Here is a 72,089-nt window from a genome sequence, read left to right as displayed (position 1 = left end):
CAAGAATTATAAATGGAGAAACAAAACAGTCATTACTCAAAGGTGTCATGATTATGGGCTAGAAAACTCAAATTAACCTATATCTAAATTATTATACTAAATTATGGCTACTGGAATATATATAATTTATAGCCCTGTACATCTGCAAAAAGTAATAGAGAATGAATAAAATTGAAATGTACTAACAATTTCCTCAGAAATGTGATGTATAGTATCAGCATGGGTCTAATCAGGACCTAGACACCACATAGCAGGTTACAGATGGTAAATTTAATACAAATAATTATTAAACTATGATGAAAGAGTAACTATAAGACATAAGGAAACTATATGATACCCTATGGCTGAGAGAGAGTATCCAAGAAAGGAAACACTTGGAGTTCAGTCCTCCTCATGGGATAAGGTGCAATTCAGTCCTGTGGATGGCAAAGAAATTGGCTGATTTAGTTAGGTTGTCTCTGGACAAGTAGAAGGTAACCCAACCTTCAGGAGGACAGGCAAGGAGAAGGTGTCTTGGATGCACGGTGGGTGAACAGAGAGGGTGGGAACCCTCCAGGCAGCAATCAGTAGGCAGGCAGAATGAGCAGAGGGCTTGCAGAGAGAGCAGCAGGTCAGTGTGGACCCTCCAGGCAAGAGACCAGCTTGTGCTGAGGCCTGCAGAGTGAATCAGAATGCTGGTATCAGGCAAGAGGCCTTCAGGAACACACTCATAGAAAAAAGCCTTTTGGGCATGTGTCCTGGGGAGAGGCAATTTCACAGAGGGGCCGGTAAAAAGCCTTAGGAGTTCAGGTTTCCATGTTGAGAGGGTACAGACAGATTATTGCCAGAGGGGGGCTGCAAGATCAGAGGGACCGAGTTCTAGGCCTGTGGCTGAGGCAGAGGCCCACCAGATGGCCTCAGACCTACACTAATTATTCAAGGTGCTACAGCTGGAAATTAAAGAAAAGCCTCTTCTTCCTTTAGTGTCTCTCTACTGCCATCTACTGAGAAAGCTTAACATTGTGCTTACTTGAGAAATGTTTAACAGAATTACATTTTTAAATCACAGAACATATATTGAAGGATACATTTCTTTCATGAGTATTTTATAGTTTTCTGAGTACAGATTCTTGTCATTTGCAACAACGTGGATGGAACTGGAGGGTATTATGCTGAGCAAAATAAGTCAGTCAGAGAAAGACATGTATCATATGATCTCACTGATATGAGGGATTCTTAATCTCAGGAAACAAACTGAGGGTTGTTGGAGTGGTCGGGGGTGGGAGGGATGGGGTGGCTGGATGATAGACGTTGGGAAGGGTATGTGCTATGGTGAGCGCTGTGAACTGTGTAAGACTGTTGAATCACAGACCTGTACCTCTGAAACAAATCATACATTATATGTTAAAAATAAAAAAGAAGATAGCAGGAGGGGAAGAATGAAGGGGGAAAATCGGAGGGGGAGATGAACCATGAGAGACGATGGACTCTGAGAAACACACTGAGGGTTCTAGAGGGGAGGGGGGTGGGGGGATGGGTTAGCCTGATGGGTATTAAAGAGGGCACGTTCTGCATGGAGCACTGGGTGTTTTGCGCAAACAATGCATCATGGAACACTACGTCAAAAACTAATGATGTAATGTATGGTGATTAACATAACATAATAATAAAAAATAATAAAGGATACATTTCAAGCTAAGAGGCAACAAATTGATAACTGACACAAATACCACTAATTATACCACTTACAATCTAAGAAAGTAAAGACTTACATGGAAAATTTATAAAACTTTATTCAGAGATACTGTTATAAGTTGAATTGTGCCCCTGCCCCCCAAATCATAGGTTGGGAAATCCTAACCCCCAGTACATCAGAATGTGAACTTATTTGGAAATAGGGTCATTGCAGTTGAAATTAGCTAAGATGAGGTCTTTAGGGTGGACCCTTATTTAATATGATTGGTATCCTTCTAAAAAGGGGCAATTTGAAAAAAAAAGAGACAGACATATATGGAGGAAAGATCATGTGAAGACACACAGGAAGAAGACAAGCCAAGGAGAGAGGGCTGGAATAAATTTTTCTCTTATGACCCTCAGAAGGACCAACCCAGCCAACATCTTCTTTCAGACTTCCGGTTTCCAGAACTGTGAGACAATAAATTTCTATAGTTGAAGCTACTAAGTTTGTGGTACTTATTTTTTTAAGATTTTATTTATTTATTTATTTGAGAGAGAGCATAAGCATGAGCAGTGGGGAGGGGCAAGGGGAGAGAGAGAAGCAGGGAACCAGACGGGGCGGGGGGTGACTATCCCAGGATCCTGGGATCATGACCTGAGCTGAAGGCAGACGCTTAACCAACTGAGCCACCCAGCCACCCAGGTATCCCCCCCCTCTTTTTTAAGATTTTAGTTTGTGGTATTTACTTACAGAAGCCCTAGCAAACTAATATGGATTTTGATACCAAGAAATAGGGAGCTACTGTAACAAATACCTAAAAATATGGAAGTGGCTTTGGAACTGGATAATATGAAAGTAGGGTGGGCCCCAATCCAATATAACTGGTGTCCTTATGAAAAAGGGGACATTTGTATATAGGCAGGTATGCACACACGGGGAATGCCATGTGAAGATTGGAGTTGTGTTTCCACAAGCCAAGGAAATACTAGAAGGTAGAAGAGAAGCAAGGAAAAGATTCTCCCTCACAGCCCTCAGAAGGAGCCAACTTTGCTGAAACCTTGGTCTTGGACTTCTAGCCTCCAGAACTGTGAGACAATACATTCCTGTTCTTTAAACAACACAGTTTGTTGTACTTTTTCCCTGCAGCCATAGGAAACCAATACAGAAACTAATGCTAACTTCAATGAGTAGAGAAATATACTATGCTCACTGAGAAACTTAATACTGTAAAAATGTCAGTTCTCTCTGAATTAAAGATGATGGTGACTAACATAACATAATGAAATTTAAAAAAGAAAAAAAAAGAAATGTAATCACAAATAAAATCCAACAGTCATTTTGCATGATATTTGACGAGATGATTCTAAATATTATACAGTAGTACAGTAAATCAAGAATGCCAAAAAGGAAGAAAAGGTACTTACTTTGCATGGTAGCTGAGGGCCATGCAAGCTGGAATCATACAAAGCAATCTTAATAATCAATAGGAAAAATCATCATTGTTCTGTGAGCACTCAACATTTTTGTCAAAAGTTAAGAACTCCCTTACTTTTGGTTATACATGTATAGGAAAATTTAGAAAATAGTAAAGCTGTCATTTAAAACATTAGAAATATTGAGAATTATTAAAGTGTCAAATATCTCTGAGTTCCTCTAATATGACAGGGTTTTTTGGTTTGTTTTGTTGTTTTGTTTTTGTTTTTGCTGTTCATAGCATCATTGTTCACAATACTCCCAAACTGGAAATAACACAAAGGCTCCTCATCACTAGAACTGGTGAATATATGCTGGAATGTTCATAGAATGGAATTTATACAGCAATGAAAAAATGAAGAAATTTATAGCTACTATATCAAGATAAACGAGTTTCATTAGAGTGAGCAAAATTAGCAAGTCAAAAGAAGTGAATATGCAGTATAATTGCATATTAAAAAGCTTAAGAACAGGCAAAACTACAGTGTTTAAGGGTGCAAGAAAAGATGGTAAAAGTATCAATAAGAGCAAGGTAAAGATTATTCTAAAAGTCAGGAAAGGAGTTACTTTAGGTTTGATAGAGTGGGGGATGTATTTGAGAAGGGGCATCCTAAAGATTTATAAATTACATGAAGTGTTCTATTCTTTAAGTTAGGTAGTGTTTACACAAGTGTATGTTTTATAATTACTATTTTTAGTGCACACATATGTTTTATATCATATATTGCAATTTACTGATATATATTTAATATTATCCTTAAATTAGAAATGAAGACAGACTTAGGGAGTGAGAAAGGAACACAGAAAGTATCTGGGAGGCTGTAATGTTCTATTTCTTGACATAAACACATGTACACATATATATAGTATAATATTTTTCACAATAAAAATCATCTTATATCCATATGTATTTTTCTTGTATACTTTCTTCTACAAACCATTATAGGCTGCTAAATGTTTGAAAAACAATGTAGGATTTAGCCCAATTAAAGGTATTGGAAAAATTCCCAAGACAATTTCTTCAGTTTGGGGCTTTATTTTTGTTGCTGTTCTGCTCAATAAACTGAAATATGGCTTTGAGTCTGGAACTTTCAGACAAGGCTAGGAGGCTCAGCAAAAAGAAAAACTAGAGAACAAAAGATGAGGATCAGATTTGAAAAGCAGAAACACAGGTGGGCATTGCCACACACCAGGAATATATCAGCTTTTGATCAAGGTCCTCTGTGCAGCCTGGGGTGGGGAGGCAAAGGCAGATTATGGAAAGGCATGGACTGCTTTGCACTCTGCATAGTGAGAAACTCAATGGGTGACTGCCAGGGATTCTAGAACTTACTTGTTCATCACATCTTCCTGAAACATGATGCACAACTCCCTGGTGACATTACTGCTGCCTTCCCATATGGTAAGTCTGATTTCCTAGACTCTCCCAATGAGGGCTCAGTAGAAGGAGTCTGTGTTTTCTTTTCTGTAGGACAAAGAAATCTTACCTAATTACCCTAAATTTTCAGTTAGTGTGGTGGGCTCCCTGGAGATTTTGCCATTTGAGGGAACAAACAATATGTTTAAAATAGCTGAGGCTGCTGCACCTGTTTTAAACAATATGTTTAAAACACCAAAGGTTGGGAGACACTGCCAAGGCTTTGGTCATGGCTACAGATCAGGAAAGACACAAAACTGAGAGACAGGCTGCTAGGCAATGACATTAATGCCATGGTCACTGTCTTCCATAATATAAGCACCTGTTAAAAAAATTTAGATGGCAAAATGTGTGTAGAATGAGGAATATCTCCCTCATTGTCTCTGACCCCCAATACTACTGCAATTGGTGACTACAATGAACAGTCCAGCCTATGCCCCCTGCAGAGCTAAATATTTAGATGTGTAAGTATAGACACATATAAACATGCTTTTTTTCATTTTCCTTATATAGAATTATATCCTACCCTACACCTAAAAGAAGGTCTGTATTAGGCCCCTACCATATTAGGAGCATTCCACAGTATCTCTACAAATCTGCCCCAAACAGATCCTACCTACCCAAAACAGTCTGTGTGGCCTCTGCTCAGCTGTGGCCAGGAATGGCCTTTGCTACATTGCAGATCTTAGCTCATCCCTGCAGAGTGATAAACCTGGAACTTGAAGATAACCTCCACTCTGTCAACCCCACAAAGCTCCTAATAGGACATAGACTCTCCCCCTTCTTCCACAGAGGCTATTCAAGTCAATCACTTCACCAGTTATTGAAAAAGATGTGAAAGACTTGCTCCATTCCATACAGATCTGATTTATACTGCTGTTTTATGGGAAAGCAGGAATCATTTTGACCTGGAAGACTAGATTCCTGGAAATGCTAACCTCTAACCTTGAAAAGACCAGGAGTTTGCCCTTCTCTCCCTCTGGATGGGTCGGAGAGTGGCCAAGGGAGGAAATTTATTGGCCTGTTAACCATGCACATGATACCTGGGAGCTAGTTCTCCTGTTCTCCTCCAAAGGTGTGTGAACAACCCGGGCCTTTGTGGGGCTGCCTGTTTCCATAAGAATCTGCTAGAAATGATCCTTTCTTGGAAGTAGCTTGGAAAATTCAAGCCCTGCAACCTGCTGCAGGCTCAGTGCACCATCTTGGGCACCTGGGATGAAGTGACATTCAGATCCCCAGCTAAGCTTCAATTCACAAAAATGGATCTTACCATTTCCAAGATTGTGAAAGTAAAGGGAGCAATTGCATAATCTTTTAAAAAATTTTTTTATTGTTATGTTAATCACCATACATTACATCATTAGTTTTTGATGTAGCGTTCCATGATTCATTGTTTGTGCATAACACCCAGTACTCCACGCAGAATGTGCCCTCTTTAATACCCATCACCAGGCTAACCCATCCCCCCACCCCCCTCCCCTCTAGAACCCTCAGTTTGTTTTTCAGGGTCCATCGTCTCTCATGGTTCGTCTCCCCCTCTGACTTTCTCCCCTTCATTCCTCCCCTCCTGCTATCTTCTTCTTCTTTTTTTTCTTAACATATATTGCATTATTTGTTTCAGAAGTACAGATCTGTGATTCAACAGTCTTGCACAATTCACAGCACTCAACATAGCACATACCCTACCCAATGTCTATCACCCAGCCACCCCATCCCTCCCACCCCCCATCACTCCAGCAAACCTCAGTTTGTTTCCTGAGATTAAGAATTCCTCATATCAGTGAGGTCATATGATATATGTCTTTCTCTGATTGACTTATTTCACTCAGCATAATACCCTCCAGTTCCATCCACGTCATTGCAAATGGCAAGATCTCATTCCTTTTGATGGCTGCATAATATTCCATTGTGTATATATACCAGTTCTTCTTTATCCATTCATCTGTCGATGGACATCTTGGCTCTTTCCACAGTTTGGCTATTGTGGACATTGCTGCTATAAACATTGGGGTGCACGTACCCCTTCGGATCCCTATATTTGTATCTTTGGGGTAAATACCCAGTAGTGCAATTGCTGAATCGTATGGTAGCTCTATTTTCAACTGTTTGAGGAACCTCCATACTGTTTTCCAGAGGGGTTGCACCAGCTTGCATTCGCACCAACAGTGTAGGAGGGTTCCCCTTCCTCCACATCCCCGCCAACATCTGTCGTTTCCTGACTTCTTAATTTTAGCCATTCTGACTGGTGTGAGGTGGTATCTCATTGAGGTTTTGATTTGGATTTCCCTGATGCCGAGCGATGTTGAGCACTTCTTCATGTGTCTGTTGGCCATTTGGATGTCTTCTTTGGAAAAATGTCTGTTCATGTCTTCTGCCCATTTCTTGATTGGATTATTTGTTCTTTGGGTGTTGAGTTTGATAAGTTCTTTATAAATCTTGGATATTAGCTCTTTATCTGATATGTCATTTGCAAATATCTTCTCCCATTATGTCAGTTGTCTTCTGGTTTTGTTGACTGTTTCCTCTGCTGTGCAAAAGCTTTTTATCTTGATGAAGTCCCAATAGTTCATTTTTGCTGTGCTTAAGGTCGAACAGGTTGCTGCCTGTGTTCTCCTCTAGGATTTTGATGGACTCCTGTCTTACATTTAGGTCTTTCATCCATTTTGGGTCTATTTTTGTGTGTGCTGTAAGGAAATGGTCCAGTTTCATTCTTCTGCATGTGGCTGTCCAAATTTCTCAACACCATTTGTTGAAGAGACTGGCTTTTTGCCATCGGACATTCTTTCTTGCTTTGTCGAAGATGAGTTGACCATAGAGTTGAGGGTCCATTTCTGGGCTCTCAATTCTGTTCCATTGATCTATGTGTCTGTTTTTGTGCCAGTACGATACGGTCTTGATGATGACAGCTTTGTAATAGAGCTGGAAGTCCGGAATTGTGATGCCGCCAGCTTTGCTTTTCTTTTTCAATATTCCTTTGGCTATTCGGGGTCTCTTCTGGTTCCATACAAATTTTAGGATTATTTGTTCCATTTCTTTGAAAAAAGTGGATGGTATTTTGATGGGGATTGCATTGAATGTGTAGATTGCTCTAGGTAGCATTGACATCTTCACAATGTTTGTTCTTCCAATCCATGAGCATGGAACGTTTTTCCATTTCTTTGTGTCTTCTTCAATTTCTTTCATGAGTATTTTATAGTTTTCTGAGTACAGATCCTTTGCCTCTTTGGTTAAATTTATTCCTACGTATCTTATGGTTTTGGGTGCAATTGTAAATGGGATCGACTACTTGATTTGTCTCTCTTGTGTCTTGTGGTTGGTGTATAGGAATGCCACTGATTTCTGTGCATTGATTTTATGTCCTGCTACTTTACTGAATTCCTGTATGAGTTCTAGCAGTTTTGGGGTGGAGTCTTTTGGGTTTTCCACATACAATATCATATCATCTGCAAAGAGTGAGAGTTTGACTTCCTCCTTGCCAATTTGGATGCCTTTGATTTCTTTTTGTTGGCTGATTGCTGTGGCTAGGACTTCTAATACTATGTTGAATAGCAGTGGTGATAGTGGACATCCCTGCCGCGTTCCTGACCTTAGAGGAAAAGCTCTCAGCTTTTCCCCATTGAGAATGATATTCGCTGTAGGTTTTTCATAGATGGCTTTTATGATATTGAGGTATGTACCCTCTATCCCTATACTCTGAAGAGTTTTGATCAAGAAAGGATGCTGTACTTTGTCTAATGCTTTTTCTGCACCTATTGAGAGGATCATATGATTCTTGTTCTTTCTTTTGTTAATGTATCGTATCACGTTGATTGATTTGCAGATGTTGAACCAACCTTGAAGCCCAGGGATAAATCCCACTTGGTCATGGTGAATAATCATTTTAATGTACTGTTGGATCCTATTGGCTAGTATTTTGGTGAGAATTTTTGCATCCATGTTCATCAAGGATATTGGTCTGTAATTCTCCTTTTTGATGGGGTCTTTGTCTGGTTTTGAGATCAAGGTAATGGTGGCCTCATAAAATGAGTATGGACGTTTTCCTTCCATTTCTATTTTTTGGAACAGTTTCAGGAGAATAGGTATTAATTCTTCTTTAAATGTTTGCTAGAATTCTCCTGGGAAGCCATCTGACCCTGGGCTTTTGTTTATTGGGAGATTTTTTGATGACTGTTTCAATTTCCTTAGTGGTTATAGGTCTGTTCAGGTTTTCTCTTTCTTCCTGGTTCAATTTTGGTAGTTGATACATCTCTAGGAATGCACCCATTTCTTCCAGGTTATCTAATTTGCTGGCCTAGAGTTGCTCATAATATGTTCTCATAATTGTTTGTATTTCTTGGTGTTGGTTGTGATCTCTCCTCTTTCATTCATGATTTTGTGGATTTGGGTCATTTCTCTTTTCTTTTTGATAAGTCTGGCTAGGGGTTAATCAATCTTGTTAATTCTTTCAAAGAACCAGCTCCTAGTTTCTTTGATCTGTTCTACTGTTCTTTTGGTTTCAATTTCATTGATTTCTGCTCTGATCTTTATTATTTCTCTTCTCCTGCTGGGTTTAGGCTTTATTTGCTGTTTTTTCTCTAGCTCCTTTAGGTGTAGGGTTAGGTTGTGTATTTGAGACCTTTTTTGTTTCTTGAGAAAGGCTTGTATTGCTATATACTTTCCTCTCAGGACTGCCTTTGCTGTATCCCAAAGATTTTGAACAGTTGTGTTTTCATTTTCATTAATTTCCATGATTTTTTTAATTCTTCTTTAATTTCCTGGTTGACCCATTCATTCTTTAGTAGGATGCTCTTTAGCCTCCATGTATTTGAGTTCTTTCTGACTTTCCTCTTGTGATTGAGTTCTAGTTTCAAAGCATTGTGGTCTGAAAATAGGCTGGGAATAATCCCAATCTTTTGGTACCGGTTGAGACCTGATTTGTAACCTAGGATGTGATCTATTCTGGAGAATGTTCCATGGGCACTAGAGAAGAATGTGTATTCCGTTGCTTTGGGATGGAATGTTCTGAATATGTCTGTGAAGTCCATTTGGTCCAGTGTTTCATTTAAAGTCTTTATTTCCTTGTTGATCTTTTGCTTAAATGATCTGTCCATTTCAGTCAGGGGGGTGTTAAAGTCCCCCACTATTATTGTATTGTTGTCGATGTGTTTCTTTGCTTTTCTTATTAATTGCCTTATATAATTGGCTGCTCCCATGTTAGGGGCATAGATATTTACAATTGTTAGATCTTCTTGTTGGATAGAACCTTTAAGTAGGACATAGGGTCTTTCATCTCTTATTACACTCTTTGTTTTAAAATCTAATTTGTCTGATATAAGGATTGCCACCCCAGCTTTCTTTTGGTGTCCATTAGCATGGTAAATGGTTTTCCACCCCCTCACTTTCAATCTGGGGGTGTCTTTGGGTCTAAAATGAGTCTCTTGCAGACAGCATATTGATGGGCCTTGTTTTTTAATCCAATCTGATAGCCTGTGTCTTTTGATTGGGGCATTTAGCCCATTTACATTCAGGGTAACTATTGAAAGATATGAATTTAGTGCCATTGTATGGCCTGTAAGGTGACTGTTACTGTATATTGTCTGTGTTCCTTTATGGTCTATGCTGCTTTTAGGCTCTCTCTTTGCTTAGAGGACCCCTTTCAATATTTTGTGTAGGGCTGGTTTCGTGTTTGCAAATTCCTTTAGTTTTTATTTGTCCTGGAAGCTTTTTATCTGTCCTTCTATTTTCAATGACAGACTAGCTGGATATAGTATTCTTGGCTGCATATTTTTCTTGTTTAGTGCTCTGAAGATATCTTGCTAGTCCTTTCTGGCCTGCCAGGTCTCTGTGGATAGGTCTGTTGCCAATCTAATATTTCTACCATTGTAGGTTACATATCTCTTCTCCCGAGCTGCTTTCAGGATTTTCTCTTTGTTTCTGAGACTTGTAAGTTTTACTATTAGATGTTGGGGTGTTGACCTGTTTTTATTGATTTTGAGAGGGGTTCTCTGTGCCTCCTGGATTTTGATGCCCATTTCCTTCCTCACATTAGGGAAGTTCTCTGCTATAATTTGCTCCAATATACCTTCTGCCCCTCTCTCTTCTTCTTCTTCTGGGATCCCAATTATTCTAATATGTTTTGTCTTATGTTATCACTTATCTCTCGAATTCTGCCCTCGTGATCCTGTAGTTGTTTATCTCTCTTTTTCTCAGCTTCTTTATTTTCCATCATTTGGTCTTCTATATTGCTGATTCTCTCTTCTGCCTCATTTATCCTAGCAGTTAGTGCCCCCATTTTTTATTGCACCTCATCAATAGCCTTTTTGATTTCAACTTGGTTAGATTTTAGTTCTTTTATTTCTCCAGAAAGGGTTTCTCTAATAACTTCCACGCTTTTTTCAAGCCCAGCTGGTATCTTTAAAGTCATGATTCTGAACTCTAGGTCTGACATCGTACTAATGTCCGTATCGAGTAGGTCCCTGGCAGATGGTACTACCTCTTTTTCTTTTTGCTGAGGTGATTTTTTTCATCTTGTCATTTTGTCCAGAGGAGAATAGATGAATGAGAGATCAAAATGCTAACAGGTTAACAACCTCCTCAGCAAATATACTCTATAGAAATCAGAAAAGACCTGAAACCAGGGGAAAAGAAAGGGAAAGAAAGAAAAAAGAGGAAAAAAAAGAAAAAGAAAAGATAAAAACAAACAAAAACAGAACAAAAACAAAACAGAATATGATCAAATATGATCAGGCTAGTGCATAGATCAGTGCCACACACTAGTTTTTGGGCGTATTTTAGTCTGTTAGAAGAAAGTGCCTCCTAAAATTTTAAAGGAAGAAAGACTTATACATGTACAAAATCAGGGTTGATACAATGAAGGGATGGAAGATGACTGTAAAGATGAAAATTATAAAAGGTTTTATAAAAGGAATTGATAAGAAGTTGTTTGAAAAAAGAAAGAAGAAGATTTAAAAAAAAAGAAAAAAAAGGGAGAGAGTGTGATCAGGCAGGAGACTAGAACAAAGCCATACACTAGTGATTTAGGGTATATTTTGATCTATTAGAAGAAACTGTATCTCAAAATTTTAAAGAGAGAAAAACTTATATATATATGCCAAAAATAAGGGTAACTACTATGAAGGGATAAAATGACTCTAAAAATGAAAAATAAAAAATGTTTTTTTTTAAAAAAGGGATTGATAAGATGTTGGTTGAAAAAGGGAAAAAGAAAAATTCAAAAAATAAACAGTTAAAAAAATTAACTCTGAAAAACTAATGAATCTTGGTAAAAAAAAAGCCATGAATTCTATGTGCAGTATTCCCCTAGCGCTGGAGTTCTCCCGTTCTCCTTGATCGGTATACTTGGTCTTGGCTTGCTGGCTGTTCGTGCTGATCTTCTGGGGGAGGGGCCTGTTGCTGTGGGTCCCAAATGTCTTTGCCGGAGGCGGAATTGCCCCGCCCTTGTCGGTCAGGCTAAGCAAGCTGCTCGGGTTTGCTCTCAGGAGATTTTGTTCCCTGCAAGCTCCCGGCACAGCTTTGGAGGACCAGAGCGAAAATGGTGGCCTCCCAATCTCTGCCCGGAGGAGCTGAGAACTCGGGGCCCCGCTCCTCAGTGCGCTCCCAGAGAAAAGCAGTCAGTCACTCCCGTCTCCCCGGTCTCCGGCTGCACTCCGTGCTCACCCAGCCTGTGACCGAGTGTTTCTATCTCTGGCACCCGACCCCATGCGAAGTCTCCAAACCCAGCAGATCCCTGCGGTGTGCTCCCGCGCCGCTCCTCCCGGGGGAGGAAGGGGAGTCTCCCCAGCTCTGCCGCTTTTTGGGTCCCTGCTGGAGGAGCAGTGGCCCGACTGGCCCGCGGATCACAGTTTATGGCCACCCCGAGCTGAGAGCCCACGCCTTGGCTCCGTCTCTGCAGCTGGCTTCCCCGCTCCAATACCTGGGAGCTCTGCTGCACTCAGGCACCCCCGGTCTTTCTGTGACCCCGAGGGTCCTGAGACCACACTCTCCCACGAGGGTTCCACCCCCCGCTTAGCCACTGCAGCGACATCCCTCAGTGGAGCCGACTTCTAAAAGTTCCGATTTTGTGCTCCGAGGCTCTATCACTTGCCAGAAGCGGCCGACGGAGGCCCCCTCCCCCGCCGTCTATCCTCCCGAATATCGCCTTGGATTCAATTCTCCACACGTCCTGCCTTCCAGTAAGTGGTCACTTCTCTGTTCAGAGAGTTGTTGCTACTCTCTTCTTCGATCTCCTGTTGAGTTCGTAGGTGTTCAGAATGGTTTGATCCCTATTCAGCTGAATTCCTGAGACCAGACGAAATCCAGCTCTCCTACTCTTCCGCCATCTTGTTCCGCCCCCAGCAATTGCATAATCTTAAGCAAGGGAGTGACAAAATTATTGAACACTACATCCGAAACTAATAATGTACTATATTTGGCTAATTGAATTTAAGTTTAAAAAATGAAAAAAAAGGAGTGACAAAATGGGATAACATATACTGTAGATGCAAGGCTACTGTGTGGTTGCAGAATTCCCAGCCCTACCACCAAACACTAAACCATAATGAAGAGCCAGGCCACTTATACTGGTATATTTTATTTCTTTATGGGATAAATAGATTTTTTCTCTGGTTATAATTAGTACATGTGAATTTTCAAACTCAAACAACAGGAATGCATGTGAATAAAAGTAAAGATCATTGGAAATTTCTCCACCTTGAGATGACGGTAATTAATATCTTGTTGACTGTAAGAGTCAGAATTTTGGCCCCTTGTTCTTCACTCGTTGGTGTTATTTACTCCCATGAATATGTTAATTACATGACACAAAGGACTTTGCAGATGTAATTAATGTTACTAATCAGTTGACCTTAAGAAGAACTGATTTTCTTGATTTTGCTGGTGGACCTAATATAATCACATGAGCCCTTAAAAGCAGAGAGAACAAAGGAAATCAGAAACTTTTGAAGCATTGAGGACTTGGCAGTCAGTGCTGTTTTGAAGATGGAGGTGCCATGTATGAAGAAATGCAGGCACTCTGAATTTCCTGGGAGAAAGGACCCTGGATGACAGCTAGTAAGAAATGGAAACCACCATCCTGCAACCACAAGAAATTAGATTCTGCCAACAACCTGAATGAGCTTGGAAGACGATTCTTCCTAAAAGCCTCCAGAAGGGAATGTAGTTCTGCCTGCACTTTGATAGCCTTGTGAGACCTGAAGCAGAGGACCCATTTAAGCCATGCTGTTCCTAGAATTCTGACCGTGTAAACTGAGACAATAAATGGATTTTGGGTTTTTTATTTTGATTTTTTAAAATTTCAATTCCAACATAGTTAACATACAGTGTTATGTTAGTTTCAGGTGTACAATATAGTGATTCAACAATTCCATATATCACCCAGTGCTCATCATGACAAGTGCCCTCCTTATCCCCATCCCCAATTTTACTTATCCCCACACCCACCTCCCCTCTGGTAACCAGCAGTTTGGTCTCTATAGTTAAGAGTCTGTTTCCTGGATAGTCTCTCTCTCTCTCTCTCTCTCTCTCTCTCTCTCTCTATTTTTCCTTTGCTTACTTGTTTTGTTTCTTAATTTCCACATGGGTGAAATCATAAGGTATTCTTTTTCTGACTGACTTATTTCACTAAGCATAATGTTCTCTGTCTCCATCCATGTCACTGCAAATGGCAGGATTTCATTCTTTTTCATGGCTGAGTAATTTTCCATTGTATATATATATGCACCCCTTCTTCTTTATCCATTCAACAGTTGATGGACACTTAGGCTGTTTCCATAATTTGGCTATTATAAATAATGCTGCTATAAACATAAGAGAGCATGTATCCCTTTGAATTAGTATTTTTGTATTTTGGGAGTAAATACCCAGTAGTGCAATTATTGGAACACAGGCTAATTCTATTTTTAACTTTTTGAGGATCCTCCAAACTGTTTTCCATAATGGCTGCACCAATTTGCCTTCCCACCCACAGTGCAAAAGGGTTCCTTTTTCTCTGCATTCTTGTCAACACCTGTTTCTTGTGTTTTTGATTTTATCCATTCTGACAGATGTAAAGGGATATCTCACTGTTGTTTTTGATTTGCATTTCCCTGACTATGAGTGATGCTGAACATCTTTTCACATCTATTCATGTGTCTGTTTGCCATCTGGATGTCTCCTTTGGTGAAATGTCTGTTCATATCTTCTGCCCATTTTTAATGGATTATTTATTTTCTTGGTGTTCAGTTGTGTAAGTTCTTTATATATTTTGGATGCTAACCCTTTATCAGATCTGCCATTTGCAAATATTTTCTCCCATTCAGTAGGTTGCTTTTAGATCTCTGGCTGTGGCCTTATCTTGATCTTTCATTTGGGATAAATTCCTCTGTCTTGACATTTTGTCTCAGTCTCTGCCTTCTGCTTATAAGAAAAATCCATTTATGTCTCCACTTCTGAAAGTAATGGCCATGGAATGCCAGGGCCTGGTGTTTCAGGGACTATCTCAGGTATGTGCTGTGTGTGCTCAGCTGTTGTGTTTTGGCTGTTCTATCCTTTAGACCAGTCATCTGCAAAGGCTCTCCTTGTCTGATTTGGGCAGTGTTTGGTCCCTGGTCTGAATGTGGTAAGTTTTAACTAAATGTGCTCTGGTCTGCTTATGAAATGAGGCCTGTCACCACCTCCACCAGAACTGAGTCCCTGCAGAGCTCTCTGGTCTGTAGACATGGTGCAGACAGGGGTTTGTGCTGGTCTTCTGGGGGAGGGGCCTGCTCTGCTGGGTCAAAACAAGCTTGACTGAGGTCAGTCCCACTAGATCACAGGAGGTGGGGCTTGGTGTAAGCAAGTTAGGCAGCCAGTATGTGTTGTGCTATTTCCCCACAGGTGGCTCTGTGTTTATGCTGAGGGGTGGGGGATGGAAATTGCACTGCCAGCTCCTTTGTTCCCAGAGAGGTGTCTCCATGAATCCCGCCTCTCAAGGACTCATCCAAGAACAGTAAATAATCTCCCGTATTGTGCCCCAGGTGCTCTTCAGATTGCTGTTTCCACACTGTCTATCCCCCGGGGTTGTTTACCTGCCTTCTCTTCAGGAGCAGCATAGTGCCCTCTGGAGTCTATCTCATCCAAGTCCGCTGACCTTTAAAACTCCAGGCTTTAAGTGTTGCTGGTTACAAGAACTCATAAAATTCAGACCCTCGCATTTTCTAAGCCAATGAATTTGGGGAAGTGTCTTCCTTGTGCATTCCTTTATGTACTGCTATCTTTCTTGCCCTTCTCTGAGACCATAACTCACTTTCCTCCACACCATTCATGAACCATTTCTCCCCTAAACCACGCCTCTGCACTTCCTACCTTCTTCAATGAGGCTTCTTCTCTCCCTTTAGTTGTTGAGTTTCTTCTTTCATTCTTCAGGTCAATTTCTGGGTTATTTAAGCTGATGTGATAGTTATGTAGTTGTGTTCATAGGATGAGATGAGCCTAGGGTCCTCCTGCTCTGCCGACATCTTCCTCTTCCCAGTACTCTTATATAAAAATGGTAAATAGTTGTTTCCAAAGTTTTTATTAATGTAATCCTTGTATCCACCTGAATAATTTCCCCTAGATAGGGTAACAATTATTTTACTGTGCATCATCCCCAGTCCATTAAAACAAGGATGGCAGAACAGCTATAATTGAAGTGGGGCCATAAGCCTATGCTCTTGCTTACTCAGTCCCTCTTCTTCCATCTCAGTATAATGCACCCTGACTCTCACCCAAAGAATCCTAGGGTTCCCTTATGAACTCTTTGGAAAGCTCTGTGCTGGAAGAGCCATCCTCAGATATAGGCTTCCCTATCACACTTCTGCACTAAGTGTACATCTTCTGCATTAAGACTCTAGTTTTGTATTGGCCTTTAAGCACTGCCAACAACACATGCCCTCCTGCCTCCCTGGTACACTTCACAATACTTTTTCTTGTTTCAACAACTTACCTATCCCCAACCCTCCCTTCCCATATACAGGTACATACTCTGCTCTAGGCCTGCTCACCTCTGCTACTATTGTCACTTGTGGGCTTTGTACCCCATACCACTCCCTTTAACTTTCCATTCCTCTTAGGATTTTTTAGTCCCTGGCTTCCTACTCTCCTCTATTCTATGTTTCTATCCTCCTTCCTGGACCAGCTTCAAACTCTCCTCTGGGAAAGAGACCTCAGATACTACTTTTACCTGAAAGCTTCTCAATACTTCAGAACACAGAGAGTTCTCTGTCTCACATGTGATTTCCTTTTTTTTCTAAAGTGTTCTTGATTTAGGGTCTTCCTCATGGGTGGATTTATTCCTTCAGCAATCAGACTACCCACTTGGATAGGGGCTTGCTGCCTCTTTTATATTTTTGCTTTCCTGACCTTCCAGGAGTTGTTTTTACTATTGTCTACTTTGGATTGAACCCAGAGGAAGACAAAGCAGAAGGACCTGGGAAATTTTTTTTCATAAATGAGGGTGAAACCTGGTGATAGGACCTTCTAAAGATAAAGCTCAATTATCCTTCAGCATGTACACTCAAGTGGAAATTATTAGTGCTTCTGCTTAAAGGGCCAGAGAAGAACGATGAGTGACCACTGTTCACACCACTGTTCACAGCACTCCCTCTGTTCCCACAGTGATTACGCTGTAAGTTATGGTGCTTTCTTAAATACTGGGTAGATGCTGGCTCCTCCCAGTCACTTCCCAATTACTTATGCAGTGTCCCAGGCATTGTGCAAGGACCTCAGGTACAAAGAAAACTCATGTCCCTTCCTTGGCAGCTGACACACACACACACACACACCAATCTGTCCCAGTGGGATAAGGGCCAGTGGGTATTAACAGATGAAGTAGGTTACAAGGTGGCAACAGTAGATAGAAAGCCATGCATCACAGAGACAGGACCTACATTTTTCCATAGTTTTCATAAATGAGTTCACAGGCTGTGATGTTATGTAGAGGCCAGGTTCAGTGTTCAGAAGCACCCATTAGCCCCTTATGTTCTAAATCGGCCTGGAGTTTCTGAAGTCTGTGATGAGAATTAAGGCAGTGGTATCTGCACCACAGGGATGCTGGGTTTAGAATGGTATTTCATGGGGGAGGTTGTGTGTGATACCTTCTACTTGGCTCTGAGTCAGTACTCAATAGAATGTGGGCACCCATACCTCTGGACAGGGAAGGCTTGGAACATTTGAGTGGCTGAGGTGAGGACCTTATTCTCAGAAAGGTTTTCTGATGGTGTGAGAGTCTGAAGGAAGGTCCATTTTGGAGCAAGGGGCTGCTTTCCTGTTGACATAACTCGAGTTCTTGTGCACAACCCCATAAGGCCCTTTCTCTTGATAAAGGCTTTTTCTTTCACAAGCTAGTTACCAGACTATAGCCTTTGAGACCAGGTGTCCACACCCTATATTCTGATAATTCCATGACCCCAGATGAGAAGACTAAATTTCAAGTGTTTGAGGGTAATCATTTCTCACTGAGGCAATTTGCAAGTCCTACCTCCTACGACTACACAATCTGTTTTTGTGGTTTCTGATATGACAGACTCCTCCACTTCTCCATCTCCCTCCTAGATTGGAATTGCTGAGTCATGAATTATACACATACTCAACTTTAGTAGGTCATGCCCAACAAGTTTTCAAAGTGGTTTTTACAAATTAACCCTTCCACCAGCAATGTATCTTCAGATTGCCTCACATTCTTCCTAACACATATTGTGTGTGTTCCACCATTCTGGTGGTATGAGTGGTGGTTTTAATTTGCATTCCCCTGAAGATTAATGAAGAGTACCTCTTTGTACTAATAACACATTGTTTCAATTATGATAGCCCTGTAAAAGTTCATGACATCTGGTAGTGTGAGTTCTCCAGGTTTATTCATCTTCTTCAATATTGCTTTGCTTACTCTTTATGTTTTGAATTTCCATATCGATTTTAGAAACAGATGTCAAATTCCACAAAAGTCTCAGATTTTGAACAGGATTGGGTTCAATCTGTAGATTAATATAGGGAGAATTTATATTTTTGCAATAATGACTTGTAATCCATGAGTACAGTATCTAAATTTGTTTGGAATACTTGGTAACTGTTGGTAATTAAACTCGCCTTAATTGGCACAAATATTCCCACAATGAAAAACTATAGCAGTACGACTGACATTTATATAAGTCAGAGTCTTTATGCATTTTTTCATTGTCTTGGGATTTGATATTTATTCCTTAAAGCACTAGTTCTAACACTTAGTATGCATCAGAATGCGGGCACTATGTATAGGGCTTATTAAAACACAGATGTCTAGGCCTGTACCCTGGAGTTTCTGATGCAATAGGTCAGGACAGGGCCAGAGAATCTGCATTTCTAACAGGTTGTGAGGCAATGCCAGTGCTACTGGTTAGGGGACCACACTTTAAGAACCTCTGCCTTAAAGAAAAGCAGAGGAAATACATTGGTCCAGACCCTATTGGAGATGCTGAGGGTGCAGGAAGATGTAATCATGATCTCTTTAATCCAGTCTCTCAGGAAGACAGGCCCACAAGCAGAAGATTATAATGCATCATAGGAAGTGCACTTTGAGTGTTTTTTACCTGTTAACCTGGGAGTTCAGCGGGGGCTTGGCGGGCAGTGGGGTGAGGAAGAGCTTGTTCCTTTCTTTGGCAAATTAAAAAAAAAAGTAATGTTTAACTGGATTAGTGGATACCTATTGAGTAAATTTCAGGAAATTTTAAATGTGTGGCTGTGTTTATGGTAGGGAGAAATGAATGTTTAAGCATGAATACAAGGTGAAAAACTGTTGTGAAATAAGCTTTTGTCTTCCTTTTTCATCTGCTCTTTCATGGGAATCTAAACAATTCAAAAGCATAGGAGCATGTCAGTGATTTTTCATGACTGCCATATTTCTATGGCATTATAAAGAAACATCATGGCTGTTTCAATACAAAGTGCAATTAGAAACTGTGTCTTTGGGTGCCTGGGTGGCTCAGTTGTTAAGCATCTGCCTTCGGCTCAGGTCATGATCCCAGGATCCAGGGATAGAGCCCGGCACCAGGCTCCTGCTAAGCGGGAAGCCTCCTTCTCCCTCTCCCACTCCCCTTGCTTGTGTTCCCTCTCTCGCTGTCTCTGTCAAATAAATAAATAAAATCCTTAAAAAAAAAGAAACTGGGTCTTCTTTTAGATGGAGGATAGATAGCTAAATATCAGAGATATTATTTTTTAATTCACTTTTATTATATTAGTCACCATACATCATTAGTTTTTGATGTAGTGATCCACGCTTCTTTGTTTACATATAACACCAAGTGCTCCATGCAGTATGTGCCTTCCTTAATACCCATCACCGGGCTAACCCATTCCTCCAACCCCTCCCCTCTAACACCCTCAGTTTATTTCTCAGAGTCCATAGTCTCTCATGGTTCATCTCCCCTTCCGATCCCCCCCTTCATTTTTCCCTTCCTTCTCCTAATGTCCTCCATGCTATTCCTTATGTTCCACAAATAAGTGAAACCATGTGATAATTGACTTTCTCTGCTGGAGTTATTTCACTTGGCATAATCTCCTCCAGTCCCATCCATGTTGATGTAAAAGTTGGGTATTCATCCTTTCTGATGGCTGAGTAATATTCCATTGTATATATGCACCATATCTTCTTTATCCATTCATCTGTTGAAGGGCAATTTGGCTTTTTCCACAGTTTGGCTATTGTAGACATTGCCGCTAAGAACATTGGGGTGCATGTGGCCCTTCCTTTCCCTACATCTTTGTCTTTGGGGTAAATACCCTATAGTGCAATTGCTGGGTAATAGGGGTAGCTCTATTTTTAATTTTTTAAATTTTAAATTTTTGAGGCACCTCCACACTGTTTTCCAAAGTGGCTGTACCAACTTGCATTCCCACCAACTGTGTAGGAGGGTTCCCCTTTCTCTGGATCCCAGCCAACATCTGTCGTTTCCTGACTTATAATTTTAGCCATTCTTACTGTTGTGAGGTGGTATCTCACTGAGGTTTTGGTTTGGATTTCCCTGATGTCAAGCGATGTTGAGCACTTTTTCATGTGTCTGTTGGCCATTTGCATGTCTTCTATGGAAAAATGTCTGTTCATGTCTTCTGCCCATTTCTTGATTGGATCATTTGGCCTTTGGGTGTTGAGTTTGATAAGTTCTTTATAGATTTTGGATACTAGCCCTTTATCTGGTAAGTCATTTGCAAATATTTTCTCCCATTCTATCGGTTGTCTTTTGGTTTTGTTGACTGTTTCTTTTGTTGTGCAAAAGCTTTTTATCTTGATGAAGTCCCAATAGTTCATTTTTACCCTTGCTTCCCTTGCCTTTGGCGATGTTTCTAGAAAGAAGTTGCTGCAACTGAGGCCAAAGAAGTTGCTGCCTGTGTTCTCCTTTAGGAGTTTGATGGACTCCTGTCTCACATTTAGGTCTTTCAACCATTTTGAGTCTATTTTGTGTGTGGTGTAAGGAAGTGGTCCAGTTTCACTCTTCTGCATGGGGCTGTCCAACTTTTCTAATATCATCTATTGAAGAGACTGTCTTTTCTCCATTGGACATTCTTTCCTGCTTTGTCAAAGATTAGTTGACCATAGAGTTGAGGGTCCATTTCTGGGCTCTCTATTCTCTTCCATTGATCTGTATCAGTTTTTGTGCCAGTACCGTACTGTCTTGATGATTACAGCTTTGTAATAGAGCTTGAAGTCCGGAATTGTGATGCCACCAGCTTTGCTTTTCTTTTTCAATATTCCTCTGGCTATTCGGGGTCTTTTCTGGTTCCATACAAATTTTAGGATTATTTGTTCCATTTCTTTGAAAAAAGTGGATGGCATTTTGATAGGGATTCCATTAAATGTGTAGATTGCTCTAGGTTGTATAGACATCTTCACAATATTTGTTCTTCCAATCCATGAGCAGGGAATGTTTTTCCATTTCTTTGTGTCTTCCTCAATTTCTCTCATGAGTATTTTATAGTTTTCTGAGTACAGATTATTTGCCTCTTTGGTTAGATTTATTCCTAGGTATCTTACGGTTTTAGGTGCAATTCTAAATGGGATTGATTCCTTAATTTCCCTTTCTTCTGTCTTGTTGTTGGTATATAGGAATGCCACTGATTTCTGTGCACTGATTTTGTATCCTGCCACTTTACTGAATTCCTGTATGAGTTCTAGCAGTTTTGGGGTGGAGTCTTTTGGGTTTTCCACATAATGTATCATATCATCTGCAAAGAGAGTTTGACTTCTTTGCCGATTCGGATGCCTTTTATTTCTTTTTGTTGGCTGATTGCTGTGGCTAGGACTTCTATTATGTTGAATGCGGTGGTGATAGTGGACATTCCTGCCGTGTTCCTGATCTTAGGGGGAAAGCTCTCAGTTTTTCCCCATTGAGAATGATATTCGCTGTGGGTTTTTCATAAATGGCTTTTATGATATTAAGGTATGTACCCTCTATCCCTATGCTCTGAAAAGTTTTGATCAAGAAAGGATGCTGTACTTTGTCAAATGCTTTTTCTGCATCTATTGAGAGGATCGTATGGTTCTTCTTCTTTCTTTTATTAATGTATTGTATCACATGGATTGATTTGTGGATGTTGAACCAACCTTGCAGCCCAGGGATAAATCCCACTTGGTCGTGTGGTGAATAATCCTTTTTTTTAATTTTTTATTGTTATGTTAATCACCATACATCATTAGTTTTTGGGTGAATAATCCTTTTAATGTACTGTTGGATCCTACTGGCTAGTATTTTGGTGAGAAATTTTGCATCCATGTTCATCAAGGATATTGTCCTGTAATTCTCCTTTTTGCTGGGGTCTTTGTCTGGTTTTGGAATCAAGGTAATGGTAGCCTCATAAAACTTGTTTGGAGGTTTTCCTTCCATTACTAATTTTTGGACCAGTTTCAAAAAAATAGGTATTAATTCTTCTTTAAAGTTTGGTAGAGGGGTGCCTGGGTGGCACAGTCGTTAAATGTCTGCCTTCAGCTCAGGTCATGATCCCAGGGTCCTCAGATAAGAGTCCCACATCGGGCTCCCTGCTCCACAGGAAGCCTGCCTCTCCCTTTCCCACCCCCACCCCCACCACTTGTGTTCCCTCTCTCGCTGTCTTTCTCTCTATCAAAATAAATAATTAAATCTTTAAAAAAATAAATGTTTGGAAGAATTCCCCTGGGAAGCCATCTGGCCCTGGGCTTTTGTTTGTTGGGAGATTTTTCATTACTGCTTCAATTTCCTTAGTGGTTATAGGTCTGTTCACGTTTTCTATTTCTTCCTGGTTCTGTTTTTGTAGTTTATACATCTCTAGGAATGCATCCATTTCTCCAGATTATCTAATTTGCTGGCATATAGTTGCTCATAATATGTTCTTATAATTGTTTGTATTTCTTTGGTGTTGGTTGTGATCTCTCCTCTTTCATTCATGATTTTATTTATTTGGGTCCTTCCTCTTTTATTTTTGATAAGTCTGGCCAGTGGTTTATAAATCTTGTTAATTCTTTCAAAGAACCAGCTCCTAGTTTCGTTAGGTTATACTGTTCTTTTGCTTCTATTTCATTGATTTCTGCTCTGATCTTTATTATTTCTCTTCTCCTCCTGGGTTTAGGCTTTATTTGCTGTTCTTTCTCCAGCTCCTGTAGGTGAGGTTGTGTATTTGAGACCTTTCTTGTTTCTTGAGAAAGGCTTGTATTGCTTTAGACTTTCCTCTTAGTATCACCTTTGCTGCATCCCAAAGATTTTGAACAGTTGTGTTTTCATTTTCATTGGTTTCCATGAATTTTTTTAATTCTTCTTTAATTCCCTGGTTGACCTATTCATTCTTTAGGAGGATGCTCTTTAGCCTCCATGTATTTGAGTTCTTTCCAACTTTCCTCTTGTGATTGTGTTCTAGTTTCAAAGCACTGTGGTCCAAAAATATGCTGGGAATGATCCCAATCTTTTGGTACCGGTTGAGACTTGATTTGTGACCTAGGATGTGATCTATTCTGGAGAATGTTCCATGGGCACTAGGGAAGAATGTATATTCTGTTGCTTTGGGATGGAATGTTCTGAATAGATCTGTGAAGCCCATTTGGTCCAGTATGTCATTTAAAGTCTTTATTTCCTTGTTGATCTTTTGCTTAGATGATCTCTCCATTTCAGTGAGGGGGGTGTTAAGGTCCTCCACTATCACTATATTGTTGTCAATGTGTTTCTTTGCTTTTGTTATTAATTGCCTTATATAATTGGCTGCTCCCATTTTAGGGGCATAGATATTTACAATTGTTAGATCTTCTTGTTGAATAGACCCTTTAAGTAGGAGATAGTGTCCTTCCTCATCTCTTATTATAGTCTTTGGATTAAAATCTAATTTGTCTGGGTGCCTGGGTGGCTCAGTCAGTTCAGCGACTGCCTTCAGCTCAGGTCATGATCCTGGAGTCCCGGGATCGAGTCCTGCATTGGGCTCCCTGCTCAGCGGGGAGTCTGCTTCTCCCTCTGACCCTCTTCCCTCTCGTGCTCTCTATCTCTCATTCTCTATCTCTCAAATAAATAAAATCTTTAAAAAAATAAAAAAAATAAAATCTAATTTGTCTGATATAAGGATTGCCACCCCAGCTTTCTTTTGGTGTCCATTAGCATGGTAAATGGTTTTGCACCCCCTCACTTTCAATCTGGGGGTGTCTTTGGGTCTAAAATGAGTCTCCTGCAGACAGAATATGGATGGGTCTTGTGTTTTTATCCAATCTGATACCCTGTGTCTTTTGATTGGGGGTATTTAGCCCATTTACATTCAGGGTAACTATTGAAAGATACGAATTTAGTGCCATTGTATTGACTGTAAGGTTATTGTTACTGTATATTGTCTGTGTTCCTTTCTGGTCTATGTTACTTTAGGGTCTCTCTTTGCTTAGAGGACCCCTTTTAATATTTCTTGTAGGTCTGGTTTCTTGTTTGCAAATCCTTTAGTCTTTGTTTGTCCTGGAAGATTTTTATCTCTCCTTCAATTTTCAATGACAGCCTAGCTGGATATAGTATTCTTGGCTACATATTTTTCTCGTTTAGTGCTCTGAAGATATCTTGCCAGTCCTTTCTGGCCTGCCAGGTCTCGGTGGATAGGTGTGTTGCCAGTCTAATGTTTCAACCATTGTAGGTTACAGATCTCTTCTCTCGAGCTGCTTTGAGGATTTTCTCTTTCTTTCTGAGACTCGTACGTTTCACTATTAGATGGCGGGGTGTTGACCTATTTTTATTGATTTTGAGGGGGGTTCTCTGTGCCTACTGGATCTTGATGCCTGTTTCCTTCCCCAAATTAGGGAAGTTATCTGCCATAATTTGCTCCAATATACCTTCTGCCCCTCTCTCTCTTCTTCTTCTGGGATCCCAATTATTCTAATATGTTTTGTCTTATGTTATCACTTATCTCTCGAATTCTGCCCTCGTGATCCAGTAGTTGTTTATCTCTTTTTCTCAGCTTCTTTATTTTCCATCATTTAGTCTTCTATATCACTACTTTTCTCTTCTGCCTCATTTATCCTAGCAGTTAGGGCCTCCATTTTTAATTGCACCTCATTAATAGCCTTTTTGATTTCAACTTGGTTAGATTTTAGTTCTTTTATTTCTCCAGAAAGGGTTTCTTTAATATCTTCCATGCTTTTTTCAAGCCCAGCTAGTATCTTTAACATGGTCATTCTGAACCATAGTTCTGACATCTTACTAATGTCTGTATTGATTAGGACCCTGGAAGTCGGTACTGCCTCTTTTTCTTTTTTTTTTTTTGAGGTGATTTTTTCCCTCTTGTCATTTTGTCCAGAGGAGAGTAGGTGAATGAGAGAACAAAATGTTAACAGGGTAACAACGACCCCAGAAAAATATACACTAAACAAATCAGAAGAGACCTGAAACTGGGGGAAAAGAAAAGGAAAGAAAGAAAAAAGAAAAAAAAAGAAAAAGATTAAAAAAATATGATCAAATATGATCAGGTTTGTGCATAGATCAGTGCCACACCCTAGATTTGGGCATATTTTGGTCTGTTAGAAGAAAGTGCCTCCCAAAATTTTAAAGAAAGAAAAACTTATATATGTACAAAAATAAGGGTAAATACGATGAAGGGATGGAATAGGAATGTAAACATGAAAATTACAAAAGATTTTATAAAAGGAATTGATAAGAAGTTGGTTGAAAAAAAGAGGAATTAAAAAAAAAGGGGGAGAGAATGTGATCAGGCAGGAGACTAGAACAAAGCCATACACTAGAGATTTAGGGTATATTTTGGTCTGTTAGAAGAAACTGTATCTCAAAATTTTAAAGAGAGAACAAGTCATATATATGTATATATAGCAAAAATAAGGTTAACTACTATGAAGGGATAGAATATGACTCTAAAAATGAAAAAGAAAAAGATTTTTTAAAAAGATTGATAAGATGGGGGCGGAGCAAGATGGTGGAGGAGTAGGAGACCTAGATTTCGTCTGGTCTCAGGAATTCAGCTGAATAGGGATCAAACCATTCTGAACACCTACGAACTCAACAGGAGATTGAAGAGGAGAGTAGCAACAACTCTCTGAACAGAGAAGCGAACACGTACTGGAAGGTAGGACGTGCGGAGAAGTGAATCCAAGGCGATATTCGGGAGGATAGACGGCGGGGGAGGGGGCCTCCGTCGGCCGCTTCTGGCAAGTGATAGAGCCGCGGAGCACAAAATTGGAACTTTTAGAAGTCGGCTCCACTGAGGGACGTCACTGCAGTGGCTAAGCGGGGGGTGGAATCCTCCCGGGACAGTGCGGTCTCAGGACCCTTGGTGTCACAGAAAGACCAGGGGTGCCTGAGTGCAGCAGAGCTCCCAGGTATCGGAGCGGGGAAGCCGGCTGCAGAGACAGAGCTGAGGCGCGGGCTCTCAGCTCGGGGTGGCCATAAACTGTGATCCGCGGGCCAGTCGGGCCACTGCTCCTCCAGCAGGGACCCAAAAAGCGGCAGAGCTGGGGAGACTCCCCTTTCTCCCCCAGGAGGAGCGGCGCGGGAACACACCGCAGGGATCCGCTGGGTTTGCAGACTCCACACGGGGTCGGGTGCCAGAGATAGAAACGCTCGGTCACAGGCTGGGTGAGCACGGAGTGCGGCCGGAGACCAGGGAGAAGGGAGTGACTGCTTTTCTCTGGGGGCGCACTGAGGAGTGGGGCCCCGAGTTCTCAGCTCCTCCTGGCAGAGAGTGGGAGGCCACCATTTTCACCCTGGTCCTCCAAAGCTGTACCAAGAGCTTGCAGGGAAGAAAAGCTCCTAAGAGCAAACCCGAGCAGCTTGCTTAGCCTGACCGACAAGGGCGGGGCAATTCCGCCTCCGGCAAAGACATTTGGAAACCACGGCAACAGGCCCCTCCCCCAGAAGATCAGCACGAACAGCCAGCAAGCCAAGACCAAGTATACCGATCAAGGAGAATGGGAGAACTCCAGTGCTAGGGGAATACTACACATAGAATTCATGGTTTTTTTTTTACCATGATTCATTAGTTCATCAAAGTTAATTGTTTTTGACTTTTTAAAAGTTTTCTTTTTCCCTTTTTCAATCAACATCTTATCAAACCCTGTTTTAAAAAAACATTTTTTATTTTTCATTTTTAGAGTCATATTTTATCCCTTCATAGTAGTTACCCTTATTTTTGGCATATATATATAAGTTGTTCTCTCTTTAAAATTTTGAGATACAGTTTCTTCTAACAGATCAAAATATACCCTAAATCACTAGTGTATGGCTTTGTTCTAGTCTCCTGCCTGATCACATTCTCTCCCTTTTTCCTTTTTCTTTTTTTAAATCTTCTTTCTTTTTTCAAACAACATATCTTATCAATTACTTTTATAAAATCTTTTATACTTTTCATCTTTACAGTCATCTTCCATCCCTTCATTGCATCAACCCTTATTTTGTACATATATGTCTTTCTTCCTTTAAAATTTTAGGAGGCACTTTTTTCTAACAGACCAAAATACACCCAAAATCTAGTGTGTGGCACTGATCTATGCACTAGCCTGATCATATTTGATCATGTTCTGCTTTTTTTGTATTGTTCTGTTTTTGTTTTTATCTTTTTTTTCCCTCTTTCTTTTTTCTTTCTTTCCTTTTCTTTTCCCCTGGTTTCAGGTCTTTTCTGATTTGTATACAGTATATTTGCTGGGGAGGTTGTTAACCTGTTAGCACTTTGTTCTCTCATTCATCTATTCTCCTCTGGACAAAATGACAAGATGAAAAAAATCACCTCAGCAAAAAGAACAAGAGGTAGTACTGTCAGCCAGGGACCTACTCAATAGAGACATTAGTACGATGTCGGACCTAGAGTTCAGAATCATGACTTTAAAGATACTAGCTGGGCTTGAAGAAAGCCTGGAAGTTATTAGAGAAACCCTTTCTGGAGAAATAAAAGTACTAAAATCTAACCAAGTCAAAATCAAAAAGGCTATTGATGAGGTGCAATCAAAAATGGGGGCACTAACTGCTAGGATAAATGAGGCAGAAGAGAGAATCAGTGATATAGAAGACCAAATGATGGAAAATAAAGAGGCTGAGAAAAAGAGAGATAAACAACTACTGGATCACAAGGGCAGAATTCGAGAGATAAGTGATATGAAAAGACAAAACAACATTAGAATAATTGGGATCCCAGAAGAAGAAGAAAGAGAGAGAGGGGCAGAAGGTATATTGGAGCAAATTATAGCAGAGAACTTCCCTAATGTGAGGAGGGAAATGGGCATCAAAATCCAGGAGGCACAGAGAACCCCTCTCAAAATCAGTAATAATAGGTCAACACCCCGACATCTAATAGTAAAACTTACGAGTCTCAGAGACAAAGAGAAAATCCTGAAAGCAGCTCAGGAGAAGAGATATGTAACCTACAATGGTCAAAATTTTAGATTGGCAACAGACCTATCCACAGAGACCTGGCAGGCCAGAAAGGACTGGCAAGATATCTTCAGAGCACTAAACGAGAAAAATATGCAGCCAAGAATACTATATCCAGCTAGACTGTCATTGAAAATAGAAGGACAGATAAAAAGCTTCCAGGACAACAAAACCTAAAGGAATTTGCAAACACGAAACCAGCCCTACAAGAAATATTGAAAGGGGTCCTCTAAGCAAAGAGAGAGCCTAAAAGCAGCATAGATCAGAAAAGAACACAGACAATATACAGTAATAGTCACCTTACAGGCAACACAATGGCACTAAATTCATACATTTCAATAGTTACCCTGAATGTAAATGGGCTAAATGCCCCAATCAAAAGACACAGGCTATCAGATTGGATGAAAAAACAAGACCCATCCATATGCTGTCTGCAAGAGACTCATTTTAGACCCAAGGACACCCCCACATTGAAAGTGAGGGGGTGGAAAACAATTTACCCTGCTAATGGACACCAAAAGAAAGCTAGGGTGGCAATCCTTATATCAGACAAATTAGATTTTAAACCAAAGACTGTAATAAGGGATGAGGAAGGACACTATATGCTACTTAAAGGGTCTATCCAACAAGAAGATCTAACAATTGTAAATATCTATGCCCCTAACATGGGAGCAGCCAATTATATAAGGCAATTAATAACAAAAGCAAAGAAACACATTGACAACAATACAATAATAGTGCGGGACGTTAACAGCCCCCTGACTGAAATGGACAGATCATCTAAGCAAAAGATCAACAAGGAAATAAGGACTTTAAATGAAACACTGGACCAAATGGACTTCACACACATATTCAGAACATTCTATCCCAAAGCAACGGAATACACTTTCTTCTCTAGTGCCCATGGAACATTCTCCAGAATTGATCATATCGTAGGCCACAAATCAGGTCTCAACCGGTACCAGAAGATTGGGATTATTCCCTGTATATTTTCAGACCACAATGCTTTGAAACTAGAACTCAATCACAAGAGGAAAGTCGGAAAGAACTCAAATACATGGAAGCTAAAGAGCATCCTACTAAGGAATGAATGGGTCAAACAGGAAATTAAAGAAGAATTAAAAAAATTCATGGAAACCAATGAAAATGAAAACACAACTGTTCAAAATCTTTGAGATACAGCAAAGGCAGTCCTGAGAGGAAAGTATATAGCAATACAAGCCTTTTTCAAGAAACAAGAAAGGTCTCAAATACGCAACCTAACCCTACACCTAAAGGAGCTGGAGAAAGAACAGCAAATAAAACCTAAACCCAGCAGGAGAAGAGAAATAATAAAGATCAGAGCAGAAATCAATAAACTAGAAACCAAAAGAACAGTAGAACAGATCAATGAAACTAGGAGCTGGTTCTTTGAAAGAATTAACAAGATTGATAAACCCCTGGCCAGACTTATCAAAAAGAAAAGAGAAATGACCCAAATCCACAAAATCATGAATGAAAGAGGAGAGATCACAACCAACACCAAGAAATACAAACAATTATGAGAACATATTATGAGCAACTCTAGGCCAGCAAATTAGATAACCTGGAAGAAATGGGTGCATTCCTAGAGATGTATCAACTACCAAAATTGAACCAGGAAGAAAGAGAAAACCTGAACAGACCTATAACCCCTAAGGAAATTGAAGCAGTCATCAAAAATCTCCCAACAAACAAAAGCCCAGGGCCAGATGGCTTCCCAAGGGAATTCTATCAGACATTTAAAGAAGAATTAATACCTATTCTCCTGAAACTGTTCCAAAAAATAGAAATGGAAGGAATACTTCCAAACTCATTTTATGAGGCCAGCAGTACCTTGATCCCAAAACCAGACAAAGACCCCATCAAAAAGGAGAATTACAGACCAATATCCTTGATGAACATGGATGCAAAATTCTCACCAAAATACTAGCCAATAAGATCCAACAGTACATTAAAAGGATTATTCACCACGACCAAATGGGATTTATCCCTGGGCTGCAAGGATGGTTCAACATCTGCAAATCAATCAACGTGATATGATACATTAACAAAAGAAAGAACAAGAATCATATGATCCTCTCAATAGATGCAGAAAAAGCATTTGTCAAAGTACAGCATCCTTTCTTGATCAAAACTATTCAGAGTATAGGGATAGAGGGTACATACCTCAATATCATAAAAGCCATCTATGAAAAACCTACAGCGAATAACAATCTCAATGGGGAAAAGCTGAGAGCTTTTCCCCTAAGGTCAGGAATGCGGCAGGAATGTCCACTATCACCACTGCATTCAACATAGTATTAGAAGTCCTAGCCACAGCAATCAGCCAACAAAACGAAATCAAAGGCATCCAAATTGGCAAGGAGGAAGTCAAACTCTCACTCTTTGCAGATGATATGACACTGTATGTGGAAAACCCAAAAGACTCCACACCAAAACTTCTAGAACTCATACAGGAATTCAGTAAAGTAGCAGGACATAAAATCAATGCACAGAAATCAGTGGCATTCCTATACACCAACCACAAGACAGAAGAGAGACAAATCAAGGAGTCAATCCTATTTACAATTGCACCCAAAACCATAAGATACGTAGGAATAAATTTAACCAAAGAGGCAAAGGATCTGTACTCAGAAAACTATAAAATACTCATGAAAGAAATTGAAGAGGACACAAAGAAATGGAAAAACGTTCCATGCTCATGGATTGGGAGAACCAACATTGTGAAGATGTCAATGCTACCTAGAGCAATCTACACATTCAATGCAATCCCCATCAAAATACCACCCACTTTTCTCAAAGATATGGAACAAATAATCCTAAAATTTGTATGGAACCAGAAGAGACCCCGAATAGCCAGAGGAATCTTGAAAAAGAAAAGCAAAGCTGGTGGCATCACAAATCCAGACTTCCAGCTCTATTACAAAGCTGTCATCATCAAGACATTATGGTACTGGCACAAAAACAGACACATAGATCAATGGAACAGAATCGAGAGCCCAGAAATGGACCCTCAACTCTATGGTCAACTAATCTTTGACAAAGCAGGAAAGAATGTCCAATGGAAAAAAGACAGTCTCTTCAACAAATGGTGCTGGGAAAATTGGACAGCCACATGCAGAAGAATGAAACTGGACCATTTCCTTACACCACACACAAAAATAGACTCCAAATGGTTGAAAGACCTAAACGTGAGACAGGAGTCCGTCAAAATCCTAAAGGAAAACACAGGTAGCAATCTCTTCGACCTCAGCCGCAGCAACTTCTTCCTAGAAACTTCGCCAAAGGCAAGGGAAGCAAGAGCAAAAATGAACTATTGGGATTTCATCAAGATAAAAAGCTTTTGCACAGCAAAAGAAACAGTCCACAAAACCAAAAGACAACCGACATAATGGGAGAAGATATTTGCAAATGACATATCAGATAAAGAGCTAGTATCCAAAATCTATAAAGAACTTATCAAACTCAACACCCAAAGAACAAATAATCCAATCAAGAAATGGGCAGAAGACATGAACAGACATTTTTCCAAAGAAGACATCCAAATGGCCAACAGACACATGAAGAAGTGCTCAACATCGCTCGGCATCAGGGAAATCCAAATCAAAACCTCAAGGAGATACTACCTCACACCAGTCAGAATGGCTAAAATTAAGAAGTCAGGAAACGACAGATGTTGGCGGGGATGTGGAGAAAGGGGAACCCTCCTACACTGTTGGTGCGAATGCAAGCTGGTGCAACCCCTCTGGAAAACAGTATGGAGGTTCCTCAAACAGTTGAAAATAGAGCTACCATACGATTCAGCAATTGCACTACTGGGTATTTACCCCAAAGATACAAATGTAGGGATCTGAAGGGGTACGTGCACCCCAATGTTTATAGCAGCAATGTCCACAATAGCCAAACTGTGGAAAGAGCCAAGATGTCCATCGACAGATGAATGGATAAAGAAGAATTGGTATATATACACAATGGAATATTATGCAGCCATCAAAAGGAATGAGATCTTGCCATTTGCAACGACATGGATGGAACTGGAGGGTGTTATGCTGAGTGAAATAAGTCAATCAGAGAAATACATGTATCATATGACCTCGCTGATATGAGGAATTCTTAATCTCAGGAAACAAACTGAGTGTTGCTGGAGTGGTGGGGGGTGGGAGGGATGGGGTGGCTGGGTGATAGACATTGGGGAGGGTATGTGCTATGGTGAGTGCTGTGAATTGTGCAAGACTGTTGAATCACAGATCTGTACTTCTGAAACAAACAATGCAACATATGTTAAGAAAAAACAAAAAGATAGCAGGAGGGGAAGAATGAAGGGGAGTAAGTCAGAGGGGGAGATGAACCATGAGAGACGATGGACTCCGAAAAACAAACTGAGGGTTCTAGAGGGGAGGAAGGTAGGGTGATGGGTTAGCCTGGTGATGGGTATTAAAGAGGGCACATTCTGCATGGAGCACTGGGTGTTATGCACAAACAATGAATCATGGAACACTACATCAAAAACTAATGATGTAATATATGGTGATTAACATAACAAAAAAATTTAAAAAAAGATTGATAAGATTTTGGTTGAAAAATGGAAAAAGAAAAATTAAAAAAAAGAAAAAAATAATTAAAAAAATGTATCTTTGAAAGACTAAAGAATCAGGGGGGGAAATGCCATGAATTCTATATGCTGTATTCCCGTAGCACTGGAGTTCTGCCTTTCTCATTGATGGGTAAACTTGGTCTTGGCTCGCTCTTCTTGCTGATCTTCTGGGGGATGGGCCTGTTGCCATGGTACCCAAATGTCTTTGCCGGAGGCGGAATTGCCCCGCCCTTCCCGGGGCCAGGCTAAGTAATCTGCTTGGGTTTGCTCTTGGGAGCTTTTGTTCCCTGCATGCTTTCCGTAGAGCTTTGGAGGATGAGAGTGAAAATGGCGGCCTCCAAATCTCCACCCTGGAGGAGCCGAGAACTCGGGACCCCACTCCTCAGTGAGCCCCCAGAGAAAAGCTGTCAATCACTCCTGTCTCCCCAGTCTCCTGCCGCACTCCGTGCTCACCCGACCTGTGACCGAGCATTTCTATCTCTGGCACACGACCCCGTGTGGAGTCTCTAAACCCAGCAGATCCCTGCAGTGTGCTCCCGCACCGCTCCTCCCGGGGGAGGAAGGGGAGTCTCCCCGGATCTGCCGCTTGTTGGGTTCCTGCTGGAAGAGTGGTGGCCCGATTGTGCTGCAGATCACAGTTTATGGCAACCCCGAGCTGAGATCCCACTCCTCGGCTCTGTCTCTGCAGCTGGCTTACTCGCTCTGATACCTGGGAGCTCTGCCGCACTCAGGCACCCCCATACTTTCTGTGATACCGAGGGTCCTGAGACCACACTGTCCCAACGAGGTTTCCACCCCTGCTTAGCCACTGGAGCGATGTCCCTCAGTGGAGCAGACTTCTAAAAGTTCCGATTTTGTGCTCTGCTGCTCTATCACTTGCAGTTCGTTGCTGACGGAGGCTCCCTCCCCCGCTGTCTATCTTCCCAAATATTGCTTCGGATTCCTTTCTCCACACGTCTTACCTTCCAGAAAGTGGTCGCTTTTATGCTCATAGAATTGCTGCTATTCTTTTCTTCGATCTCCTGTTGAGTTCGTGGGTGTTCAGAATGGTTTGATCCCTATCTAGCTGAATTCCTGGGACCAGACGAAATTTAGGTCTCCTACTCCTCCACCATCTTGCTCCTCCTGTCATTGAATATTATTTTCATAGGGAAATTTTATGCATTTCCTGGTGAGTTGTGGGTACAAGCATCACACAATATAAAATTAGGTAGTTGAAAAAATGATGTTTCCTACATTTAGGTATTTGGCTATAAGTTGCAGTAGTACTATTTGAGAAATAACAGAATGGCTGTGGGTAATTTTGTGTTCCTGTTTTTGCTTAATTGGAATAGATATTAAGAATTAATTTGCATGGAGTCAGAGCAAGACGAGAGTGGGCTATTTTGAGTTTCACAACATTTATTTTTGGTCATTGTTCTGTTAAGGGGATGGAATTTTCAGTTTGAATATTAAGTCACTATTGGTGATCTCTTTTGTAATAATAATCATAATGATAATTTTTATTTTTATTTAGGGAACCACAGACCAGCATAGGAGAAGGCCTGGATTAAACGACATGAGGATAAGAACCAAGATTAAAGTTCAAAGGAAAGTGCTAAGAATCTCTATGTCAAGAAATTAGGCAAATATAGTAAGAGGATGCTTGCAAACACAGAAATAAACAAGGCAGACAGAGTCTCTGCTCTCATTGAGATTTTAGTCTATCTGGGAAAGCAGACATCAAACCAGTCATAGTGACTGGTTAAAATTGAGATTAACATACATGGTAAAAGTATAGGGAGCTATGAGAGAATTTCACAAGGTCTTGACCTAGTATAGGAGGATCAGGGAGAGCTTGTTTGAATCAGTGGCAATTAAACTGAAAATGGAAGAGTGAAGATGGGTTAGCCAGGCAAAGGGGAATGGGAACAGAAGTTGCAGGTGGCCCTCAGGCTGAGAGCATAGATCTTTAAAAGTCTTTGGGTCAAGAAAGAGCTGGGTCTATTGGAGCTGGAACAAAAAGCAATAATACTTCCAGTATGTTTAGAGCATAGAGAACAGTAGAGAGAATGGTGATATACGACATGAGAGAGATAGGTTAGGCACGATCATTCAAAACCATATTGGACATATTAATGGTTTGAGACTTCATCCTGAGATGAATGGGTAGGCACAGGAATGTCATTGTTAGTTTTATATTGTTGGAAGATCACTCTGGCTTCTGTATGAAGAATGGATTGGTGGAAAGCAACACTGGATTCAGGAAGACCAGTTAGAGGGTTATTGTAATCATTCAGGAGACAAATGATGGTGACTTGGGCAAAGGTAGTGGTAGAGGGGGTGTAGAGACATGGCCAGGGCAAGAAATCTTTAGGAGGCATGTCTGGTGAGACTTGATGTGGTAGACATAGACATGTGTGTCCCAGATCCCCTTTCAAGGAAGGACTTGATGTCCAGCTGTGGGAAATGTTGTCAGTAGACAGCTTCCATATAACTGCTCCTTCAGAGTCTGGCTCAGCTGCAGAAAGCCACCATTCTCAAGGGTCACACCCTTCCCCTGGTAGCCCACATCTGACTGAGTAAGGCAGAGGTATAAATGTCTGATTATCTGGACCCAACAGGGGGCACTGTGAAGGACAGTATTTGCTCCAGAGCTCTCTGATAGGTTGGCCAAAGCTACGTTGGAACTACACCACAGTTAAACATCCCTCTGTCCAGTCCCACTTCCTTCCTCCTCTCTTCACAGGGAATGATGCATGATAAATATCTTGTATCTCCAACTTAATCTTACCTCTGCTTCCAATGAGTCCAATCTGTGACTGTTGGAACTAAAAGTGGAGTACTGTGATAAAGAAAATGATAAGATAGGCATTTGGAACTGGATCAGTGACCACTCAGCTTACAATGAGAATTTCATCACTGATGTAGGTGGAGCATAGACAGCTTCTGGAACAAAGTTGTGGCATAGTTATTAAAATTTTCATTGGTGGTGAATTAGGAATGCATACCAACGGAAGGGAATGCAGTGGCAGGCATATCAGTTGTTTGGGATTTATGGATAAAATAGTAATTTTTAAAAATTTTTATTTATTTATTTGAGAGAGAGAGAGTGAGCACAAATGGGAGGAGGGGCAGAGGGAGAGAGACAGAGAGAATCCCAAGCAGACTCCCCATGAGTGTGGAACCCGATGTGAGGCTCAATCCCATGACCCAACAGATCATGACCAGAGCCAAAATCAAGAGTTAGGCCCTTAACTGACTGAGCCAACCAAGCGCCCCTAAAATAGTAATTTTAACAATAAGGGGATTAGATAGCTATTATAGCACCATCAATAATCACTAGAAAGATAATGAACAGTTGAGAGTGAGTAACAGGCAACTTAAAGCCAAATGTAAAAACCAGAAGGCATCTTTGGTATAATACAAAGAAACTTTCATTTGTTATAGTGACAGGGCAGAGAAAGCCAAGCAGAACAAGCCCAGGATTTAGAGTGGCTGAACCTCAAAGACAGTAAAGCTCCAATTAAGGCATAACTGAGACTCTGAGCCATGGGATAGGCCACCTTCTCTCTTGATCACTAGACTTACAACCAGACTTAAGTCATAGCACAACTCATTTGGGGAATAATCTAGTTTATTTGAAAGGAAATGGGATATATATCCCAAAGAAATTGCAAAATCTAGTCTGTATATACTGAAAGGAGTTGGGGGAGTACCAATAGAACTATATTTTATAATACAGGGTGCCTGATCAGGGAGCAATAACTTAAAATTATATAAGCAAGAGTTGACCTGGAAGTGCTCCTCTAAGATATAAAACTTAATATGCTGGTAATGATAACACTAGATGGTACAAACCCATTAGTAGGATGAGTCCCAGAAACATTGAAAACATAATGACTTATGCTAAGTAAAACTGAAATATCATAATTGTTGTGGGATATGATGAAGGAAAGGATTAATGGGTTCAGGGATATGGACAGGCTGGACCAGATATACTATATACGGACAGATCTCCATTTCTTTGGAATCAGTTACTGAAATTTTAGCAGTTTCTTTTGGTGGTGTCATAGTTACCTGAATTTTTGTGATACACGTAGCCTTGCATTGGTGCCTGAAATATTTGCAGACTGGTTTCAGCAGGTATAGACATTTTCCAGTCTTTTCCCTAAGCTATGGGTTACCTCTGAAATCACAGTTGTGCTGGGTTGGGGCCAGTTTTGAGGCTGTTGCTGGGTCTGCAGTGGCATCCATAGTTGGTGAACTTGTGACCATGGGCTTGGGTGGGTGTAGATCTGGTCTGATCCCTTGGTGGATGAGACTGCCTCCAGTACCTTATTCAGTAAGTTAGTTCTGGAACAAATTTTCACTCCAGAGTCTACAGTTGAGTCCTTGTACAGTGGGCCTCTTATCAGGTGCACGACAGGTGTTGCTCCCTCCAGGTCCCTGGGAAGGCTCCTTCCTGGTTACTGAATAGTTCCGTGGGTAGGAAGGACTGGCTCTGGACAATGGCTGAGAGTGGCTTGAACCAAACCCCAAGGCTGTTTCATGTTCCACATCCAAGTTTAAAGTATATGGACCTGGCTCTTGGAGGCACAAATTGGCTTGCCTCCCACCAAGTCCCTGTGTGGGCTAGACTGGTCCCTATATTCAGAGGGGCTGAAGCTGAGGTTAGGGCCCTTCCAGGATCTCCTGAGGTGCAGATATATGTGTTGCCTGCATGGTCCCTATGCCAGCAGGACTGCTCATGGACTGTGGCTGAAAAGTGTTGGAACCAAATATAGAACCCTTTCAAGATCTCTGTGGGCACAGACAGGAGTGATTTCTGCTGGGACCCTGGGATCTCAGGACTATTGGCAGACAACAGACTGTTGCTATGGATAAGTTGGAGTAAATTATAGGGCCCTTTCAGGATCTCAGGGAGGGCAGATGGGAGTGTTTCCTGCAGAGTCCCTGTGCCAGCAATACTGTTCACAAACTGTAGCTGAGATGAGCTAGAGCTCAGTTACAGGGCACTTTCAGAATCTATAGTCTGACTGAGTTTGGCAAGCTTACCTCCAGGGGCTCCCAGACTGTGGCTGAAAGGAAATGGAGCCAGGTCATGGGACACTTCAGGGTCCATAGGCAGGACTAAATTCTATGTTTATTACCCAGAGCATGGGTGGGCATGATTCCTCCTGGATCCTTTGGTATATGATGCTAATGATAGACTCAAAGCCATACAGAACTGTAGCTGAGTTCTCAGTGGTATGGAGCTGCTTTCATTTCTGTAACTAGGACCATGATCATCAAGTCAGCCAACTGGTTGTGAGCCTGCCTTTTCAAAACAGATCTTCTTGGGCTTGGATAGCACTGGGGTCTCACAATCTCCTACTTCAATCCCAAAGCTCCCACAAAGGCACTTTTGTCTGTGGGATGGATGTCAAATTATTGTTGTTGAGGATGGGATACGCACAAGGGATGTCTTATTTGGCCATTTTGCTGACATCACTCCTGCAAGTTTCTTTTCCTCTGGTGTCATTGGTTTTTCTATGATAATGCTGGTCTCTTAAAATGAGCCGAGAGCTGTTCCTCTTATATTTTCTAAAAGTTTGTGGATCATTAGTAATATTTCCTCTTTAAATGTTTGTTATAATTTATCACTGAAAGATTTGGGCTTGAGCTTTTCCATTTATGAAGATTTTTAATTACTCGTTTAACTTATTCACTTACTATATGTAAATGTGGATTTTTAAATTTATTCTTGACTCAGTTTCAGTAATTTGTGTTTTTATAGAAATTTGTCAACTTCATCTAAGTAATCTAATTTGTTGGCATAAGTTGTTCGTGGTCTTACCTTATAATCCTTTCTTATTTCTGTGAGGTTGGTAATAATGGCCCCTCTTTCATCCTTGATTTTAGCAATTTGAGTCTTCTTTTTTATTCCTCAGTCTGCCTAGCTTAATATTTTCAAAAAAAAATCAACTTCTGGATTAGATTATTTCATCATTGTCTTTTTATTCTCTATTTTATTTATTTCCAATCTAAATGTTATTATTGTATTCCTTTTTTATAAGCCCTTTTTAATGAACTTTTTTTGTCTTTTTAAGTTTTTATTTAAATTCCAGTTAGTTAACATAGAGTGTAAAATTAGTTTCAGGTGTACAATACAGTGATTCAATACTTCCATACAACACCCAGTGCTCATCACAAGTCAAATTATCTTTTCTATTTTTTATTTACTTTTTATTATGTCATGTTAGTCACCATACAGTACATCATTAGTTTTTGATGAACTGTTCCATGATTCATTGTTTGAATATAACAGCCAGTGCTCCATGCAATACGTGCCCTCCTTAATACCTATCACCAGGCTAACCCATTCCCCCAACTCCCTCCCCTCTAAAACCCTCAGTTTGTTTCCCGGAGTCCATGGTCTCTCATGCTTCATTGCCCCCTCTGATTTCCCCCCCTTCATTTTTCCCTTCCTTCTCCTAAAGTCCTCCCTGCTATTTCTTATGTTCCACAAATAAATGAAACCATATGATAATTGACTTTCTCTGCTTGACTTATTTCACTTAGCATAATTTCCTCCAGCCCCATCCATGTTGATGCAAAAGTTGGGTATTCATCCTTTCTGATGGCTGAGTAATATTTCATTGTATATATGGACCATACCTTCTTTAGCCATTCATCTATTGAAGGGCATCTTGGCTCTTTCCACAGTTTGGCTATTGTGGACATTGCTGCTGTGAACACTGGGGTGCATGTGACCCTCTTTTCACTACATCTGTATCTTTGGGGTAAATACCCAGTAGTGCAATTCCTGGGTCATTGGGCAGCTCTATTTGTAACTTTTTGAGGCATCTCCACACTGTTTTCCAAAGTGACTGTACCAACTTGCATTCCCACCAACAGTGTAAGAGGGTTCCCCTTTCTCCACAACCTCTCCACTATTTCTCGTTTCTTGCCTTGTCAACTTTTGCCATTCTAACTGGTGTAAGATGGTATCTCAATGTAGTTTTGATTTGAATTTCCCTGATGGCTAATGATGATGAACATTTTTTCATGTGTCTGTTAGCCATTTGTATGTCTTCTTCATAGAAGTCTCTTTTCATATCTTCTGCCCACTTTTTGACTTGATTATTTGTTTTTTGGGTGTTGAGTTTGAGAAGTTCTTTTTTTTTTAAAGATTTTATTAATTCATTTGTGAGAGAGAGAACAAGCAGGGGGAGAGGCAGAGGGAGAGGGAGAAGCAGACTCCCTGCTGAGCAAGAAGTCCGATGCGGGACTCGATCCCAGGACCCTGGGATCATGACCCGAGCTGAAGGCAGATGCTTAACCATCTGAGCCACCCAGGCGCTGAAGTTTGAGAAGTTCTTTATAGATTTTGGATATCAACCCTTTATCTGTGGTGTCATTTGCAAATATCTTCTCTCATTCTGTAGGTTATCTCTTTGTTTTGTTGACTGTTTCCAAAATACAGCATCCTTTCCTGATTAAAACTCTTCAGAGTGTAGGGATAGAGGGAACATTCCTCAAGTTCATAAAAACCATCTATGAAAAGCCCACAGCAAATATCATTCTCAATGGGGGAAAGCTGAGAGACTTTCCCTTAAGATCAGGAACACAACAAGGATGCCCACTCTCATCACTATTGTTTAACATAGTACTAGAAGTCCTAGCAACAGTAATCAAACAACAAAAATAAATAAAACATATTCAAACTGGCAAAGAAGGAGTCAAACTCCCTCTTTTCGCAGATGACATGATAATTTATGTGGAAAACCCAAAAGACTCCACCCCTAAATTACTAGAACTCATACAGCAATTCAGTAATGTGGCAGGATACAAAATCAATGCACAGAAATCAGTTGCTTTCCTATACACTAACAATGTAACTATACAAAGAGAAATCAGGGAATCGATTCCATTTACAATAGCACCAAAAACCATAAGATACCTTGGAATAAACCTAACCAAAGAGGTGAAGGATCTATACTCTGGGAACTACAGAACACTTATGAAAGAAATTGAAGAAGACACAAAAAGATGGAAAAACATTCCATGCTCATGGATTGGAAGAATAAACATTATTAAAATGTCTATGCTGCCCAGAGCAATCTATACTTTCAACGCCATCCTGTACAAAATACCAATGGCATTTTTCAAAGTGCTGGAACAAACAATCCTAAAATTTGTATGGAACCAGAGAAGACCCCGAATTGCCAAGGAAATGTTGAAAAAGAAAGACAGGACTGGGGGCATCACGTTGCCAGATTTCAAGCTCTATTACAAAGCTGTGATCACCAAGACAGTATGGTCCTGGCACAAAAACAGACACATAGACCAATGGAACAGAATAGAGAGCCCAGATATGGACCCTCAACTCTATGGTCAAATAATCTTCCACAAAGCAGGAAAAAATATCCAATGGAAATAAGACAGTCTCTTCAATAAACAGTGCTGGGGAAATTGGACAGCTATATACAGAAGAAAGAAACTCGACCATTCTCTTACACCATACACAAAGATAAACTCAAAATGGATGAAAGACCTCAATGTGAGATAGGAATCCATCAAAGTCCTAGAGGAGAACATAGGCAGTAACCTCTTTGACATTGGCCACAGCAACTTCTTTCAAGACACGTCTCCAAAGGCAAGGGAAACAAAAGCGAAAATGAACTTTTGGGACTTCATCAAATTAAAAAGCTTCTGCACAGCAAAGGAAACAGTCAACAAAACAAAGAGGCAACCCACTGAAAGGGAGAAGATACTGTATTCCTTCTGTTTTCTTTGAGTATAGTTTGTTCTTTTTTCAGTTTCTTAAGGTGGACTGTCAGGTTATAGATTTGAGATACTCTTTTTTCATATAGATACTTACAGCTAACAATGCTTCTCTAAACACTGCTTCCCATAAATTTTGATATGTTGTGTTTTCATTTTCACTCATTCCAAACTGAATTTTTATTGTGATTTCTCTGTGACATATGGATTATTTAGAAATGTGTTTTTAAATTTCCAATTATTTGTGAGTTTCCAAAATTTCCATCTTTTGCTGATTTCTAACTTAACTGCTTTGTGGTCAGAGAACACAGTCTGTATGATTTCAATCCCTTTATATTTATTAAGATTTGTTTTATAGTCTCTTTTGGATAACGGTTAATGAACATTTAAGAATTTATAGTCGCTGTTGTTGGGGTCAATCTCCTATAGATGTGAGGTCAAGTTGGATAATAGTGTTGTTCAAGTCTTATATAACTCTGCTGATTTTCTGTCTAGTTTCCTGTTCATTATTAAGAGTGAGATATTGAAGACTCTGAATGTTATTGGCAAATAGTCTGTTTCTCCCTTTAATTCTACCTATATTTTCTTTCCTGTATTTTACCCTTCGCTGTTAGATATGTATATTTTAAAACTTGTTTTATCTTTTTGATGAATTGACCCTTTTATCATTATAAAATACACCTCTTTGTCTCTGGTTATATTTTTGTCTGTAAGTATATTTTCAATATTTATATAGTCATTCCAGTTCTCTTTTGCTTACTCTTTTCCTGGTCTATCTTTGTCTTTTCTCTTTTGACCTTTTAATGTCTTTGAATCTAAAATGATTTTTTTTTGTTGGCTGCATATAGTTGGATCATGTTTTATTTTAATCTACCCAAAAGTTGGGTATTCATCCTTTTATTTTATTTTAATCTATTCTAATAATCACTTATTTTATTAGAGTGATTAATCCATTGGAATTTAAAATAATTACTTATATGGGTAGGTTGATTTTTTTCATTCAGCTATTTGTTTCTTTCTGTCTTGTTTATTTTTTTGTTGTTATTCTTTGTTCCTCCACAACATTAATTTGTATTAGAAATGTAATTTTTGGAGTACCATTTTAATTTTTGTGTTGAGTTTTAAAAAAAATTTAGCAGGGGAGGAGTTAATGTGACAGAGAAGTAGGGGGACCCTGGGCTTTCCTTGTCCCTGGAACACAGCTGTATTGAGGTCAGATCACTTGGAACACCCAGAAAATCAATCTCAAGATAGGAAGGATTTCCACGGTTAGAGGGAGACAGCATGGCAGGTGTGAAGCGCATGGAAGTGAATTGGGGGAGAGAAAAGCTGCCATGCTGCAGAGGGGAGGGAACCCTTTCCCCAGGGAGAGAAAAGGGAGAGAAGGGTTGAGAGAGTGCAGTGTATTGCACAAGAAAACCTCTCAGACCACAGACTGGGCAGCTGGGGGAATGGAGTGGCGCAAATTTTTTGCAAACAGTGGGTGTAGCTCAAACTCTGAGCTTTTGGAAGTGCAAGACTTTCACTAGAGTGGAGCTGTAGTGTGAGCTCCTGGAGAGAAGGATGGCTCTGGCCCGAGAGCACACACAAAGTGATGTAGGGATCCCCAGGGTTGCACTGGGAGAGATTGTTCTCCTTCCTGGAGTGCATTTGGAAGAGAGTATATTGCTTCTCCAAGGACAAAAGACCCTGCAGGCACTAGCAAACAGCACACAGGGGCCAGTGCATCAGGTGTATAACCTGCTGCTGCTTTTTGCTGTCTACACCATAGATTCTGTGCACTGCACAGGTGTGGGACTGTTTTTGTGGGACAAAGGGCACTGGTCAGAGCACAGAAAGGCTCTAATCTGGAGGAGGGAGCAGATCCAAGGGATGTTGGCTCCTTTAAGATTTGGAGTTTTGAATCCCAGCCATGTGACAAAGATAAAACCCAGGAGAGCTGTTGTGCTGGGTGTGCTGATGGCCCTTGCCTTTCTGTGAGGACTTCCTGAACATCAGGGATGTGAGATCCCCTGTCTGGGCATGAAAGTGTGGGGTAGCTCTGTTTTGCCATCTCTACCAACTGATTGGACTTCAGAGAGCAACACAGTGGCCCCCAGTGGAGGTGGGAGCCACTTAAATCAAACCCCACCCCATTGTGCTTGGCAAGTGCTTTTTTAACTGGGGCAGGATTGACTCTGAGCCAGCGCAGTGGGCCTCTCCCCCAGGGAGGCAACAGAGGCAACATGCAACACGTACCAAGTCTACTGATCATTCCCTCACATCACAGCGTCCCCTTCAGTTCTGGTGGAAATAGGACAAGGCTGCCTTTTTTTCTTTTCTTTGGAATCAGGCTTATAGTTTTTTGTTTGTTTCTTTTTCATTTCCTTTTCTCTGTCACTTTTCCTTTTTTTTCTGATCAAGTGTTTTTGTTTTCTTTCTTTCTTCCTTCCTTCCTTCCTTTTTTCTTCAGACTTTCTTCAACACCTAGATAAAGGTCCAAACATTCCCCACTGGAATGCTGCAGAGGATGGACCAGGGGGAAAGAGCAGCCAAAACACAACAGCAGAGTGCACACAACATATACCAGAAACATTTCCTGAAGTGCCAGGTCCTGGACAGTGTATGACCTCTTTCTATTATAGCATTATTCTGAGCAGGAAACAGCAAATTTTCATAACACTCAAAAGATAGAAACTTAGCCAAAATGACAAAATGGAGGAATTCTCCTCAAAAGAAAGGTCAGGAAGTTATCACAACCAGGGTCATGCTCAAAGCAGATATAAGCAATATATCTGAAGAGCAATCTAGATCAACAGTCAAAAGACTACTAGCTGGACTTGAAAAAAGCACACAAGACATCAGAGAAACCTGGCTGCACGGATAAAAAAAAACCTAAACACTAGTCGGGATTAAATTAAAAAAATGCTATAACTGGGGTGCCTGGGTGGCTCAGTTGTTAAGTGTCTGCCTTCAGCTCAGGTCATGGTCTCAGGGTCCTGGGATCGAGCCCCGCATCGGGTTCCTTGCTCGGCAGGAAGCCTACTTCTCCCTCTCCCATGCCCCCTGCTTGTGTTCCCTCTCTCACTGTGTCCTCTCTGTCAAATAAATAAATAAAATCTTTTTTAAAAATGTTATAACTGAGATGAAAAATAGATTGGATATAATCACTACAAGGTTTAAAGAAGCAGAGGAGAGGATAGATGATATAGATGATAAAATTGGGAAAATTTGAAGATGAAAAGAAGAGAAAAAGAAAACTATTAGATCACGAAGGTAGACTGAAGGGAATGCAGTGATTCTGTAAAGTGAAATAATATCCATATTATAGGAGTCCCAGAAGAGTGGGGAAAAAGAGGCAGAAGGTTTATTTGAACAAATTATAGCTGAGAACTTCCCTAATTTGGGGAAGGAAACAAGCATTCAAGTCCAAGAGGCACAGAGAACGCCCCTCAAAACAAAACAAAACAAAACAAAACAAAAAAAACAGGTCAACACCATGATATATCACAGTGAAACTTGCAAAATGCAAAGATAGAGAGAGAATTCTGAATGCAGCTCAGTAGAAAAGGTCCTTAACCTACAAGGGTAGACACATAAGGCTGGTGGCAGACCTGTCCACAGAGGCCTGGCAGGCCAGAAAGGACTGGCATGAAATATTCAAAGTGCTATGTGGGAAAATTATGCAGCCAAGATTACTTTACCCAGCAAGGCTGTCATTCAGAATAGAAGGAGAGATAAAGAGTTTCCAAGACAAACAAAAACTATAGGAGATCATGAATACTAAACCAGCCAGCAAGAAATATTAAAGGGAGCCCTTTGAGCAAAAAGAGAGATGAAAAGTAACAAAGACTAGAAAGGAATAGAGACAGTCTAGAGGAACAGTGACTTTACAGGTAATAGAATGGCACCAAATTCATATATTTCCATAGTTACTCTGAATGTAAATGAACTAAATACTCCAATCAAAAGACATAGTGTATCAGAATGGATAAAAAAAAACAAGACCTATTGATATACTGCTTACAATACACTCATTTTAGACCCAAAGACACCTCCAGATTGAAAGTGAGGGGGTGGAGAACCATCTATCATGCTAATGGACATCAAAAGAAAGCTGGAGTAGCCAACCTTATATCAGACAAACCAGATGTTAAACCAAAGACTCTAATTAGAGTTGAAGAAAGGCACCATATCAAAATAAAGGAGTCTATCCAACAAGATCTAACAATTATAGATATTTATGCTCCTAAATTGGGAGGAGCCAAATACATAAATCAATTAATAAGAAACTTGAAGAAAGTCATTGATAGTAGAGGACTTTAACACCACACTCACAGCAATGGACAGATCATCTAAACAGAAGATCGACAAGGAAAAAAAGGACTGTGAATAACACACTGGAATAGATGGACTTAAACCGGTATATTTAGAGCATTTCATCCTAAAGTAGCAGAATACACATTCTTTTCCAGTGCACATGGAATATTCTCCAGAATAGATCACATTCTGGGTCACAAATCAACCCTCAACAAGTACAAAAAGGGGTGCCTGGGTGGCTCAGTCGGTAAAGTGTCTGACTCTTGATTTCAGCTCAGGTCATGATCTCAGGGTCATGAGATCGAGCCCTGCATCAGGCTCCACACTGAGGGTGGAGCCTGCTTAAGATTCTCTCTCTCCCTATGTCCCCTTCCCTGACTCATGTGCTCTTTCTCTCTCAAAAAAAGTATAAAAAATCAAGATCATACCATGCATATTTTCAGAACACAATGCTATGAAACTTGAAATCAAGCACAAGAAAAAAATGGGAAAGACCACAAATACATGGAGATTAAAGAACATCCTACTAAAGAATGAATGGGTCAACCTGGAAATTAAAAAAGAATTTAAAAAATACATGGAAGCAAATGAAAATGAAAACAGGACAGTCCAGAACCTTTGGGAAGCAGAAAAGGTGGTCCTAAGGGGGAAGTATATAGGAATACAGGCCTTGCTTAAGAAGCAAGAAGAATCTCAAATATACAAGCTATCTTTACACTTAAAGGAGCTGGAGGAAGAACAGAAATAAAGCCTAAATCCAGAATGAGAAAGGAAATACTAAAGATTAGAGCAGAAATCAATGACATACAAATGAAAAACACAGAACAGATCAACAAAAATAGGCGCTGGTTCTTTGAAGAATTAACAAGATTGATAAACCCCTAGCCAGACTTATCAAAAAGAAAAGAGAAAGGACCCAAATAAACAAAATCATGAATGAGAGAGGAGAGATCACAACCAACACTGCAGAAATACAATTATAAGAGAACATTATGAGCAATTATATGTCAACAAATCAGGCAATCTGGAAAGAATGCATAAGTTCCTAGAAACATATAAACTACTGAAACTGAAACAGGAAGAAATAGAGAATCTGAGCAGACCCAGAACCAGAAAAGAAATGGAATCAGTAATCAAAAATATCCCAACAAACAAAAGTCCAGGACCGGGTGCCTTCCCAGGAGAATTCTACCAAACATTTAAAGAAGAACTAATGCCCGTTTTTCTGAAACTGTTCCAAAAAATAGAAATGGAAAGAAAACTTCCAAACTTATTCTATGAGGCCACATTACCTTGATCCCCAAACCAAAGACCCCACTAAAAGGGAGAATTGTAGACCAATATCCCTGATGAACATGGATGCAAAAATTCTCAACAAGATAGCGGCCAATTGGATCCAACAGTACATTTAAAGGATTTTCACCATGGCCAAGTGGGATTCATTCCTGGGCTGCAGGGGTGGTCCAACATCTGCAAATAAATCAACATGATACACCACATTAATAAAAGAAAGGGTAAGAACCACATGATCCTCTCAATAGATGCAGAAAAGGCATTTGACAAAATACAGCTTCCTTTCTTGTTAAAAACCCTCAACGAAGTAGGAATAGAGGAACATACCTCAACATCATAAAGTCCATATATGAAAGACCCACAGCTAATATCATCCTCAATGGGGAAAAACTGAGAGCTTTTCCCCTAAAGTCAGGAACACAGCAGGGATTGTCCACTCTCACCACTGTTGTTCAACATAGTACTGGAAGCCCTAGCCTCAGCAATCAGACAACCAAAAGAAATAAAAGGCATCCAAATCAGCAAAGAAGAAGTCAAATGTTCACCCTTCACAGACAACATGATACTCTACATAGAAAACATGAAAGACTCCATCAAAAAATTGCTAGAACTGATACACAAATCCAGCAAAGTGGCAGGATATAAAATCAATGTACAGAAGTCTCTTGCATTTCTATACACCAACAATGAAGCAGCAGAAAGATAAATCCCACTTACAATTGTACCAAAAGCCATAAGATGCCTAGGAATAAACCTAACCAACTAAAAGATGTGTATTCTGAAAAGTATACAACACTTATGAAAGAAATTAAAAAAGAGTGCAATGGAAAAACATTCCATGCTCATGGATTGTAAGAACAAATATTGTTAAAATGTCTATACCACCCAAAGCAATCTATACATTCAATGCAATGCTTATCAAAATACCACCAGCATTTTTCACAGAGCTGGAACAAACAATTCTAAAATTTGTATGGAATCAGAAAAGACCTCAAATAGCTAAAGGAATGTTGAATAAGAAAACCAAAGCTGGAGGCATCACAATTCCAGACTTCAAGCTGTATTACAAAGCTGTAATCATCAAGACAGCATGGTACTGGCACTAAAACAGAAAAATAGATCAATGGAACAGAATAGAGACTCAACTCTGTGGTCAATTAATCTTCGACAAAGAAGAAAAGAATATCCAATGGAAAAATACAAATCTCTTGAACAAATGGTGCTGGGAAAATTGGCCACATGCAGAAGTTTAGTGATTCATCAGTTGCATATAACACCCAGTGCTCATTACATCAAGTGCCCTCCTTAATGCCCATCACCCAGTTACCCCATCCCTCCACCCACCTCCCCTCCAGGAACCCTCAGTTTTTTTCCTAGAGTTAAGAGTCTCTTATGGTTTGTCTCTCTCTCTGTTTTTATTTTATTTTTCTTTCCCTTCCCCTATGATCTTGTTTTGTTTTTAAATTCCACATGAGTGAAATCATATATTTGTCTTTCTCTGACTGACTTATTTCACTTAGCATAATACCCTCTAGTTCCATCCATGTCATTGCAACTGTCAAGATTTCATTGTTTTTTGATGGCTGTGTAATATTCCACTGTATATATACATACACCACATCTTCTTTATCCATTCATCAGTTGATGGATGTTTGGGCTCTTCCCATAATTTGGCTATTGTGGACCTTGCTGCTATAAACATTAGGGTGCATGTGCCCCTTCGAGTAGTTATTTTTGTATCCTTCGGGTAAATACCTAGTAGTGCAATTGCTGGGTTGTAGGGCAGTTCTATTTTTAACTTTTTGAGGAACCTCCATACTGTTTGCAGAGTGTCTGCAGCAGTTTGCATTCCCACCAGCAGTGTAAGAGGGTTCGCCTTTCTCTCCATCCTGGCCAACATCTGTTGTTTCTTGAGGTGTTAATTTTAGCCATTCTGACTGGTGTGAGGTGGTAACTCATTGTGGTTTTGATTTGTATTTCCATGATGCTGAGTGATGTTGAGCATTTTTTCATGTGTCTGTTAGCCATTTGACAATTCCTTTTAAAACCTGTAAAGGACTTCACATATGTCCTGGAAATTACACTTTTAGGCATATATCACAGATATGGAGAAGCCAACAGCCTTCAATCACTCCTTCTCAAGTTAGCCTCCACCTGAGACCTGCAGGTGGGTGTTTTAACCTGAATTTCTGCAATGTATGAAGTCCTTGTGATGTCACTTCCACAATCCTGGACACTCATTTTTCTTTGAGTAACAGAAGTCCCAATCACCATCCCCCGGGTGAGGTCTGTGCTGATGTCAACCCTATTCAATGCTGGAGTTTGTTGGAGTATTTCAAAAGTCTGTTTGTTAGTGAAATAAGAGTAGAAGCATTTCTGGGAAAGGAAATGATACCATTATCTTGAAGAGATATTTGCATTCCTATGTTTACTGCAGCATTATTTACAATAGAAAAGGTATGAAAACAACCTAAGTGTCTGTCAATGGAAAAATAGCTAAAGAAGATGTGGTGTGTATGTATGTGTATATATATATATATAGATATAGATATAGATATATAGTATGGAATATAATTCAACCATAAAAAAATAAAGGAATTCTCATTTGTTATAACATGGATGAAACTGGAGGGCATTTTGCTAAGTGAAATAAGCCAGACAGAGAAAGGCAAATACTGCCTGGTATCACTTATAATGTGGATTCTGAAGAAGAAGAAAGAAGAAGAAGAAAGAAGAAGAATGAAGAAGAAAGAAGAAGAAGAAAGAAGAAGAAGGAAGAAGAAGAAGAAGAAGAAGAAGAAGAAGAAGAAGAAGAAGAAGAAGAAGAAGAAGAAGAAGAAGAAGAAGAAAGGAGGAGAAGGAGGAGGAGGAGGAGGAGGAAAAATGGTTGCTAGGGGCTGGGGGAGGGTAATGGTAAAAGGATACAACTTTAAGATGAAAAAGATCTGAGAATCTAATGTATAACATGGTGGCTATAGTTGATAACATCATACTGTATAATTAAAATTTGCTAACAAAGTAGAACTTAAGTGCTTTCCCTCAAAAAAGGGAGGGAATATATATGTGAGGTTATGGATGTGTTAAATAACTCAATGAGGGGTATCCTTTCACAATGTATACATGTATAAAATTATGTACACTTTAAATATCTTACAATTTTGTCATTTATATCCCAATAAAACTGAAAAAATATCACACAATGTAGGACTTCACAGCAAAAATTTACCAGAAATAAAGAGGCAAAGACAAAGAAGGCCATTACATAATGATAAAAGGGTCAGTTCAACAGGAAAATATAATAATCTTAAATATATATGCACTGTACAACAGAGTTGCAAAATATATGAAGGAAAAAACCCAGAACTAAAAGGAGAAATAGACAAAGTGTTAGCAAGGAAATAGAAGTGAATAATAACATCTACCCATACAATCTACAGAACACATTAAAAAACAACAAAAGCATGGAGTATATTTTCAAGCTCACATGCTGTGCTCATTATGTTAGAATATATATTGGATCCTAAGATAAACCTTTAAAAAATATTTTAATTCATACAAACTATGATTTCTGACCATAGTGGAAATAAATTGGAAGTCGATAACAGAAAGGTAACAAAAAAATATCCAAACACATGAAATTAAACAATATACTTCTAAATAATTCATGGGTCAGAGAAGAAGTCAAGTTAGAAAAAAAATAAACAAAAGTGAAATATTGATGCAAATAAAAATTTGGAGCTGAGTACTTAAAATGAAATTTGTAGCACTGAATCCATATATTAGGAAAAGGAGAGTGGTCTCAAATCTATAATCTAAGCTCACACCTCAAGAAGCTAGGAAGAGAAAAAAATAAACACAAAAAAAGTAGAAGGAAGGAAATAATTAAAAGCTGAAATCCAGGAAATCAAAAAGAGGACAATAAAAGAGAAAATCCTACGTTGTTGTCGCTGTTGGTGTTTGTGCGGCGTGGCTTTGTGGGACCGGGACCTTAAAGATAGCCACAATGGCTGAAAATGGTGATAATGAAAAAATGGCTGCTCTCGAGGCCAAAATCTGTCATCAAATTGAGTATTATTTTGGTGACTTCAATTTGCCACGAAACAAATTTTTAAAGGAACAGATCAAACTGGATGAAGGCTGGGTGCCTTTGGAGATAATGATAAAATTCAATAGGTTAAACCGTCTAACAACAGACTTTATTTTTTTTTTTACTTTTTTTTAAAGATTTTATTTATTGATTTGAGAGAGAGAGAATGAGAGATAGAGCGCACGAGAGGGAAGAGGGTCAGAGGGAGAAGCAGACTCCCTGCTGAGCAGGGAGCCCGATGTGGGACTCGATCCCGGTACTCCAGGATCATGACCTGAGCCGAAGGCAGTTGCTTAACCAACTGAGCCACCCAGGCACCCTAACAACAGACTTTAATGTAAGAGTGGAAGCATTGAGCAAATCAAAGGCTGAACTCATGGAAATAAGTGAAGATAAAACTAAAATCAGATCTCCAAGCAAACCCCTCCCTGAAAGTGACAGATGAATGTTAAGAATGATGTAAAAAACAGATCTGTTTATATTAAAGGCTTCCCAACTAATGCAACCCTTGATGACATAAAAGAATGGTTAGAAGATAAAGGTCAAGTACTAAATATTCAGATGAGAAGAACATTACACAAAGCATTTAAGGGATCAATATTTGCTGTGTTTGATAGTATTGAATCTGCTAAGAAATTTGTTGCCACCCCTGGCCAGAAGTATAAAGATACAGACCTGCTAATACTTTTCAAGGAAGATTACTTTGCCAAAAAAAAAAAAAAAAAAAATGAAGAAAGAAAGCAAAATAAAGTGGAAGCTAAATTATGAGCTAAACAAGAGCAAGAAGAAAAACAAAAATTAGCAGAAAATGCTGAAATGAAATCTCTGGAAGAAAAGATTGGCTGCTTGCTGAAATTTTCAGGAGACTTAGATGATCAGACCTGTAGGGAAGATTTGCACATCCTTTTCTCAAGTCGTGGTGAAATAAAATGGATAGACTTTTCAGAGGAGCAAAAGAGGGATAATTCTTTTTAAAGAAAAAGCTAAGGAAGCACTGGATAAAGCCAAAGATGCAAATAGTGGTAACCTACAATTAAGGAACAAAGAAGCGACCTGGGAAGTACTAGAAGGAGATGTGGAAAAGGAAGCACTGAAAAAAATCACAGAAGATCAACAAGAATCTCTAAACAAATGGAAATCAAAAGGTGGCAGATTTAAAGGAAAAGGAAAAGGAAATAAAGCTGCCCAGACTGGGTCTGCTAAAGGAAAAGTACAGTTTCAGGGCAAGAAAACTAAATTTGATAGTGATGAGGAACATGATCAAAATGGTGCATCTGGACCAGTAAAAAGAGCAAGAGAAGAACAAGACAAAGAAGAAGAACCTACACGAAAACAACAGAAAACAGAAAATGGTGCTGGAGACCAGTAGTTTAGTGAAAAAATTTTTTTATTTATCTGAATTAGGTTTTAAGCTGCTTTTGTCTTTAGAGGCTTTTAAAAAGAAAACCGAATTAGATCCACTTCAATACCAACCTGTAAGAAAGGAAATTTTTTTGTTTAACTTGTCTTTTTTTGTTACCTAAATGAAGATTTTTTTTTAAATGTATAGTTCTGTTTTGTGTTATTTCAAATGATTCAAATATCAAAAGACTCTTCCACTAAATTGCCTTTGTAATATGAAAATGTATTAGTACAAACTAATAAAATATGTACTATTTAAAAAGAAAAAAAAAGAGAAAATCCTTCATAATAAAAGCTGTTCTTTTAAAGCTCTATAAAATTAATAAACTTTAAGAGTGACAAAGTCAGAAAAGACACTTCACCAAGGAGGTTATATAGATGTCAAAATAAACACATCAAAATACATTTAACATAATCAAAGATTAGGGAAATACAAGTTACAGCTATGATGAGATACTACTACACAACTATTAATGTTGCTAAAAATATATAATTGGAAAATACCAAGTACTGACAAAACGCAAGGAAATTGAATCTCTCATACATTGCTGTTTGGAATGTCAAATTGTACAGCTGCTCTGGAAAAGTTTGGCAGGTTCTTTTTATGTTTAATATGTGCATACTGTGTGATCCTTCTATTACATTCCTGGGTATTTATCCTAGGTAAATGAAAACTTGTGCTGACACAAACACCTATTCACAGATGTTCATAGCAGTTTTATTTGTAATAGTCCCAAACTGGAAACAACCCAAATGCTTTTCAAAGGGTTGAATAGATAAACAAACTGTGGTGCATCCACACAACTGAATACTACTACACAACAGTAATTCTATTACTATTAATACATGCAATACTTGGATCAATCTCAAAAACATATGCTAAGTGCAAGAAACCAATCTCAAAAGATCACATACCATGTTATTCGATTTATATAACATTCTTATATGACGAAATTATAAAGATTGAAAAGATATTGGTATTTCCTACGGTTAGGGTTGCAAGGAGAGTTTGACCATAAAAGGGTAGCAACAGGCTGTTTCTTGTGGTGATAAAAGTTTTGTATCCTGATTGTGATGATGACTATACTAATCTATATGTAATAATATTTCATAGAGATATACACCATAAAAAGTACATATAGAAACTGGTGAAATCAGAATAAGGTCTGTAATTGAGTTGATAATATAATAATCTATTGTGGATTTTCTGGTTTTGATATTGTATGTTGGTTATATTATATTTTGGGGACTCTGGGTGAAGGGTGCAGGTAAATTCTCTGTACTAATTTTGCAACTTCTTATGTCTTAAATTATTTAAGAATAATTTATATATAAGAAGGGAGGCAAGATTACAAATACTGGATAAAATAAAACTTTATGATGTGATTCATCAAAGAGCAGATGATGTTTTTGTTAAAAATACCAGCAACAATTTGGACCAATAAAGACCTACATAAATTATTCAGTGCTGTTAATTGTGGGTAATGAAGCTCTAATTATGTTTACTCTGTTGTATGTAAAATGATTTTTGGAATGTTTTATGCCACCTGATGGAGAGAGTGAGAAAAAAAATTCTGGCCTATCCTAACCAAATTTCTTTTTGAATTTCAAATGAAAAATTATTAGCATAAATTCAGAGTGCATCTGGCTTTTACATTCTGGTTACAGGCGATGACTATCAACAAAAAGCCCCATTAAGAAGCTTAGGAAATGACAGCAACATCAGAAGCCTCTTCGAGGCTAGATGAATGCCTCACCCAGTGTGAGAAAGCTCAGTGTAATGGAAAGAGCATGAGGTATTGAGTCAGACAGGCTTAGGGTGGGAAGTAGCTCACAGCTTTATTCTCCTCCATAGACAAGACCTGTATGCAGATCTTGTGATTGTTGGGGTCCATCTGCTTGTATTTTAGGGACCATGGGAAAACTCTGTCATCTAGTTTTGTTGTAAATATTGTCAGTGGGTTTTTGTAGGGATTCAGAGATATAAAAAATCTAAGTAGCTACCACTACCATATACCCAGAATCAGCATCACCTAGATTTTAGTCTTATTAATTTAATGATATTTGCTTCATCTATTTTTATTACTTAAGTATTTTAAAGTAAATTATAGACATTCTTCTCCTTTGCCCTTAAGAATTTTGTATTCATGTCTTTAATAAAAGGAAATTATCCTCAAAAAAAATCAACAACCACATGGAGAAAATTAACAACAAATACCCTAAAAACATTATCTCTCACCTAGCCCATACCCAGAATTGCTGGATTGTCCCCAAAATGGGTTTTACCAGTGTTTTTTTTTTCACACCAGTTTACATATTGAATGAGGGTCTTTTAAATCTCTCTTAATGGAGACTCTCATCCCCACAGGCTTCATTTGGTAGCACATTTTCATCACAGCAAAGCCAAAAATTTGCATTCCAGAAAAAAAAATTGAAAATATTTCTTATAGCTTTACTCCACCCCTTGGAGGATATGCTGCTATAATTTTATTTTAAAATTTTTATTATGGTAAGTTTCAAACACATCAAAAGTAAAAAGAACTATATATAATAAAATTGGTAGCTCTATCACTAAGCTTAACAATTATTGACTTTCTGCCATTCTTCTTCTATTTATCCACTGCACATCTTTTAATTTGCTATAATTTGAATATGACAGGTTGCCTCCTTCCAGACTAATCTAGGTAGATATAAGAATACTGATGATGATGATTTACTTACCTTTTTATTGTCTAAAAAACCTGCAGTTTTATCATCTTAAAAAAGGAATCTTGCTTGCTGCTGCTTTCCTATCACTTAAAATAATGCTTGTTTGCCACATAGTAGATATTCAGTAAATTTTTTAAATAAATACAAGAATAATGTACAGAGAGCTCATTAAGAGCAGGACCTGGCATACAGTGCCAGCCCTCAGCCTGATAGCAAAAAATAAAATAAAATAAATAAAAAGCTGTAAATAGATCATTATTTAAGTTCTTACTGTAACCACTACTGGGCTAAAGAAACTTGTAGCATTATTTCTCAAAACCCTCAACTTATTTAATATATTTAGATGAAGATATGAGCATCTTCATTTGAAGTGGAAAAAATTGGATAACAATGAGATGCCATTTTTAGTCGTTGGATTGTTTTGTGTAATCAGTGTGGAAATGGTATCTAGTGTTGATTACACTCTGGGGGGAAACTGAACAGCAATTTGGAAATTTTTTTTAGCATTTAAAATGTTATTCTACTTCTTCAGTAATCATTTTAGGACAAGAAATGAAAATACAGGGAGAGAGAAGAAGATGGTGGTAGAGTAGGAGGACCCTAGGCTCATCTCCCACTAACACAACTAGATAACTATCAAATCATTCTAAGTACCCCAGAAACTGACCTGAAGATGGACAGAACAAACTCTACAACTAAAGGGAGAGAAGAGGCCACATGGAAGAGAGAAAGCATGAGACATAAGTGGTTTTTCTAACACACCAAAGAAAGTAGAGACTTATACAAAATGCCAAGATGGAGGAATTTATGCCAAATGAAAGAACAAAATAATGCCACAGCCAGAGAGCTGAGCAAAACAGATATAAGTAACATGCTTGATGGACAATTTAATACAACAATCATAAGTATACTCACTGGGCTTCAGAAAAGAATACAAAACATTAGTGAGACCCTTACCACAGAAATAAAAGAGTTAAAAAACAATCAGAGATGAAGCATGTGATAAATGATATTAGAAACACACTCGATGCAGTGAACAGCAGAATGGAAAAAGCAGAGGAACAAATTAGTGACTAGAAGACAAAATAATGGGAAATAATGAAGCAGAACAAAAGAGAAAAAGAAGAATTATGCAACATGAGAATAGACTTAGGCAACTCAGTGATGCCATCAAACATAATAACATTCATGTTATAAGTCCCAGAAGAGAGAGAAAAGGGGGCAGAAAATTTATTTGAGGAAATAATAGCTGAAAACTTCCCTAATCTGGGGAAGGAAAGAGATCCAGATCCAGGAGGCACAGAAAACGCCCATCAAATTTTTTTAAAAAACAGGCCAAAACCAAGACACATTTTAATTAAATTTGCAAAATATAGCAATAAAGAAAAAAAATCTTAAAAGCAGCAAGACAAAAGAAGTCCTTAACTTACAAAGGAAGACCCATAAGGCTAGCTGCAGATTTCTCAACAGAAATGTGGTAAGCCAGCAGAGAGTGGCATGATATATTCAAAGTGCCAAATGGGAAACATCTGCAGCCAAGAATACCCTATCCAGCAAGGCTATTGTCCAGACTAGGAGAGATAAAGAGTTTCCCAAACAATAACTAAAAGAGCTTGTGACACTAAACCAGCCCTGCAAGAAATATTAAAGGGAACTCTTTGAGAAGAAAGGAGAGACCAAAAGTCACAAAGACAAGGAAGGATCAGAGAAAATCTCTGACAAACAAAGACAAAACAGGTAAGAAAATGGCATGAAATATATATCTATCAATAATTACTCTGAATGTAAATGGACTAAATGCTCTAATCAAATGAAATAGGGTGTCAGAATGAATAAAAAAACTAAGCCCCATCTATATGCTGCCTACAAGAGACATTTTAGACCTAATAACACCTGCAGATTGAAAGTTGGGGGGTGGATAAGCATTTATCACACAAATGGATGTCAAAAGAAAGCCAGAGTATCAACACTTACAGTAACAAACTAGACTTTAAAACAAAGACTATAACAAGAGGCAGAGAAGGGCACTATATAATCATAAAGGGGACAATCCAACAAGAAGATATAACAATTGTAAATGTTTATGCCCCCAACATGGGAGCACCCAAATATATAAAACAATTAATAACAAACATAAAGCAACTAATTGATAATAATACAATAATAGTAAGGGACTTTAACACCCCACTTACATCAAGAGACAGATCATCTAAACAGAAAATCCTTAAGGAAACAATGGCTTTGAATGTCACCCTGGGCCAGATGAACTTAACAGATATATTGAGAACACTCCATCCTAAAATAGCAGGATACACGTTCTTTTCAAGTGCACATGGGACATTCTCCAGAATAGATCACATATTAGGTCACAAATCAGTCCTCAACAAATACAAAAAGCTGAAATCATATCATGTATCCTTTCTGACCACATCACTATGAAACTAGAAGTCAACCACAAGAAAAAATTTGGAAAGACCACAAATACTTGGAGGTTAAGCATGGTACTAAAGAATGAATGTGTCAATCAGGAAATCAAAGAAGAAATCAAAAAGTGCATGGAAACACATGAAAATGAAAACAGAACAGTCCAAACTTTTAGGGTGCAGCAAAAGCAGTCCCAAGAGGGAAGTATATAGCAATACAAGCCTACCTCAAGAAGCAAGAACATTTTCAAATAAACAACCTAACCTTACACGTAAAGAAGCTAGAAAAAGAATAACAAAAGAAGTTTAAAGGCAGCAGAACATGGGGAATAATAAAGACTAGAGCAGAAGTAACTGATACAGAAACAAAAAATACCAGTATAACAGATCAATGAAACCGGGAGCTGGTTCCTTAAAAACATCAATAAAATTAATAAATCTCTAGCAGACTTATCAAAAAGAAAAGAGGAAGGACACAGATAAATAAAATAACAAATAAGAGAAGAGAAATAACAACCAACACCACCAAAATACAATTATAAGAGAATATTATGAAAACCTATATGCCAACAAATTGGACAACCTAGAAGAAATGGATTAATTCCTAGAAAATGTAAACTACTAAAACTGAAACAGGAAGAAATAGAAAAATTTGATTAGACTGATTACCAGCAAGGAGATTGAATCAGTAATCAAAAAACTCACAACAAACAAAATATACATAAGAGTGAATACCTATTCTTCTCAAACTATTTCAAAAAATAGATGAAAGAAAACTTCCAAATCATTCTATGAGGCCATTATTACCCTGATACCAAAACCAGATAAAGACACCACTAAAAAAAGAGAACTATAGACCAATATCCTGGATGAACACAAATGCAGAAATTCTCAATAAAATACCAGCAAACCAAATTCAACAATACATTTAAAAAATCATTCACCGTAGGGGTCCCTGGGTGGCTCAGTCAGTTTAAGCATTTGCCTTCAGCTCAGGTCATGATCCTGGGGTCCTGGGATTGAGCCCCACATTGGGCTCCCTGCTCAGTGGGAAGCCTGCTTCTCCCTCTTCCTCCATCCCTCCCCCCTGCTTGCACTCTCTCTCTCTCACTCTATCTCAAATAAATAAATCTTTTAAAAAACAATGCACTACAATCAAATGAGATTTATTCCTGGGCTGCAGGGGCAGTTCAATATTTGCAAATCAATCAATGTAATCATTACATTTATAAAAGAAAGGATAAGAACCATATGATCATTTCGATAGATGCAGGGAAAGCATTTGACAAAGTACAAGATCCATTCATGATAAAAACCCTCAACAAAGTAAGTTTAGAAGGAATATAATAAAGACCATATATGAGAAACCCATAGCTAATATCATCCTCAATGGGGAAAATAAACCAAGACATAAACCAGGAATGGTCATCAAGGTATTGTTGGTAATAGTGAAACATGGGCAACAATAAGGGAATGGTTAAATCCAGATGTATCCAAGAATATTGTGGAATATTGGTGGAGATTTTTTCAAATCAGGCACAAAATTAAGCAAATTATTTTTTTAATTATGTTATGTTAGTCACGATACAGTACATCATTAGTTTTTGATGTAGTGTTCCATGATTCATTGTTTTCATATAACACCCAGTGCTCCATGCAACAGTGCCCTCCTTAATACCCATCACCAGGCTAACCCATCCTCTCACCCTCCTCCCCTCTGAAACCCTCAGTTTGTTTCCCGAAGTCCATAGTCTCTCATGGTTTGTCTCCCCCTCCAAATCCCCCCCTTCATTTTTCCCTTCCTTCTCCTAATGTCCTCCATGCTATTCCTATGTTCCACATATAAGTGAAACCATATGATAATTGTCTTTCTCTGCTTGACTTATTTCACTAAGAATAATCCCCTCCAGTTCCATCCATGTCAATGCAAAAGTTGGGTATTCATCCTTTCTGATGGCTGAGTAATATTCCATTGTATATATGGACCACATCTTTTTTATCTAAGCAGATTAATTTTAACAATGGGGCAGACCTTTATTTAATGCCATGGAATGATCTCCAAAAGAGAAAGTTTTATAAGGAAAAAAATCAAGGGGCACCTGGGTGGCTCATTCAGTTAAGCGTCTGACTCTTGATTTTGGCTCAGGTCATGATCTTGGTCATGAGATCAAGCCCTGCATCAACCTCCATGCTCTGCAGGGAGTCTGCTGGAGGTGCTCTCTTTCTCTGTCTCTGTCTCTCTCTTTCTCTCCCTCTGCCCCTTCCCCTGCTCTCCCAAGTGCTTTCTCTCCTCGCTCTCAAATAAATTTAAAAAAAATCTTTAAAAAACGGAAAAAAAATCATGATAGACTACAAAGACATTATTTATTGTCCCATATGTGTGGAACATAAACTAACTGTTAATTCTGAGGGAAATACTTAGATTTGGGCAATGGTAACAAAGTGAAGGGACATTCTTAGATTGTATTGTTTGACTTTTCTATCAGAAAAATGTATATAGTGTTAATTCCCTGAATCAAAGACCAGAAGGATCACATCTGTGGTTAAAATTTTGGGTTTATTGTTCACTATAGTGAGGGAGAATAAGACTAGGGAACCATGGAACATTTCAGTAAAATGATAAAAATATATAATGGTTTGGGTTTGTTTTGAGTGATTTCAGAGAACACTCATGGAAGGAGCTTTTAGTCTGGATTGCATACTGCAAGGAAGCAGGTAGAATTCTATAATTGAGTATCTCAATACATTTTATTTTATTTTTTCAATGAATTTTATAAAGAAGGAATGGCTGAAACTAAAACATTGATTAATAAAGAAGCAATCACTCATATTAGCCAGTATAGAGGGATATTTTATCATTTTTGTAATTTGGATAATATTCCTAGTTTTGTCTATATTCAGGCATGTTTACTGAGTGGTGTTATTTTTGTTTTGCTCTATCATGGTCACAGCATGGTCTTGTCTGCTATTTATGTTCTAAGAAATTGTTTAATGGGAGAACACCAGGGCCTTGCTGTGAGTGCCAGGCCAGCTCCTAGCAACACCAAGACTTAGTTGATATTACTAGACACATTCCTCGATGTCAGAGCTGCTTTGTTCTTTGTCAGTCCCCTCTCCCTTTGGCCAAGGACAGTCAACATAAGACTGCAGGGTATTTATCCATAATATCCATATTTTTACCATTGTTGAGATTTTGCTCACTAGGAAGTTGTTTAGAGAATGTTGTCTATAGATGGACTAGGATTAATCTTTCCTGCTCCTTTGTTATATGATGAGTTGTTGAATCATCTGATGTGGCAATGGCTATGCAATAGTATTTAATACTCAGGAGAGAATATGCCAACCAAATGTTAACACAAGCAACTATCAGAATAATGATTATTAGTACTTGAATTAAACCTTGAATTTAGGGGCCTAGTCTATAAAATTCACTCAATAAATATAGCTGGATTTGTTTTAGAGATCTAGGTGACCTTTTATAAGGCTCAGTCACAGACTGTTTTGCTTGTTTTGTGGTATAAAAGTACAGCAAGAAGTATTTATTATAGGTAATTAAGAGAAAATCTAGGGCTATGTGATTGCCCATAACAACTCTAACTAATGAATGTAGACTAGTTTGTTGGGCTTCAGAGTAGGAGTTGCCTTTTTATGACTTTTACTAGAGTCAAAGATGAGTTTTGGACTATTATTCCAGTTGTATCATTCCTAAGGTAAGAATCGCAGCTCACATGGTATGCATAAAGAAGGAACAAGTTTCTAAGAGTTCTCCAAAGGAGCTAATATATTCCTAATCTTGGGGATTCTTGGGTAATTTTGTGTGTGTTTGTGTGTGTGGGGGGAATGATCCATTGAAGGAGTGGTAGTTTTAAATATCTGGACATCTCTAATAATTATCCTGATAAAGAGGATAGGTTAGTGTATGGCAAGTATAAGCCTACTGACTATAAAAGAAGTCATACCCTAGTGGGACTGCACTGAGAGTATAGGTGTTATTTATCACAAAAAAGTGAGTCAAATGTGTGTCTCTTAAGATGGACAAATAACTCAAGTGGAATTAATTTCTGCAAAACTAGATAAAGTATGTCTGAACATAAAAAACTGAATTTAATCACCAGCATATTCCCAATATCAGTACCTACTTTAAAATATCTAGGTCTTACTGATAGGTCTTGTAATGCCCTTGGTAGAGGCATTTTGAAGATATGAAGTCAAGGGTCAGTTTTTACAAGATGGAAGGTTGGGACCTATAAAAGAAAATATATCTTCTGAAGTGATTAAAGAAATGCTATTAATTTTTTTTAGTGGAGGGGGGAAGAGGATGTCAGATTCAGCAACTAGTTAAATTCAGAGTAGTAGCTGTAGACTGGGAAAGAGAGTTATGTTCTTAAGTGTCAGAAGATGATGTGGATCAAAAATAATAGGTGAAAGATAAGAGAGATCATGTTAGTGTTCTAGAAGACATTAACGTGTAATAATAGGCAAGATTAGTAGCAGAGCAAATAGAACGGGTACTGAAGAAAAAAAGTGATTCTTTTTTCTCTTGGGTAGAAGCTATCAACTTCTAAAGATATTGACTTATTCTGTCATCTTGGATGGACGCTCTGAAGTCAGCACTCCTTCTGGAGGACACCTGTTGGATTCAATTTGCTAGTATTTTGTTGAGAATTTTTGAATCCATGTTCATCAGGGATATTGGCCGATAGTTGTTTTTAGTGGGGTCATTGTCTGGTTTTGGAATCAAGGTAATGCTGGCCTTATAGCATGAGTTTGGAAGTTTTCCTTCCATTTCTATTTTTTGGAACAGTTTCAGAAGAAGAGTTATTATCTTTTCTTTAAATGTCTGGTAGAATTCCCCTAGGAAGCCATCTGACCCTGAACTTTTGCTTGTTCTGATTTCTGATTAGTCATTCAATTTCTTTGCTGGTTATCAATCTGTTCAAATTTTCTATTTCTTCCTGTTTCAGTTTTGGTAGTTTGTATGTCTCTAGGAATTTATTAATTTCTTCATGATTGTCAAATTTGTGGGCAAATAATTTTTTATAATATTCTCATTATCGTATTTCTGTGATGTTTGTGATCTCTCCTCTTTCATTTGTGATTTTATTTATTTGGGTCCTTTCTCTTTTCTTTTTGATAAGTCTGGATAGTGATTTATCAATTTTATTAATTCTTTCAAAGAACCAGCTCCTAGTGTCATTGATCTGTTCTACTGGGTTTTTTTTGTTTCTATATCATTTATTTCTGTTCTAATCTTTATTATTTCCCTTCTTCTGCTGGATTTAGGCTTTATTTGCTGTTTCTTTTCTAGCTCCTTTAGGCAAAAGGTTAGGTTGTGTATTTGAGACTTTTCTTTCATCTTGAGGTAGACCGCTTTCACAGGATCCCAAAGGTTTTAGACTGTCATGTTTTCATTTTCTTTTGCTTCCATGTATTTTTTAATTTCTTCTTTAATTTCCTGGTTAACCCATTCATTCTTTAGTATGATGTCCTTTAACCTCCATGTATTTGTGGTCTTTCCAAATTTTTTCTTGTGGTTGTCGTCCAGTTTCATAGCATTGTGGTCTGAAAATATGAATGGTATGATCTCAATGATTTGTACTTGTTGAGACCTGATAGTATGTAATCTATTCTGGAGAATGTTCCTTGTGCACTTGAAAAGAATGTGTACTCTGCTGCATTAGGATGAAATGCTCTGAATATATCTTTTAAGTTCATCTGGCCCAGTGTGTCATTCAAAGCCTTGTTTCCTTGTTGGTGTTCTGCTTAGATGATCTGTCCATTGCTGTGAATGGGGTGTTAAAGTCCCCTGCTATTATTGTATTATTATCAATGAGTTTCTTTACATTTGTTATTAATGGATTTATGTATTTGGGTGCTGCCATGTTGGGGGCATAAATATTTACAATTGTTAGATCTTCTTATTGGATAGACTTCTTTATTATGATATAGTGCCCTTCTTCATGTCTTGTTACATTCTTTGATTTAAAATCGAGTTTGTCTAAGTTTGGCTGCTCCAGCTTTCTTTTGATGTCTATTAGCATGATAGATGGCTCTCTATCCCTTCACTCCTTTAATCTGCAGGTGTCTTTAGGTCTAAAATGAGTCTCCTATAGGGAGCTTATAGATGGGTCTTGTTTGTTTTTTGTTTTTTTCATTCTTATACCCTATGTCTTTTGATTGGAGCATTTAGTCCATTTACATTCAGAGTGATTATATGAATGAATTTAGAGTGATAGATATAAATTTAGTGCCATTATATTATATATATTAAGTATATATATTACCATTATATAACTCTTCTTCTGAAACTGTTCCAAAAAATAGAAATTTGGTGTTTATGGAGATATTCTCCATTCCTTTCTAGTCTTTGTTGGTTTTGGTCTTTCTTTCCCACTCAGGGAGTGGAGTCTCCTTTAATATTCCTTGCAGGGCTGGTTTAGTGGTCACGAATTCCTTTAGTTTCTGTTTGGGAAAATTTTTGCCTCTCCTTCTATTCTGAATGACAGCCTTGCTGGGTATTCTTGGCTGCATAATTTTCCCATTCAGCACACTGAATATGTCATGCCACTTTCTTCTGGTCTATGGAGAGATCTGCTGCTAACTTTATTTGTCTTCCCTTGTAGGTTAGGGATTTCTTTTCCCTTGTTCTCTCTGATCAGGGGTCCCTTCCCTCCATAGCATCTATGATTCTCTTCTCCCCCAAATCAAATCTCACACCTTCTACCTTCCTCTGTGTGGCCTCTTTTTTCCATCTAGTTGTGTTGTGGGACCTCTCAGTCCCCAGACTGATTTCCTGGGTGTTCAGAATGATTTGATATTTATCTAGCTGTGTTTGAGAGATGAGGCAACAATAGGGTCCCCCTACTACTCCACCATTTTAAATCCCCTCTGTCTTTGTGTTTTCTTATAGCTCACTGAGTTACCTCAAAATATCTATTTTGAATTTCTTATCAAGTAAATCACAGAATTCCAGGTATCTGATTTCTGTTACTGGAGGATCATTTTCTTTTCATGATGTCATATTTCTTGATTCTTCATTCTTGGTGTTTTTTCTTGTTGTTTTACATTTGAAGTAGCAGTCACCTCCTCTAGTCTTTACTACTTGTCCTCAATTGGGAGTTTTATTGTTGGTTCTGCTTGTATCTGTGACTTTCTCCCTTTGTATGGATACACCTGCTTCACACATTTCACTTTCTTTTGTGGCAGAATTCATAAGCTTGTATGTCTTCTCTCTAGCTTATAATACACCATACTGGCTATTGGAAACCTTTTTTGTTTTCCAGAAGGTGGCACTAAAGTTCAAGTTTGTGGTTTCTCTCTTGCCCACAGACCCTATCCTATTTTCTGAGCACACTTGCTTCATAAAGGAGCTCGCTCTTGCCACCACACTCAGGAGGACACACAGGAGCCTGGCTTAGAGTGGCGATAGGTGTGGGCTTAACACTGGGAACATTAGGGGTACCCACAGGTCAGATGGGGAGATCCTTGGGTGAGGTTTTCCCAAAGGGTCTTGTTCAGACTTCCTACTGGAGTTCTGAATGCAGCCAGCAAGAACTGTATCCCTTTAATCTTTAAGCAAAGAGAGAGCACAAAAGTAACATAGACCAGAAAGGAAAACAGACAATATACAGAAACAGTGACTTCACAAGTAATACAATTACACTAAATTCTTATCTTTCAATAATTTCTCTGAATGTAAATGGGCTAAATGCTCCAATCAAAAGACACACGGAACCAGATTAGATAAAAAAGCAAGACCCATCCATATGCTGTCTACAAGAGACTTATTTTAGACTCAAAGACATCTCCAGATTGAAAGTGAGGGGTGGAGAACCATTTATCATGCTAATGGACATCAAAAGAAAGCTGAGGTAGCAATCCTTATATCAGACAAATTAGATTTTAAACCAAAGACTGTAATACGAGATGAAGAGGAACACTATATCATATTTATTTATTTATTTATTTTTTAACACTATATCATATTTAAAGTGTCTATCCAAAAGGAAGATATAACAATTGTAAATATTTATGCTCCTAACTTGGGAGCAGCCAATTATATAAACCAATTAATAATAATATTTAAGAAACATATTGATAATAGTACAATAATAGTAGGGGACTTTAACACCCCACTCACAACAATGGACAGATCATCTAAGCAGAATATAAACAAGGAAACAGGGCTTTGAATGACACACTGGACCAGATGGACTTAACAGATATATTCAGAGCATTCCATCCTAAAGCAACAGAATACACATTCTTTTCAAGTGCACATGGAACATTGTTCAGAACAGATCACATACTAGGTCATAAATTAGGGCTCAACAAGTACCAAAAGATTGAGATTAGTCCCCACATATTTTCAGACCACAATACTTTGAAAACTGAACTCAGTCACAAGAGGAAATTTGGAAGGAACTCAAATACTTGGAGGTTAAAGAGCATCCTACTAAACAATGAATGGGTCAACCAGGAAATTAAAGAAGAATTTAAAAAATTCATGGAAACAAATGAAAATGAAAACAAAACCATTCAAAACCTTTGGGATACAGCAAAGGTGGTCCTAAGAGGGAAGTACATAGTAATAAAAGCCTTTCTTAAAAAATTAGAAAAGTCTCAAATACACAAGTTAACTTTCCACCTAAAGGAGTTGGAGAAAGAACAGCAAATAAATCCTAAACCAAGCAGGAGAAGAGAAATAATAAAGATTCGAGCAGAAATCAATGAAATACAAACCAGAAGAACAGTAGAACAGATCAAGGAAACTAGGAGCTGGTTCTTTGAAAGAAATAGTAAGATCAATAAACCCCTAGCCAGACTTATCAAAAAACAAAAAGATAAAGGACCCAAATAAAATAAAATAATGAATGAAAGAGGAGAGATCAGAATGAACACCAAAGAAATACAAAGAATTATAAGAACATATTATAAGCAATGATATGCCAACAAATTAGGCAATCTGGAAGAAATGGTTGTATTCCTGGAAATTTATAAACTACCAAAACTGAAACAGGAAGAAATAGAAAACTTGAACACACCCATAACCAGCAAGGAAATTGAATAAGTAATCAAAAATCTCCCAACAAACAAGAGACCAGGGCCAGATGGCTTCCCAGGGGTTTTTACCAAACATTTAAAGAAGAACTAATACCTATTCTTTTGAGCTGTTTCAAAAAATAAAAAGGGAAGGAAAACTTCCCAACTTGTTCTATAAGGCCACATTACCTTGATCCCCAGACTGGACAAAGACCCCGCTAAAAGGGAGAATTGTAGACCAATATCCTTGATGAACATGGATGCAAAAATTCTCAACAAGATAGCGACTAAATGGATCCAACTGTACATTTAAAGGATTTCACCATAGCCACGTGGGATTTATTCCTGGGCTGCAGGGGTGGTCCAACATCTGCAAATAAATCAACATGATACACCACATTAATAAAAGAAAGGATAAGAACCACATGATCCTCTCAATAGATGCAGAAAAGGCATTTGACAAAATACAGCATCCTTTCTTGATAAAAACCCTCAACAAAGTAGGACTAGAGGAACATACCTCAACATCATAAAGTCCATATATGAAAGACCCACAGCTAATATCATCCTCAATGTTCCTAAGGTCAAGAACACAGCAGTGATGTCCATTCTCACCACTGTTGTTCAACATAGTACTGGGAGTCCTAGCCTCAGCAATCAGACAACCAAAAGAAATAAAAGGCATCCAAATCAACAAAGAAGAAGTCAAATTTTCACCCTTCACAGACAACATGATATTCTATGTAGAAAACATGAAAGATTCCACCAAAAAATTGCTAGAACTGATACACAAATCCAGGAGGTGGCAGGATATAAAATCAATGCACATAAGTCTCTAGCATTTCTATACACCAACAATGAAGCAGCAGAAAGATAAATCCCATTTACAATTGCACCAAAAGCCATAAGATGCCTAGGAATAAACCTAACCAAAGAGGTAAAAAATGTGTATTCTGAAAAGCATAGAACACTTATGAAAGAAATTAAAAAAGACACAGTGCAAAGGAAAAACATTCCGTTCTCATGGACTGTAAGAACAAATATTGTTAAAATGTCTATACACTCAAAGCAATCTATACATTCAATGCAATGCCTATCAAAATACCACCAGCATTTTTCACAGAGCTGGAACAAACAATTCTAAAATTTGTATGGAACCATAAAAGTCCCCAAACAGCCAGAGGAACATTGAAAAAGAAAACCAAAGCTGGTGGCATCACAGTGCCAGACTTCAAGCTCTATTACAAAGCTGTAATCATCAAGACAGTATGATACTGGCACAAAAACAGACACATAGATCAATAGAACAGAATAGAGAACCCAGAAATGGACCCTCAACTCAATGGTCAATTAATCTTCAACAAAGCAGGAGAGACTATCCAATGGAAAAAAAGACAGTATCTTCAACAACTGGTGTTCGGAAAATTGGAAAGCCACATATTGCACAACGAAACTGGACCATTTTCTTACACCATACACAAAGATAACTCAACATGGATGAAAGACCTAAATGTGAGGCAGGAATCCATCAAAATCCTAGAAGAGAACAAAGGCAGCAACTTTTTTGCCCCCTGCTACAACAATTTCTGGCTAGACACATCACCAAAGGCAAAGGAAACAAAGACAAAAATGAGCTATTGGAATTTCATCAAGATAAAAAGCTTTTGCACAGCAAAGGAAACAGCCTACAAAACCAAAAGACAACCTACAGAACAGGAGTTTTTGAAAATGTTTTATCAGAGGGTTAGTATCCAAAAATCTATAAAGAACTTATCAAAATCAACACCCCCCCCAAAAAAATCCATACAAGAAATGGGCAGAAGACATGAACAGACATTTCTCCATAGAAGACACCTAAATGGCCAACAGACACAGGAAAAAGAAGTTGAGGAAGACACAAAAAGATGGAAAAACATTCCATGCTCATGGATTAGAAGAATAAACATTGTTAAAATGTCTATGCTGCCCAGAGCAATCTATACTTTCAACACCATCCTGATCAAAATACCAACGGCATTTTTAAAAGTGCTGGAACAAACAACCCTAAAATTTGTATGGAATCAGAAAAGACCCCGAATCACCAAGGAAATGTTGAAAAAGAAAAAGCGGGGGCATCATGTTGTGTGATTTCAAGCTATATTACAAAGTTGTGATCACCAAGACAGCATGGTACTGCACAAAAACAGACACATAGATCATTAGAACAGAATAGAGAGCCCACATATGGACCTCAACTCTATGGTCAACTAATCGACAAAGCAGGAAAAAATACGCAATGGAAAAAAGACAGTCCCTTCAATAAATGGTGCTGGGAAAATTGGACAGCTATATACAGAAGAAAGAAACTCGACCATTCTCTTACACCATACACAAAGATAAACTCAAAATGGATGAAAGACCTCAACGTGGGACATCAAAGTCCTAGAGGAGAACATAGGCAGTAACCTCTCTGACACCGGCCACAGAAACTTCTTTCAAGACACGTCTCCAAAGGCAAGGGAAACAAAAGTGAAAATGAACTTTTGGGACTTCATCAAGATAAAAAGCTTCTGCACAGCAAAGGAAACAGTCAACAAAACAAAGAAGTAACCCACGGAATGGGAGAAGATATTTGCAAATGACACTACAGACAAAGGGCTGATATCCAAGATCTATAAAGAATTTCTCAAACTCAACACCCCAAAAACAAATGATCAAGTCAAAAAATGTGCAGAAGACATGAACAGACACTTCTCCAAAGCAGACATACAAATGGCTTCCAGACACATGAAAAAAATGTTCATCATCATTAGCCATCAGGGAAATTAAAATCAAAACCACATTGAGATACCATTTTATACCAGTTAGAATGGCAAAAATTGACAAGGCAAGAAACAACAAATATTGCAGAGATTGTGGAGAAATGGGAACCCTCTTACACTGTTGGTGGGAATGCAAGCTGGTACAGCCACTTTGGAAAACAGTGTGGAGGTTCCCCCAAAAATTAAAAATAGAGTTATCCTATGACCCAGCAATTGCCCTATTAGGTATTTACCCCAAAGATACAGATGTAGTGAAAAGAAGGGCCACATGCACCCCAGTGTTCATAGCAGCAATGTCCACAATAGCCAAACGATGGAGAGAGCCAAGATGCCCTTCAATAGATAAATGGATAAAGAAGTTGTGGTCCATATATACAATGAAATATTACTCAGCCATCAGAAAGGATAAATATCCAACTTTTGCATCGACATGGATGGGACTCAAGAAGGTTATGCTAAGTGAAATAAGTCAAGCAGAGAATGTCAATTATCATATGGTTTCACTTATTTGTGGAACATAAGGAATAGCATGGAGGACATTAGGAGAAGGAAGGGAAAAATGAAGGGGGGGAAATTGGAGGGAGAGATGAACCATGAGACTATGGACTCCGGGAAACAAACAGGGTTTCAGAAGGGAGGGGGGTGGGGGGATGGGTTAGACTGGTGATGGGCACGTATTACATGGAGCACTGGGTGTTATATGCAAACAATGAATCATGGAACACTTCATCAAAAACTAATGATGTACCTTATGGTGACTAACATAATAAAAAAATAAATAAAAAAAATAAATTAAATAAATTAAAAAATTAAAAATAAGATAAAAAATTTAAAAAAAGGAATGAATCTTCTCTAGCTTCCAAACCAGAATATCCAGCTCAGTTTCCCTGTTTAAAAAAACGCTCAACGTCACTTGGCATCAGGGAAGTTCACATCAAAACCACAATGAGATACCACCTCACACCAGTCAGAATGGCTAAAATTAACAAGTCAGGAAACAACAGATGTTGGTGAGGATGTGGAGGAAGGTGAACCCTCTTACAGTGTTGGTGGAAATGCAAGCTGGTGCAGCCACTCTGGAAAAAAGTATGGAGGTTCCTCAAAAAGTTGAAAATAGAGATATTCCTTTGCCCCAGGAATCTCACTACTGGGTATTTACACCAAAGATACAAATGTAGTGATTTGAAGGGGCACCTGCACCCCAATGTTCATAGCAGCAATGTCCATAATAGCTAAACTATGGAAAGAGCCCAGATGGCCATTGACAGTTGAATGGGTAAAAAAGATGTGGTATATATATATATATATATATATATATATATATATATATATATATATATATATATATATATAGTGGAATATTACTCAGCTACCAAAAAAATGAAATCTTGCCATTTGCAACAACATGGATGGAACTAGAGGGTATTATGCTAAGTAAAATAAGTCAGAGAAAGAGAATTACATGATTTCATTCATATGTGGAATTTAAGAAACAAAACAGAAGAACATAGAGGAAGAGAGGAAAAAATAAAACAAGACATAATCAAAGAGGGAGACAAACCATAAGAGACTCTTAACCATAGGAAACAAACTGAGAGTGGCAGGAGGGGAGAAGGGTGAGGGATGGGGTAACAGGATGATAGGCATTAAGGAGGGCACGTGATGTAATGAGCACTGGGTATTATATACAACTGATGAATCACTGACCTGTACTTCTGAAAATAATAATATACTATATGTTAATTAATTGAATTTAAATTTTTAAAAAATGCTCTAATTTTCTTATCTGCCTCTTTCTCATTCTCCTCCCTCCCCCCAGGCATGAGTGCCTAAAAACCCTGGGTGGAAGCCAGGCACTCACTCACTGCACTCTTTCCCAGTGGTAGAGGCCATTGGGTCTCCTTCCTAAGCCACCTTGGGGGAAGGGTGGCACTCGCAATTTCATTTTACTTCTCCAGTGAATCCAAACTTGTATTATTTTTTCTCTGACAAAGTGCTGAAAGCTCTCCTCAGGAAGCCTGGACTTCTCCAAAGTCTCATCTATTCACAGGTATCTGCTTAAGTCAGCAGTCTCCAGGAATTCCCTAACTTTAGCCAAGAAGGAATGGGGACTGTTCAAACGCTCCTGCTGGTTCCACAGGCCCTACCAAAGTCTGTCTGCCTAATTACACAGGTGGGTGAGACTGATCCTGGGTCCCTTAGCCTATCGTGCTAGATCCCACAACTCCCACAGGAACAGTTTTGCTTTTGAATGAATGACAAATTTTAGTTATTAAAAGGGAGACAAATGAGGGATGTCTTA

The 72,089-nt window shown here is 38.8% G+C and overlaps 1 pseudogene across 1 annotated transcript; it reads left to right on the top strand.

The window, feature by feature from the left end:
- Positions 1-51,852: 51,852 nt before the first annotated feature.
- On the top strand, positions 51,853-52,860 carry LOC113930381 (annotated as a pseudogene). Its single transcript, XR_003522521.2, has one exon. The product of XR_003522521.2 is annotated as a lupus La protein homolog (transcript).
- Positions 52,861-72,089: the final 19,229 nt, after the last annotated feature.

The sequence above is a fragment of the Zalophus californianus genome, chromosome X (assembly GCF_009762305.2).
Source record: "Zalophus californianus isolate mZalCal1 chromosome X, mZalCal1.pri.v2, whole genome shotgun sequence".
NCBI classification, from domain to species: Eukaryota; Metazoa; Chordata; class Mammalia; order Carnivora; family Otariidae; genus Zalophus; species Zalophus californianus.
Note: the sequence above shows the minus strand (reverse complement) of the source record. Positions and strands in the feature narration are given on the sequence as shown.